The 66,678-nt window shown below is 53.1% G+C and overlaps 6 protein-coding genes and 1 long non-coding RNA gene across 17 annotated transcripts in view; 5 read left to right on the forward strand and 2 right to left on the reverse strand.

Moving 5' to 3' along the window:
- Positions 1 to 1,027: 1,027 nt before the first annotated feature.
- Positions 1,028 to 2,302, reverse strand: FGF21 (fibroblast growth factor 21). The gene is made up of 3 exons (XM_077133572.1): positions 1,931 to 2,302; positions 1,722 to 1,825; positions 1,028 to 1,300 (listed from the first exon to the last, which is right to left on the reverse strand). Exons 1-3 carry the CDS (start codon positions 2,163 to 2,165, stop codon positions 1,028 to 1,030), a joined length of 612 nt encoding a protein of 203 aa, XP_076989687.1. The 5' UTR covers positions 2,166 to 2,302.
- Positions 2,303 to 6,290: 3,988 nt separating this feature from the next.
- FUT1 (fucosyltransferase 1 (H blood group)) lies at positions 6,291 to 9,273 on the forward strand. Its single transcript, XM_077131245.1, has 2 exons — positions 6,291 to 6,531; positions 6,754 to 9,273. The coding sequence occupies exon 2, from the start codon at positions 6,756 to 6,758 to the stop codon at positions 7,857 to 7,859; it is 1,104 nt and encodes a 367-aa protein (XP_076987360.1). The 5' UTR covers positions 6,291 to 6,531; positions 6,754 to 6,755; the 3' UTR covers positions 7,860 to 9,273.
- A 628-nt stretch (positions 9,274 to 9,901) lies between these two features.
- Positions 9,902 to 14,145, forward strand: IZUMO1 (izumo sperm-oocyte fusion 1). Of its 4 annotated transcripts, none has more exons than XM_077131242.1 (10): positions 9,902 to 10,307; positions 10,853 to 11,220; positions 11,531 to 11,605; positions 11,965 to 12,051; positions 12,226 to 12,246; positions 12,538 to 12,618; positions 12,778 to 12,878; positions 13,154 to 13,307; positions 13,550 to 13,781; positions 14,003 to 14,145. In XM_077131242.1, the coding sequence occupies exons 2-10, from the start codon at positions 10,926 to 10,928 to the stop codon at positions 14,040 to 14,042; spliced, it is 1,086 nt and encodes a 361-aa protein (XP_076987357.1). In that variant the 5' UTR covers positions 9,902 to 10,307; positions 10,853 to 10,925; the 3' UTR covers positions 14,043 to 14,145. The 4 variants fall into 4 exon arrangements, with proteins under 4 accessions (XP_076987357.1, XP_076987358.1, XP_076987359.1 ...); XM_077131243.1 differs by having other exon boundaries at positions 9,902 to 10,280; XM_077131244.1 differs by having other exon boundaries at positions 9,902 to 10,201.
- A 28-nt stretch (positions 14,146 to 14,173) lies between these two features.
- On the forward strand, positions 14,174 to 26,854 carry RASIP1 (Ras interacting protein 1). Its single transcript, XM_077131246.1, has 12 exons — positions 14,174 to 14,532; positions 14,709 to 14,849; positions 15,364 to 16,049; positions 17,687 to 18,042; positions 21,278 to 21,931; positions 22,614 to 22,651; positions 22,887 to 23,038; positions 23,157 to 23,260; positions 24,436 to 24,679; positions 24,904 to 25,076; positions 25,835 to 25,982; positions 26,454 to 26,854. The coding sequence occupies exons 1-12, from the start codon at positions 14,174 to 14,176 to the stop codon at positions 26,651 to 26,653; spliced, it is 3,255 nt and encodes a 1,084-aa protein (XP_076987361.1). The 3' UTR covers positions 26,654 to 26,854.
- Positions 26,855 to 27,624: 770 nt separating this feature from the next.
- Positions 27,625 to 32,676, forward strand: MAMSTR (MEF2 activating motif and SAP domain containing transcriptional regulator). 2 transcript variants are annotated; one of them, XM_077133573.1, is made up of 10 exons: positions 27,625 to 27,679; positions 28,124 to 28,202; positions 29,326 to 29,364; positions 29,857 to 30,065; positions 30,222 to 30,400; positions 30,821 to 30,935; positions 31,155 to 31,349; positions 31,631 to 31,798; positions 31,893 to 31,947; positions 32,095 to 32,676. In XM_077133573.1, the coding sequence occupies exons 2-10, from the start codon at positions 28,145 to 28,147 to the stop codon at positions 32,376 to 32,378; spliced, it is 1,302 nt and encodes a 433-aa protein (XP_076989688.1). In that variant the 5' UTR covers positions 27,625 to 27,679; positions 28,124 to 28,144; the 3' UTR covers positions 32,379 to 32,676. The 2 variants fall into 2 exon arrangements, with proteins under 2 accessions (XP_076989688.1, XP_076989689.1); XM_077133574.1 differs by having other exon boundaries at positions 27,632 to 27,679; positions 28,119 to 28,202.
- A 24,096-nt stretch (positions 32,677 to 56,772) lies between these two features.
- Positions 56,773 to 65,215, forward strand: LOC143658870 (uncharacterized). Its single transcript, XR_013163351.1, has 3 exons — positions 56,773 to 57,202; positions 59,167 to 59,257; positions 59,786 to 65,215. It is a non-coding gene; the product is annotated as an uncharacterized LOC143658870 (long non-coding RNA).
- The window catches only part of FUT2 (fucosyltransferase 2 (H blood group)), a 9,641-nt gene continuing 1,923 nt past the window's right edge, over positions 58,961 to 66,678 (reverse strand). For 4 of the 7 annotated variants that reach the window (XM_077131249.1, XM_077131250.1, XM_077131248.1 and 1 more), the window contains one exon: positions 58,963 to 63,388. In XM_077131249.1, coding sequence (XP_076987364.1) covers positions 62,373 to 63,386 — 1,014 coding nt within the window. In that variant the 5' untranslated portion in view covers positions 63,387 to 63,388 and the 3' untranslated portion in view covers positions 58,963 to 62,372. Of the gene's footprint in view, positions 63,389 to 64,403 lie in introns of all 7 variants that reach the window. The other 3 variants (XM_077131247.1, XM_077131252.1, XM_077131253.1) reach the window with 3 other exon arrangements.

The following is a 66,678-nucleotide window of genomic DNA, read 5'->3' on the forward strand; positions in this document are numbered from 1 at the left end:
TAATGCCAAGGAAGGAACCGAGTCAACCCAGAAGTTCAGTGACATGCCCTGTTGTAATGGTAGCCCTCAAGTAGTTCTGGCTTAGCTTTGTATATATATTTGTTATTATAATGGGAACATCTCCACCTGCCCTTGTTTGAGTCCATAAAAACCTTAACCTCAGTCTCAGGGAGACAGATTTTAGGCCCAGAGACCATATCTGTTCTCCTTGCTGCGCGTTGCAGGAAAAGTCTTTCTCCCTTCGGAACCCAGGGGTTGTAGACCGGCAGTTATGTGCATCGGGCAGAGAACCCCGGGTTTGATCAGGAAAGATCGCTTTCCTCAGTTCCTGCCCAAACAGACACCTTAAAGAGAAATATGGAAAGCTAGATAGTGGGAAAGGATGGCAAAGGAGCAACTCGTTGCCAAGATTCTACGTAGTCATTACACTCCAAAGTCTGCAAGTTTTCCTGGATGGAACAATTCAGGTGCCCAGGGACCTCTTCTAGATCCTCAGCCCCCTAGTCTCCAGACCAGGGGTCCAGGCCCCAGTCCCTCCCTCTCAGACCCGGGGGTCCAGGTTTCCAGCCCTCTGGCCCCTTAGGACCCAGGAGTCTTTGCCAGCTCTGAGAACCGAGATGTCTCCCACTCCTGGTGCTAACTGCACCCAGAAAACTGCACCTCCCATGAAGAGGTGGGTCTAGAGTGTCCCACGCACAAGTCCCTTATAATTGCACAGCTGGAGAGACAGCTCTGCATGCCAGCACAAGGCAGGGGGCTTATAAATCCGGTCCTATCAAAGAGCAAGGAGGATCTAGCGTCCCTGGGGACGCCAAAGCGGCGGTGGGGGTGGGGGTGGGGGGCAGAAAACAGGCTGGGGTGGGGCCGGGACCCTCCCACGGCCGCCAGCGAGGGGCCACTCGCACGCGTGCGCACTCCGATTCTCCTCTCTCTGACTCTTTATTATCCCAAGTAAGAAAGATAAAAGAAATAAATAAGATAAATAACCCGATAAATAAAGAGGGGACCCACAATGAAGCCCGAGGCTTCAGGAGGCGTAGCTGGGGCTGTGGCCCTGCCAGGGCCCCACCATGCTCAGGGGGTCCGCGGAGCCCACGTCGGGGGGCTTGGGGGCCAGGATGCCCGGAGGGTCCGCGGGTGCGGGGGGCAGGCCCGGCAGCGGCAGGAAGCGCGCGGGGGCCCGGAGGGCGCCGAGGGGGGCCAAGCGCAGGGGGAGGCCGTGGGCCTCGGACTGGTACACGTTGTATCCGTCCTCCAGGAGCAGCTCCCGGAAGCTGCAGGCGCCGGGGTTGAAGTGGAGCTGCGGGGACAAGGAAGAAGCCTTGGAGACACGCTTCCCAAAGGGGAGTCGGGGTCCCCTTCCCGTCCTCCAGGAGACAAGACAGAAGCAGGTTCCTCTTACCCCGGGGCAGGCTGCAGGCCCACGCCCACCTCCCACTTCTCAGAGAGGACCATCCCAGCCCAGTGACCGGGCAGGCCTGTCCCCGGCTAGGCAGGGGCCAGATGCCACCCCAGGTCGTGGTCACCCTGAGGCCATTGGTTCCTGAGCGCCGGCAGCCAGGCACACAGGTGACCTCGAGGCGTGGGGCTGGCAGTATTTGTGCCTCAGTCTCCCCATCTTGCCAACACTGACAACAAGAGTTATCCGGGAGCAGGTGCACCGGGCATGAGGCCCCAGATTGCACTGAGGGTCATGGGGAGGGGGTGTCCCTGACACTCACCGATCCATACAGCACCCCATCTGGTCCCTGGCACAGGAACCTGGCTGTCTTTACGCCCAAGATTTGAATAACTCCCGGCTTCAAGGCTTTTAGCTCCAGGAGACCTGGGAGGAAGAATTGGTGAAGGGCCCAGAGAGCCAGGACCCGACCCCCCCGCTGCCCTCAGACCCAGGGCATCCACCCGTCCCCTCACCCCCCCCCACACTCACTCTCAGGACTCCGGCGGGCAGCGCCCACCACTGCCCCATCCTCTCTGATCTCCAGGTGGGCCTCTGTCTCCTGGGCGTCATCTGTGTAGAGGTGACGCTGCCGGACCTGGCCCCCGAATTGGAGGAGGGGGCTGGAGTCAGGGACGGGGTGCGCCCAGCAGGGCCCCAGCAGAAGGAGAGCCAGCAAAGGGCCCCACAGCCCCAGCTGCTCGGCACGGGCCTTGTGGCCGCCCATCAATGGCTCAGTCTCTCAGGCGCGGTCTGGGGGCTGAGCTCAGCCACGTGGCTGGTCTCGAAGCAGTGCCAGCTCCTGGCGGTCCGGGAGCAGAGTCAGGGATGACCGCTTGGACTCCCGGGATGCCTGGTTCCTCGGGCTCGGGGGCTCCCGGCCGGCAGGACAGCCACGTCTCCTGGGATGGACGGAGAAGCTCCCGGATTTATACCCAGACAGGGCCGACCGGTCAACCTCCCCACACCTGACCCATGCTATCTAACCCACTTGGCAGGAGCTGGGATTCCACCGTGGCCAGGTCAGCCCGAGCAGATGACGCAACCTGAGGGTCCTGTAGCTGGGGGCCTGGACCACCTGGGTCTGGGGGAGGAGGGGATGGGGGCTGGGACCCCCTGGATCTGAGGGAGGAGGGGCTGGGGGCCTGGACCCCCGGGTCTGAGGGAGGTGGGTGCCTGTATACTGGAAAACTCCCTCGCTGGCTGACTGAGGCAGACTGTGGTTCGTAACTGGAATTTCTGCACCTTATGAGAATTTCTGGCCATCTGGGGGTCTGACACCGAGGTGCCCTGATCACCGGGAAAGCGGAAACTGTGAAGTGAAAATAGTCATCTCAGCAGGGACACAGGGGTGCTGGCCTGTTCACCTCCCACCTGGGTTGGAACCAAGCCCTAGCTCCTCAACCCCTGCCCAGACATGCACAGCCTTCTCTCCTGATGCAATCTTAGTGTTTCTTTCACCAGAGAAGCTACCTCAGGACTCCAGACAGATGCTCCCAAAATATCCTGGGGGCGTGGCAGGGGGAGAGTCTCTGACTCAGGATTTGTAGCAGTGCCAGCCCTGGGAGGGGAAGGCGGGCCTGTCACCAGGAGGGGAGGGAGCTTGGTACATCTCCTGGCGCGCCCCCAAGGGAGCAGGGACCGGAAACGTGGGGCTGGGGACCTGGACTCCAGACTGCTGGGGTTTAGTGAGGAGGGGCCCGGAAGCCTGGACTCCTGGGTCTGGAGAAGCAATTATTAAACCTCTGGAGAGTTCAGTCCAATTGCTCTCTCTGTTTACACTGATTTCTCTGGAATGGCAATAGGTGCACTACCCAGGCAGGTGGCAGGGAGGGACCTTCAGCTGTGCAAACCAGGCCCCCACCCCACACTCTGTGGAAGAAGAGAGCTTTTTGTTCCTGGTTCTGGTGGTTTCTGGGGAGGCAGGGAGACTAAGTCCTCTTCCAGTGTTTCCACAGCCTTCTCTGAATAGGTAGTCTCTGGGGGGTGTCTCTGTAGGATGTGGCAGGCATCCAGCTCCATTTATTTTATTTTAATTTCATTGTAAAATATGACATATATATACAAAGTAAAGAAAGAAAAAGCAACACTTTTCAAAGCACACTTTAACAAATAGTTACAGAACGGATCCCAGAGTTTGTCAGGGGCTGCCATTCTACCAGCTCAGATTTTTCCTTCTAGCTGCTCCAAAACACTGGAGGCTGGAAGAAATATCAATATGGTGATTCAGCAGCCATACTCATTTATTAAATCTTATTTTCCCTGTTATACCTCTTCCTTCTCCTTTGAGTCCTTTCCCAATCTCTAAGGATCTTTGGGCCATGCCATTCTGACTTTTTCATGTAGAGAAGGAGTGTTCGATGTGAAAGGATACAAGGGGAGTAATTAGTGAGTAATTTTGGAGAAGCTGGTCTCTCTGGGTTTCAGGGTTTATCTAACCTTAGGAACCCTTTGGGAATTAAATGTTTCCGGAAAGCATATATATGCAGTCTATAAGTGCATGAAATCCTCATAGACTCTCAGTTCGAGACCCAGGTGTGCTTAAGATTCAACACGACTCCTTTTATCTTTGAAATATTAAAATACATATTTATTTATGTAAATGGAATATTAGCAAACATATTGTTCAGCTACTTGCTTTGGGTACGTCTTCAGCTACTGGGAGACATTTACATGAAAGTTCATAAATACCTTCTAATTTAGGATTAGAGGCGTTAGTTTAATTCAGTGGGACCATTAAATATTTAATTAATATTTGGTACAACTGGTTACCTATATGGAAGAAAAGAAATTTGCACTCTTTTACCATGCGCAAACTACATTCCAAACAGATTAAAGACCTATAAGCAAAGCAAACAAAAAAGAACTATCATTTTAAACCATTTTTGGGTATTTATTTAATTTTCTAATACATTATTCGATTCAAAATAATCAGGAAGTACATCAAGGTACACAGTGAAAAGGTTTTCTTACCACCCTTGTCCTCCAACCCCCCAGTTCCTCCTCAATTCAGACTAATTTGTTTCTTATATAGCTTTAAGGGGAACAATGAATCACCTTATTTTGAACAATTCATAGTGGACATTTAATTTTGAGTGTGTCTGTTCTACAAAGTGTGTCTGCTCTAGGTTGGAACCCAGGCAGGTGGGGTGACCCAAATGACCATGCCCCAAATGGGACCAAATCCTTTTCTTTTCTTTTTTATTAGAAAAGCCGTTGGCTTACAGAGCAATTGTGCGCCAGATACAGGATTCCCAGGCCCCACCCTATTATTACAGCGTGCCTTGGTGCGGTCCATTTGTTGAAATTGATGAGACATGTTTACAATCGTACTAGAAACTATGGTCTGTATTTAACTCCGGGTTCACTGCGTCCTGACAGGCACCTGACTCTTTTTTCTTTTTTTTAAATTTTTTATTAATTAGAAAAAAAATTACAAGAAAGAAACACAAACACTCCCAACACATACACTGAGCAATTCACAATATCATCCCATAGTTGCATATCCATCATCATGATCATTTCTTGGAACATCTGCATCAATTCAGAAAAAGAAATAAAAAGACAACAGAAAAATAAAACAAAAACAGAAAAAGAAAAAAAGAATTTTACATACCATACCCCTCACCTCTCCCTTTCATTGATCACTAGCATTTCAAACTTAAATTTATTTTAACATTTGTTCCACCTATTATTTATTTTTATTCGGTATGTTCTACTCATCTGTTGACAAGGCAGATAAAAGGAGCATCAGACACAAGGGTTTTCACAATCACGCAGTAACACTGTGACAGCTGTATCATTATACAATCATCCTCAAGAAACATGGCTGCTGGAACACAGCTCTGCATTTTCAGGCACTTCCCTCCAGCCTCTCCATTACATCCTAGGCACCTGACTCTTGAATCCCAGGAAACCAGGGGCTGAGGGCCGGGACACACGAACCTGAGCAAGGACCCGGCAAGGACCGGGGATGAGCGGCCCCTGGTGGGCGCGGGGACACCTTCAGGCTGGCAGCCCCCACCTGGGTGTTAGGCATGGATTCGTTAAGGAGTCCACATGAGCAGAAAGTTAAAGCTTAATAGTTTATTGCTAGAGAGAAAGAAACAAACAGAATGAAAGCCAGGGGAGAGCAGGCTGGTGGGAGGTAGCAAAACCTGCTAGCAAAAGAGAAATGGCTCCAACTCTCCGACAGCTTGTGATTTCAAAGGAAAAACCGAGCCAAGGGGGTGGGGGTGAGGTGTGGCCTCAGGCATCGCGGGGAGATAATCAGGCTGGTGCAGCTCGTGCATTACCGTTCGTGGTTAGCTGGTCTGGCCCGTCTGGCCCCTGGCTGTTGGGGTGTCAGGGGTTTGTGCTATCTTGCTGGCACATGAGGTCCTGACAGAGGAACTGCTGAGGGAGAGAAACTGAAGGGGCCCCCATGTCACAAAATCCATTTTTATTTTCTGAGGCTGACACTGGGGTCTTGAGGGGGGTCGAGGCTTCCCTGGTCCTCTGGGAGCAGCCTGGCAAACAGGTTCTCCCTCCCGCTGGGGCGGGCGCGGCCGGAGGGGGAGGCAGGGGCGGAGGAGCGCCCCGGCGCCCGCACCCAAGGGCCCGCAGCGCGGTGATGGCCGGGCCGGGCGCATCCAGGTCCCGCGGGGCGAACGGGGAGCCCCGGCACGGGCCACCAGGGTCGGGCGCCGGCCGCCGGGCGCTGGGAGGGATGCTGCCGCCGCCGAGCCTCTCTCCGCGGGCCCGGGACCGGGCGGCGGGCGCGGGAGCCCAGCTCCGGAGAGCGGAGGGGGCGGGGCCGGCCGCTCCAGCCCCGGGCGTCCCGACTGGGCGCCTGGACACCCGGCGGAGCGGCCCCGCCCCGGAGCCACCTGCCCGGCCCGGGAGGGGCGGCCCCTCGGAGCCTTCGCCCCGCGCCCTCTCCTCCTCTTCCCTCCCCTCCCCGGGCCCTCGCAGCCAGTCCCGGGAGGCGACGTGGAGGGCCGGGCGTGCCGGGCCTGGGAACCTGGCGGCCGGATGGGGGCCGGATCCGCCGACCGGGCGCTCTCGCCGCGCGAAGTGGGTCTGGCGGCTGGGACCACCCGCGAGGCTCTCAGGTGAGCGGGCGCTGTGGATGCCTCGGGCCGGGACCCTGCGTTCAGGGGCCCCTTCTTTAGACCCGGGAGGGTGCGTCCCCACTCTCCTCCTCCTTCGGACCCCAGGGTCCAAATCCCCAGCCTCTCCTTCTTCAGCCCCGGGGGGCCAGGCCCCCAGCCCCTCCTCCCTGAGATTCCTCCTTAGGCGCCCCGCATCCCCTCATCCGCCTTTCCCACCCGCAGCTATGTGGCCCCCCAGTCGCCGTCACCTCTGCCTGGCCTTCCTGCTGGCCTGCCTTCTCTCGGCCATCTCCTTCCTCCACGTCCACCAAGACCTCTTTCGCAAAGGCCTCGATCTGTCCATCCTGTGTCCGGACCGCTGCCGGCTGTCCTCCCGCGTGGCCGTGTTCTGCCTGCCCGGCACGCCGCTGACCGCCAACGCCTCCCGCTCCTGTCCCCGCCGCCCGCCCTCCCCCTCCCCCTCCGGGACCTGGACCATCTACTCCGACGGCCGCTTTGGTAACCAGATGGGGCAGTACGCCACCCTGCTGGCCCTGGCCCAGCTCAACGGCCGCCGGGCCTTCATCCCGCCCGCCATGCACGCCACCCTGGCGCCCGTGTTCCGCATCACCCTGCCCGTGCTGGCCCCCGAGGCGGACAGCCACACGCCGTGGCGCAAGGTGAGGCTGCATGACTGGATGTCGGAGGAGTACGCCCAACTGAAGGACCCCTTTCTGAAGCTCTCCGGCTTTCCCTGCTCCTGGACCTTCTTCCACCACCTCCGGGAACAGATCCGCAGCGAGTTCACCCTTCATGACCACCTCCGGGAGGAGGCCCAGGTCTTCCTGAGTCAGCTCCGCCTGGGCCGGGCCAGGGGCCGCCCGGGCACGTTCGTGGGCGTCCACGTGCGCCGAGGGGACTACCTGGAGGTGATGCCCCACCACTGGAGGGGCGTGGTGGGCGACCGCACCTACCTCCAGCAGGCCATGGACTGGTTCCGGGCCCAGCACCGAGACCCCATCTTTGTGGTCACCAGCAATGGCATGGGGTGGTGCCGGGAGAACATTGACACCTCCCGGGGGGATGTGATCTTTGCCGGCAACGGGCAGGAGGCCTCGCCTGGGAAAGACTTTGCGCTGCTCATGCAGTGCAATCACACCGTCATGACCATCGGTACCTTCGGCTTCTGGGCTGCCTACCTGGCTGGGGGAGACACCGTCTACCTGGCCAACTTCACCCTGCCAGACTCCAACTTCCTGAAGATCTTTAAGCCTGAGGCCGCCTTCCTGCCCGAGTGGGTGGGCATTGCTGCAGACCTGTCTCCACTCCGCTCGAAAGCTGGGCCTTGAGAGGCAAAGCAGAGACGTTTTTTTGGAATGACCAGCGCAATCTAGAGCCAGGAGGATGCATCTCCTGAGGCCTGGCGGCTTCTTGGAGAAGCTTGGGGCTCTGGAGCAGATGGGCACCATATCCCCGCCTTGCCATTTCTAGAGTGATTCCAATTGGCCAACCTTTGAGAGATGGGGGTGGGGGTAGGGCTTTCTGGAACTGCTTGAACATTTCCAGAACCAGCAGGACATCTTTTCCTGATGGTGGCAATGTCTGGAGAAGTTCATGGCAGTAATAGAAGCCACTGTACCCATTTTTTCTTCTCAAGTCGAATCCTTCTGGAAAGTTATCCCCAGGAAGTAGGGAACTCTCTAGGGTTGACTATCCTGGTGTTTTCTAGAAGGTGGCACTCCTCTCTTGGGTCCTAGGAGGACTGAGGGAACTCATGGCTGTTTCAGAGCAAGCATTCAATTCCCTCCATGTTTCTGGAATGATTCTAGAGCGAATTTGCTCTAGAGAGGGCCACATCTAATGCCTGTGAGGAAGCCTGCAGGGCCCTTCCAGAGGTTCTGGAATTCCAGATAACTTCAAGGAGGAATCCAATGAAACAACCAGAAACAACACCACGCCACTGCAAGATTAAGATTGAAAGATGGGAGACAAGCATCTAGCTGGACAGCATACAGTACTGCTCCTGGGCTTTGTAAAAGCTGGGGCTATTTGTGAGCAGAGCAGAACTCTGTCCAACCCTCAGGCCCTGAGAAAGCCAAAAAGGGGGATGGGGGGAGGTAGATAGGCTGAAATGTGAGGTGTGGGTATGGCTGCTGAAATGCTACAGCTTCTAGAGCCAACTTTTCCAGAGATCCACGGACACTTGAAAAAAAAATTTTTTTTAAGCTCAAAAACTGCCAAACACAGAACGACGCACCTTGCCTCCAAGTTCAAGCTGCCTCTCACAATGAAGAAAGTTTCCTCCTCCTTTGCAGCTGGACTGGGGGTGCTGGGGGTGCTGGGATCTGTTTTCTGGGAGGCAGCAGAGCACAAACCTGCCCTTTGGATTTGCCGCAGGTACTGTGCATGTGCCAACCATTGTCTGCCCTTGAATTCACAGAAGCACCAAATCTGGTTTTGGGCGAGTCCAGGATGAAAGGCTCCTAAAAGTACATAGAGTCCGTAACCCAGCCTCAAACTGGGAGCACTGGGTTTGGCCAAGGAGGACAGGATCCCTGTCAGATTTCAGGAGTTCCTTGCTTTTTTGGAGGGTTGAAAGAAGATACTTTTATTATCCTCAACCTCTGCTCACATCCCCCTTCAGAATCCAAGCCCTTTCTCCAGGCTTCTCAGGGAGTTTTGGGGAGACCATTCCCCGTTCACCTGTCACATATGGAAGAGAAGGAGGTATGAATTAAAAGCCCACATCATCAATCCCGGTCTCTGCAGCTTTTTTGGAGGGTTGGGGTGAGGGTAGGGGTGCGGAGGAGAGGGGCAAACTTCCGGGGATTTTCACAGCCCAGGATGTCTTGCGGTTGTAGTGTTTCCCCCTCCTCGCCCCACTCCCCGGAGGCCCACTCGTGCTTCCGTTTTTCTGGCGGCCTGTTTTAATGAAGCAGAAAGACCTTACAGGACCCAAAGGTCCGAGCCCCCAGTTCCTTTCTTCCGGACCCTCGGGACTGGCCTCCAGATCATGAACCCTTGGCATACAGCCTCTCGGGCTGGGGAGGGGACGTGAGCAAGGAGTATAACTGTTGGACTACATTTCCCTTAAGGCTACTGGGCTGACTGCGATAGTTGCTATCAAAAAAGCAACCCAGGGCCTTCTGGGAGTCGTAGTCCTAGACTGGAAACTGCCTCTCCCCGCGTTCTCGTGGCCCAACGCCAGGTTTCCAGAGGCCCAGAAGCCCGGGTCAGGGGCCAAGGGAGGGAGGAAGCTGCAGGCCGGAGGCCGGTTCTCGGCTCCGGGAGCAGGAGCAGGCAGGGGGCCTCCGCAGTTTTAGATGCCGGGGGGTGGGGGGAAATCCTCGTGTGCGGAGGCGGCCGCCTCTGTGACGTCATGAAGCATTGGGCGGGGCCTCCCTTTGTTGCGGTCCAATCGGGTTCGGAGTTGGGTTTCAGGGCGGGGCTTAGAAAAACGCCAGGAAAAAGCTTTTGGGAAATCGGCGACTGCACGTGGCAAAGGCCAACCCCGAGGCTGCGGGAGCTCCCTGCCTAGAGGGGCGACCCGTGACTCAAGACCTCAATCGAAAGGTCTTGGGCATCACGCAACCCCACCTCCCCCTTGTCTCCAACCAATTCCTTTATTTCAGTCCTGAAATAAGAGTAGAAGGACCTGATCCCGGCTTCCGAAGAGCTCTCAGAACCTGGAGTGAGCTCCTCAGCAAGTGTTTGGGGGCACCAGGGTCAGGGAGCCAAGATTGGGAGGCTGCTGCTTGGAGGGCTTCGGGGTTCGTCTTTTCCTCTTAAAGAGAGGGGTATGCCCTGCAAATTGGGGTCTGTTAGTCTTGGGGAAGCGTAGACAAGCCCCACCTTCCACCCCCTCACTCCCGGTCTGGAGAACCGTTTAGAGTCTTGCTTAGATTTGTAGGGTCTCCAGGTTTATGTATTTGGAGTGCATTTTGGTTTGAAAATTTTGAATTTGATGATATCCTGCCTGGTTCTGTATTGGGTAATCTATTTAGTTTGGGCATTGAGTTTTCTGCTCGAGATCCAACAGATTTGGGGGAGGGGTGTTGAGAGGTCTCAGTGGGAGTTGGGGATCACATCAATTTTGGAAAGTCTGCATGGGATGTGGGTTCCCAGTTCTGGTAAGGGGACGGTTGAACACCTCCTGTTTAATAGTTTGCTGGTCTCCTAGTTGGGTTCCAACGAGGATCCTAAATTTGGGGGTCCCCCAGATTGAAGGAATTTGATGAAGGATAGGTGTCCTCTTCATTTAGGGATTTCATGGTTTGGGAACCCCATTAATAGAGGGCCCAGTGGGGTCCCCTTCTATGGACCGTGACTTCTCTCCGTTTAGCGTTCCTCTCCTCTGGACTTGGGGTGGGAGGCCCCTCCCTGGAGCTCTTCGCGGACTTGACGCTCAGGCCGCGATGGGGCCGCCGCTTCCCCTCCTGGTAGCTGCACTGGCTGGTTGCCTGCTGCCTGCCTGGGGCTGTGTCATCTGTGACCAGTCGGTCTTGACGGCGCTTAAGTCCTTGGAGACAGACTACCTGCCTAGCCACTTGTCAGCCAGTGTTCGCGAAAATGTGATGAAAAGGATCGAGGACACTCTGCGGGATTTCAAGGATCTGCCACTAGACGAAGACTCCTACATGGGGGCCGTCGGTAAGGGCAGGACAGAACGCAGTCTCCTGGGTCCTGGTGAAGGAGAAGTTCCGGGCCAAGGTTACTAGATCCAAAGGAAGGAGAGGGCTGGGGGTAGACTCTCTTGGGCTCTGGAAATGGAGAAGGTGCGAATGCACATTCCGGGAGTTCCCGGGGCTAGCAAATACTGTGACTCCACCACACACACACACACCCCCCTTAGCCTGCAATTTTATGTAATGAAACTACAACTCCCAGACGGCAACGGGCAGCTAATCCATTAACCAGGCCTATCTTTGTCTGGAGGCCTCATGGGTATTGTAGTTTCTAAGACTAGGGGAGCCAATGACAGGGACGCTGGAACGTGGTCTGGTCCTATCTCCCCCCACAGATGAGCCCACACTGCAAAAGGCAGCCTGGAGTTTCCTGAAGGATCTGAAACGCATCACAGACAGTGGGGTTAAAGGTAGATGCAAGGAGGAGGGGAGTGGGGGCCCCAGAATTATTCAGGAACGTGATTGCTGGTGATTTCTGGTTTGGAGGCCCACTGCCTTGGTTCCAAATTCCAGCTGTGCCACTTTCTAGCTGCGTGGCCTGGAGCAAGGGACTTCGCGGCTTCCTCGTCTCTAAAATAGAGACCAGTAGCTGTGAAGATTAAATGAATCCTTACACTTGCATCGGTTAGCACCGCGGCCGGCATGATATTCAGGGATCATTACATTTCCCTTCCCTTCCCTGAGAAGGCGGGACAGTGAAATGGCAGACTCTGAAGACCTCCGATAGGGTGGGAGGGGGACCACTCTGCGCCACCCTGCTTCTTCCCAGACGAACTCTTCGTGAAGGAGATATTCTGGATGTTACACCTGCAAAAGGAGGTTTTTTCCCGCTATGCTGCTCAGTTCCTAAAAGAGGGTGAGGGAAGATGGGATCCTGGGACCCCGGCCCCCAGCCCTTCCGATCCCCTCCTTCCTCTAACTTGAGTCCAAGCCCCCAGCTTCTTCCCCTGCCCCCGCTCCCATTCCCCCTTTGACTTAGAAATCTGATTCTCTCTCTTTTTTTTTTTCTTTTATTTTCCATCCGAGGCAGCTTTTTGTCCCAACAAATGCGGTGAGTCCTGATTGAGGTAACCCCACCAATACCCAGCTCTTCCCCACTCCCCTTTCGGGGTCCCCGTGGTGTCTTCATTCTATGCGTTTGAAAAGTCCCGGGGTCTCCTTTCTGCACCTTGGACTTCTTAAGGGCGGGACGGCTACATTCGGTTTCCCCTCTGTAGGGAGCGGGTTTGGATCTTCCTTCCCGCATGGCTGCGTTCTAGCCCCGCCCCCGGTCAGACCCCGCCCCTCCCTTTTAGCCCCGCCTCTTAAAGGGCACGTACAAGCCTTGGGCCTGCCCCTTCAGGTATGCTACTGCAGACCCTGATCTGGTGCGAGGGCTGCGATAAGCAGATTCACGCCTGTCGGAAGTCCGTAAATTGCGGGGGTGAGAGAGGTGGATCCCGTGGGAGGGTGGGTGCGGCAGGGGCAGCGCCAGAGGAGAGGCAGGAGGGGCCCCCAGCCCAGGGCCAGGGGACTTGGAGTGGGGGCGAGGAACCTTGAAGGAGTGCCCCGCAGTGAGCCCGCCCGATCTCCCCATCCTCAGATCGCCACATCAAAGTCTATCAAATGGAGGACATGATTCTGGACTGTGAGCTCAACTGGCATCACGTCTCCGAAGGCCTCACCGAATACAGATTTTTCAGGGTGGGGCCCCCCGACCCCTGTAACCCTTGAACTCCAAGTCCATCAGGCCTGCGTGAGCCCCCTGGTCTCCTGTAACGGTTGCCCGGCACCATGCCACTCCCCCCACCCCATGACCCCTGACCTACCAGGTTTGACCTCTCCTGACCCCGGTGACCCCAAGCCCTTGACACCCTGGACTCCCACGTCCCCTACTGAGGTCCAGTGATCTCTCACCCCTGTGATCCCCCAACCCCTGAATCCCCCAGGCCTCTGTGACCCCTTGAGCTTGGGTCTAGGTTTGGGAGAACACGACTGAGACCTTGTTGTACGAGGGGAAAGAGCCCACCCTGACCAAGACCATGGTGGGGCCAGCGGACGAAGGCAAGTACCGCTGCGAGCTGGGCACTGTGATTTCCAGCCCAGCCACCATCATCTACTATCAGGTCAAAGGTCAGTGCTGCTGGGTGGAGAAAAGGGTGGCATTCAGAGCCCTGGGTGCTGGGGGTCAGCTTCTGGGCTGTGGACCCCCGGCCCGAGGGGCAGGGTCTCCCTCTGGCCAGGTTCCCGCGCCCAGGCAATCAGAGACGTGGTTTTAGCTCCTTAAGGGTAGGCGTGGGGTGAGGTGGGGGAGGGGTGCTGTCGCGCCCACGCAAGTCCGCCCTTCCTCCCCCCCCCCCACAATCTCTTATCAGTTTTGCCCAAAAGAGGGGCGGAGGAGGAACTGCTCCCGAAGCCCCCAACTTCGAGCGAGGACGATCTGGACGATGACCTCCTGGGCGGGAATATCTTGACGCGTCCCCATCGGTCCACCACCCCGCTCCAGCCGCTGACTCACCCCCCGAATCCCGAGAAGGTGCTGCGGGGCTGGATCCTGTGGCTGGCCATCGGGAGCTTCGCGGTGGTCATCGCGGGCATCGCGGCGGGGTGAGCCGCCCGCGGGCGGAGGCGTGGCGTGGAGGGAGGGGCGGGGCTTCCCACGGCCTCAGGCCCGAGGGGGTGGGTCCTACTCGGGAGGGGGCAGAGGGGGGCGAGGCTGGGGAGACTCACTAGCGGAAGGTCACATGTTGGGGACAAGGAGGGGTGCCCCTCAGCCCTCACCCTAACCGGGGTCCGTTATTTGCATTCCTCCCACACCCCCGGCCCAGGATGTTTTACCTTCAATCTCGGAAGGCGAGGTCTTCCTAAAAGCTCTCCCTGCTTAGCTTTGGCAAGGGGGGGAGGCTTAGCACCCCTAGGTGCCAAAGGAAAAGGTCACAGACTCAAGGAACCAATAAAGATTTATACTGTTGTCCAAGTTTCTGACTCACTCCTCCGGTATGCTCCTGACTTCTGGTTTCCCCAAGAGGAGAGGTCTGGGATGGGCTTCTGAGCAAGGAAGGGTGGGGGGGATCGGCCTGGGGACCGGGACTCCTGGGTCCCCGAGGGGAGCAACTGGCTGCGAAATGGTTCCAGAACCCTTGATAGGGCAGGGCCAGCCCTACCCAGATTTCCTCCCCCAGGCCTGGTCCGCTCACAGGACGCCCCCTCCCCGCTCTTCCTGCCGGGTTTCCTCTGGCCTTTTCCTGTCCCCCACCCAGTGCTGGGAGCTGGGGCAGAGGCAAAGGCTGAACAGGGGCGGTGGGATCAGGAGACAACGGAGCGGGGGCCTCCGGGTGCTGCCGGGACCCGAAGCAGGGTAAGAGCCAGGGTCCCAGGAGTCCCGGCCCCACCTCCCTCAGCCCTAAGCGTCCAGGCCCCCTCCGCCCTCAGTCCCGGGGATCCAGGCCCCGGGCCCTCCTCCCTCTGGCTCTGGAGTCCAGGACCCCCACACGCAGAGTGTCAGGAATTGGGGCCTTACCCACCTCCCCTTAGGGCCATGCTATCTGGTGACCGCAAAGAGGGCGGAAGCCCCCGCTTCGGGAAGCTCCATCTCCCGGTGGGCCTGTGGATCAACTCCCCCAGGAAGCAGCTGGCCAAGCTGGGGCGGCGCTGGCCCAGCGCTGCCTCTGTCAAGTGAGTGACCCCCTCCGTGGGCCTGCAGCTTCTGCCTCCCCACCCTCTGCGCCACTTATGACCCAGCCCCGGCACAGTGCAATGTCAGGGACCCCACCAGAGGCTTGCCCCCCACCCCGTTCCAGTCCTGAATGGGCGAGTGGTCCAGCTGCTGAGAGCTGGACCCAGGGACCGCAGGACGCCGAGGGGAAGCGCTGGGGCTGCGGGTGGGGGACAGGCCCGAAAGGCACCCGGATGGGGACACACAAGGAGCAGGGGCTTGGTTCACCTTCCTGCCCGCCCGGCCCACCTCTTGGAATTTCCTTCTGTGGGACTAACGTTTATTTATTCATTTTCTCTCCCTCTCTTTGTCTCCGCTCTCTCCCGCACTCCGTCCTGCCCGGGGTTGTCCGCCCTGTGGGTCTCTGTCCCCCTCTCTCCGCCTTGTCCCACCCCGCCGTCTCTGTCCCCCACCCCCGACTCTGCGTCTTTCCGCCTCTTTCTCCTGCGTCCCTGTCGCCCCGCGGGCTCCCAGGTCTTCGTCGTCCGACACGGGGAGCCGCAGCAGCGAGCCGCTGCCCCCGCCCCCGCCGCACGTGGAGCTGCGGCGAGTGGGCGCGGTCAAGGCGGCCGGGGGGGCGTCGGGGAGCCGCGCCAAGCGCATCTCCCAGCTCTTCCGGGGCTCGGGGACCGGGACCACGGGGTCAGGCGGCGCAGGAGGCCCGGGGACCCCCGGGGGCGCGCAGCGCTGGGCCAGCGAGAAGAAGCTGCCGGAGCTGGCGGCGGGCGTGGCCCCCGAGCCCCCGCTGGCCGCCCGCGCCACGGCGCCCCCGGGGGTCCTCAAAATCTTCGGCGCGGGGCTGGCGTCGGGCGCCAACTACAAGAGCGTGCTGGCCACGGCGCGCTCCACGGCGCGCGAGCTCGTGGCCGAGGCGCTGGAGCGCTACGGGTTGGCGGGCAGCCCCGGCGGCGGCCCGGGCGACAGCGGCTGCGTGGACGCCTTCGCGCTCTGCGACGCGCTGGGCCGGCCGGCGGCGGGCGGCGCGGGCGGCGGCGAGTGGCGGGCGGAGCACCTGCGCGTGCTGGGCGACGCGGAGCGCCCGCTGCTGGTGCAGGAGCTGTGGCGGGCGCGGCCCGGCTGGGCGCGGCGCTTCGAGCTGCGCGGCCGCGAGGAGGCGCGCCGCCTGGAGCAGGAGGCCTTCGGGGCCGCGGACGGGGACGGTGAGCCAGTCTGCAGGGCCTGGGGGCGGGGCGGTGGGGCGGTGGGCGTGGTCAGGGGAGGGGCGGGCCCGAGGACTGGGTGGGTCCGTGGGTGGGGCGGGGCTTGGGTGGCTGACGGGTCGCGGCCCGTTTGTGGGTCGGGGCTGGGGAGGGTGTCCTAGAGTGGCTCCGGAGCGGGGTCGGTGACTGCAGTAGGGATTTCAGGCAGCCTCAGAGGAAGCTGGGAGCGTAGGGGCCCTGCGGGTTGGGAGCGGAGCCTGAGGGGCGTGTTTGAGGCGCCTAGGATGTGGGATGGGCGGGAGTCTCCGCGGTGCCAGCGTGTTGGCTGGAACGAGAGGCAGGAGGAGGACGCTGCCCGCTGGGGTATGGGCGGGGCCCGGGGAATGGGGCAGCGGGAGATTGTTGGGCAAGGCAGATGCATGGTTGCGTGGGGGCGCGGGGCGGGGGTCCTTGTAGCAGGAGGCAGCTCTGCGCGGTAAATTGACGGAGTTTGTAAGGGGTAGTGCTGTTGTGGGCGGGGCCTAGCAGGGGCGGGACCCGGAGAGGAGAATGTGCGCTGCTAGGTTTGGCTCTGGAGGGCCGGCGAGTGGGCGGAGCCTCAGAGGGGCGGGCCTGGGAGCTGGTGGCCTTAGACTGAGTTTGGTGAGAAGGGAGGGGCCCGGGACGGGGTTGAGGACAGCCGCGCATGGGAGAGGGAGGGGCTAGAGGAAGAAGTATTTGAAGAGGCCAGGCCTCTGAGAAGGCGGGGCCTGGAACACGAGGTGGCACTAATGGGGAAATAGCAAGTGTTGGATGGTACCTGGCAGGGGTGCGGCCTGGCACATTTGGGACTAGGGGCTACTTGGGGAGCCCTCTAGCCTTTTTTCTGTTCTGAATCCCTCTTTGAGAGGTAGAGTGGTGTCATGGTTAAACCCATAGGCTTTGAACTCAGGCTGGAATTACAATCGTTCTTGGCCAGTTAACCTCAGCAAAACTCAACACGAGGATTCAGTGAGATGTGCATCTAAAGGGTTTCGCACAGAGCTGGCACATAGGAGGTCCTTAAGAAGGAATGTCGATTATACTCCAAAAGGCATTTCCTGAGCACCTACTGTGGAGCACCCATTATTTGGGGCCCTGGGGAACACAACAGGGACATCGACAAGCGAGGTCCCCGCCCTCCCAGATCCTATACTCAAGTGGTAAATACACCCGTTCATTCATTCACCTCATTTCCTGTAGGAACTTATGTACACAGGGCCTGTGCTGGGTACTGAGGTCAGACAAAGCGCAGAACGTTGGGAGGTGCGGTCACCTGCCTCCGCTTGGAATGTCAGGGAAGATGTTCGGTAGGAGATGGTTTCTGTCCTAACGCCAGGGTCTTATCTGCTCACTGCGGAATCCCCTGTGCCTAGAAGAGTACCTGACGCATAGTAGGTACTCAATAAATGCTTGTTGAAAGAATGAATGAACTTCTGAGGTGGGTAGGGTTCATGGAGGAAGTGTGTTCCAGCTAGCGGGAACAGCACATGCAAAAGCCCAAAGGTGGTAAGCAAGCTCACCTCTCTGTGGCCAATTCTTTTTCTCTGCGTCTGTTTGTCCCTCTGCGCCTCCTGCCCGCCTCTGTCGGCCTCACTGTTCTCCATTTCTCTCCGCAGGCACGGGCGCCCCCTCGTGGCGGCCTCAGAAGAACCGTTCGCGGGCGGCCTCGGGAGGGGCAGCACTGGCCAGTCCCAGCCCGGGGACTGGATCAGGGCCCCCGGCTGGGCCCGGGGGGAAGGAACGCTCGGAAAACCTGTCCCTGCGACGCAGCGTGTCAGAGCTCAGCCTGCAGGGTCGGCGGCGGAGGCAGCAGGAGCGGAGGCAACAGGCCCTGAGCATGGCCCCAGGGGCGGCTGATGCCCAAATCGGACCTGTGGACCCCGCCGACTTCGACCAGCTGACCCAGTGCCTCATCCAGGCCCCCAGCAACCGCCCCTACTTCCTGCTGCTCCAGGGCTACCAGGATGCCCAGGTAAGCTCCGCCTCCCTCACCCGGGGAGCCCTGTGTCCCACCCATCGATTAAGGGCGACAAGACTACAACTCCCAGAATGCCCCTTGTTCGCGCCTGCCTCAGGATCGCTGGGAGGCGTGGCCCCAGCCAGGTTCCAGAGAGGAGGGGGCATGGAGAGTAGATGGTTAAGAAAGATTCCACTGGAGGGACATATAGGCAGTGGTTCAGTTCATTCAAAGTTGAGGGAAAGCCTTGTCGTAGTCATGGGAGAGTCCACTGTATAAAGGAGATCCCCTTGGAGGGGCCTATTTCTTGTGGGGGCATCATTGGAGAGTCCATCTTCTGGGGGAGGGGGGTCACTGGGGATTTTGTTAGAAACAAACATATATTTTCTTGGGGGGAATGGACTAATCCATTTCCTAAAGGAGATGGTTTACTTGGGAATGATTTGACCATTGTTGATGGGGACAGGTGATACTAATATTTCAAAGTTTATACTTATTTGAGTGACAGTAGAACTTATTTAAGCCTTAAGGAGCAGAGAGGAAGAAATGATAGGGGATTTGAGGGGGTGGGATCAGTGGGAAATTATTATATTAATAGGAAAATAATGTATTATTGCAAATATTCATTTATTTTCAATGATTGGAGGAGTCATCCTTATTTTGTTGTCCATCTTCTTTGGGTAACAGTGGTACAAGCGGGAAGTAATGGGAGAGCCACTTTAAAAGAAGGTAGAGCTTATTGGACATTTCTATTTTTAGTGCCAGAAAGGGATCCAGATGAGTTGGGTGGTTTGGCTGTGTATATGGGTCAGAGGATATGACTCTCTACTTAGGGAAGAGTTTGCAGGGAAGGATTCATTCCTTCCTGTGAAGGCAAGAGGGATTGGGGAAGGCGGGGGCGAGCTCCTTGTAGGAAAGTGTTTACATATATTGTAGCAGCCCATTCCTCCAGACAAGGTTGGGGATCTATTTTGGGAAGGGGGTTACATTGGAAGGATTCATTCTTTTAGGTAGGAGTATGGGAGTGTTTATTATGAGAATTGGAGGAAACATTGCAAACATCTATGTCTTGAGGTGGTGTTTTAGTTTTCCTTGATTGCTCAAGCAAATGCCATGCAATGGATTGGCTTAAACAATGGGAACTTACTAACTCAAGCTTTTGAGGTTAAGAGAAGGTCCAGATCAAGGTATTATCACTGCTGTGCTTTCTTGCCAAAGACTGACGTTCTGCAGCTGATTGTCAGTAATCCTTGGCTCCTCTGCTATGGGGATGCACATGGCAGACTCTCCTGGACTCTCTATTCTCTTCCCATTTCTGTTGAATTCAGCTTCTTGCTTCCCAAGGTTTTCTCGGTGTCTGATTTCATTCCATTTACAAAGGTCTCCAGTAATAGGATCAAGACCTATTCTGTTTGAATTGGGCCACACCTTAATTGAAATAACCTTATCAAAAGGTCCTACTTGCAATGGGTTTACACCCGCAGGAATAGATTATATTTAAGAACATGTTTTTTCTGAGAGTATGTACAGCTCCAAGCCACCACAGATAGGACCCATGAGAAACTCCTTTATAAGAAGGAGGCTTCATTGGAAGTGTCCATATCTTTGGTAGAGGGGAGCAGGAGTAATAGAATCTGTTGTGGAGAGGAATTTCATTGGAGTCTATTCCCATTTCGTTGTGGTCAAAATATGAGAGTGTACCATAGGTCTGTGGAAGCATCCTTTCCTGGGATAAGCAACAGGGGAGCCCATCATAGGGGGTTCATGTATATTGGACTATTCCATTTCTTCAGAGTTGAAGAACAGGATATGCTGCTTTAAGAGGGTGGGAAAATTGGAAGTGTACATTTTCTAGAGGGGCAGATAAGCAAATCTTAGGAAGGGGTCTCTTGGAAATGTCCATTCATGGGGGTGGGGATAATGGGAGAGTCCAATATAGGAAGGGATTTATGTGTATGAGGATGTTTATTCTCTCAGGCATGGATGGAGATCAGAGGGTCAATTTCAGCAAGTGGGTCAGACGTCCCTTTTTGAAGGATGGGATAGGAGTCTGTTTTTAGGAAGGGATCGTCTCGGAAGCATTCCTTCACTAGGTGGATGAAATGGGACACTCCCTTAGAAGAAGAGGAAAGGGTCTCTTTGAAAGTGTATATACAATGGAGTTATATGAAGGAGAGTTCCTTGAAGGTGTTCTTCCTTGGGATGGGAATATTGAAAGTATCCACAGATGGAAGGAATATTTGGAATCTTCCATCATGAGATTAAGGCCAATAAGTGAGTCCATTGTTGAGAATATGTCTTCTTAGAAGTGCGTTCACCATGGGATGAAAAGAAAATGAGAGAGTCCATTGTAGAAAGATCTCCTTGAAAGTGTACATTCTTGGGGCAGAGCTAATGGTAGAAACCTTTGCTCTGTGGTGGGGAGCAGGGGAGCGTCTTTAAAGGTATCCATGTCTTGGTATGGGAATATTGAAAGACTATTATTGGAAGGGGAAATATCTTTGGAAGCCTACCTCACAAGGGTGGGAAAATGGGCAAGTAGGAAAACACCTTGGAAGTAAGCCCATCATGGGATACGAAAATGTGAAAACTCACTGAAGAAAGTCTCCTTGTGAATTTCCATTCTTTGAGGGTGTGGGTAGTGTACATTTTCTAGAGGGGCAGATAAGCAAATCTTAGGAAGGGGTCTCTTGGGAATATCCATTCATGGGGGTGGGGATAATGGAAGAGTCCAATATAGGAAGGGATTTATGTGTATGAGGATGCTTATTCTCTCAGGCATGGATGGAGAACAGAGGGTCAATTTCAGCAAGTGGGTCAGACGTCAGTTTTATTAATTGGGGTATCCTTGGAAGCACCATTGCTTGGGCTGGATATTATAGGCAAGTCCACTGCTTAGAAAAGGCCATTCTGAGGAGGTGAGATGATGAGGAAGTCCCTGTAGAAGGGAGAGCTCTCTGGAAGCATCCATTCTTAGGAGGGAAATAGTAGAATTCATGTTGAGAAGGGGGCTTCCTTGTAAGTATCCAGTCTTTGGAATGGGTGTAATGGAACAGTCTACCATAGGAAGTGGGTACGCCTTCCAAAACCTGGCTTGGCGGGGAAGGAGTGGCAATTGGAGAGTTCTTTGAGATCCCAGGATCTCAGAAGGGTTCATCCATAGGAGATGGGGTATGGGAGAGGAATCTCTTTGGAGGCGCGCCCGCTGCTCATGGAGGGGTGTCCTAAGTGCATCTTCACCCTCGCGCAGGACTTTGTGGTGTACGTGATGACGCGGGAGCAGCACGTGTTCGGTCGTGGCGGGAACTCGTCGGCCCGCGGAGGGTCCCCAGCCCCCTACGTGGACACGTTCCTCAGCGCCCCGGACATCCTGCCGCGTCACTGCACGGTGCGCGCGGGTCCTGAGCCCCCGGCCATGGTGCGCCCATCCCGGGGCGCCCCTGTCACGCACAACGGGTGCCTCCTGTTGCGGGAGGCCGAGCTTCACCCGGGTGACCTGCTGGGGCTGGGCGAGCACTTCCTGTTTATGTACAAGGACCCCCGCACCGGGGGTTCGGGCTCCGCGCGACCGCCCTGGCTGCCCGCGCGCCCCGGGGCCGCGCCGCCGGGCCCAGGCTGGGCCTTCTCGTGCCGTCTGTGCGGCCGCGGCCTGCAGGAGCGCGGCGAGGCGCTGGCCGCCTACCTGGACGGCCGCGAGCCGGTGCTGCGCTTCCGGCCGCGCGAGGAGGAGGCGCTGCTGGGCGAGATAGTGCGCACCGCGGCCTCGGGCGCCGGGGACCTGCCGTCGCTCGGGCCCGCCACGCTGCTGGCGCTGTGCGTGCAGCATTCGGCTCGAGAACTGGAGCTCGGCCACCTGCCCCGCCTGCTGGGCCGCCTGGCCCGTCTCATCAAGGAGGCCGTCTGGGTGAGCGACCCCGGCCCCGCCTGCGCCCCAAGTCCCTTCCAGGCCTCCCCTCCCCACCTTCAGCTGCAGATTCTTAGACGCGCGGGATACGGGGGCCCTGGGACACTGAGCAAGCAGAAATCCTGGGGATGTGGTTTCATCCTCCAGGGCGGGAGGGGGCGGGAACTGTCTTTAGAGCTTTGGGGTTATGGGAGACCCTTTTCGGACCCGGTTGTGGGAAGGTGAGGGGAGAGCCCACGTTGGAAGGCCCCATTGTGAGAGGGGAGGCCCGTGATAGCGGGCAAGACCATTCTGGGAGGCGGAGGGGAGAAGAAGCCCATTGGGCCTACAGGTGGAAGTGCCAGAGACCAACCATTCAGAGCCTGGGAAAAGAAAGGTGTCATCCCACTGAGCTAGGGCCTAGTCTGAGAGAACATTTAAGGAGTTTACTGAGGGTGAGAAGAAACTGCACCTGAGCAGAAGAGGGCTTGAGGGAGGTAGGCCACTCATAATCAGGCATGTGGGATGAGTTCCTCTTTAAACGGTAAAAAGAGAGAGAGGCCATTGGAAAGATCCTGGGTAGAGTCCACTTGAAGAGTGGCGCAAGACTCCGTGGAAAAAAAAGAGGTGCTTCTAGAAAAATCAAGCCCTTTTCCTCTCCCTGATGGACCCTCACCCTAATTTCCATGTCACTGTTCCACAGGAAAAGATTAAGGAAATTGGAGACCGTCAGCCAGAGAAGTAAGAGAAATCCAGGGGAAGGAAGGTGGGGAGGGAGGCAGGGGTCTGGATTTGCATCCAGTTCTGGGTTCACACATCCATGCATATCCTAGGGCTTGGCCCTGCTCCTCCTTCAGACTCAACTTTTCCAGCTGTGGGGTTTGGTCTCAGGCTCCAACTTAGACACACATCTCTGAGTTTGAACATTAACGGTGGAGGTAAGGCAGAGATTATAAGTCCTTGCCTCCTTCGCCAGCCACCCAGAGGGGGTCCCTGAGGTGCCCCTGACCCCCGAGGCTGTTTCGGTGGAGCTGCGGCCTCTCATGCTGTGGATGGCCAACACCACGGAGCTGCTGAGCTTTGTGCAGGAAAAGGTGCTGGAGATGGAGAAGGAAGCTGACCAGGAGGGTGAGCTGTGACCCAGGCTGGGACCTGTCCAAGCCCCCTGCCACTCTCTACCCTTAGGGTCCAGGCCTCCTGCCTGCCAGCCCCTGGTTCTCCCTCTCACCCCCAGGCCTGTCCTCAGACCCACAGCTCTGCAATGACTTGGAATTATGTGACGAGGCCATGGCCCTCTTGGATGAGGTCATCATGTGTACCTTCCAGCAGTCTGTCTACTACCTCACCAAGGTTGGCCCCTTGCTTCCTGTTTGACCTAAAGTCACTTCCTGTTTGAACTGTATCTTGTGACTCTAATGTCACTTCCTATTTGACCCAGCAACACTTCCTGCTTCTCTGATATCACTTCCCCTTTCACCCCAGAACTTTGTTGTTCTGACATCATTTCCTTTTGAGCTCAAGTCACTTCTTGCCTTTCTGGCTTTTCTTTGAATCTCTACAGCCATCACCTCTTGCCAGGCTCACCCCACTCTCTGGTTATACCACCATTACTGGTCTCCAGCTCCCATTTTCTCAGTCCACTTTTGGTGTCACTGACAAGCTATATATATTGGTGAAATGCCTATGGTGTCCCAGGTGCTGTCATTGAAACTAAAGGTTCTCATTTATCAGGCCTTACTTCCTGTGTTTGCTGACCTTACTTCCTGTAGCTCAGAATTCACTCCTTTTTCTGAGCCACAGACTTTTTTCTCCCTGGAGTCCCTTCCTGCAGGACATGCTTTCTGCTCTAGCATTCACGACCAGCCTTGACCTTAACATTGCTTCTTGGAATTCTCAGGGTTTCTGGCTTATGATGGGCCCCATTTTCTATCTGTAAAATGATAGGAGATTTTAGGGACAGTCTCTAAGTGCCTCTGGCAGCCCTGGTATCTGAAGGCTTTTCCTCTGAGGCTTCACCTCTTGTGCATCCCTGCCAAGTGTGGTTTTATTTCTCTGGCTCTGACCTCATTTCCTGTCCTTGGCCTGATCTCACTTTCCACTGGCTGACTGCCACCCCACCCCCCATTTCCTAGCTGTCCATTCTTCTTCTTTCCTTTGGGAATTCTGGATAAATAACTCTTTGATTAACAGGGCTTCTTTGTCTAGTATCTTCTGAACTCTTTGAGCTGCCTCTGCAGAGAACTACAGGTCCCATAATACACCAGAGGCACTTTAAAAATATCCAAGAAACTTTTGGAAAGCCTGTTCCAACACTTAAGGCATGCAGCCCTGATGAATGCTAGAAACCCATCTAGAAAGTAGAAATTTGCTCTTGGAGACTCTTAGGCCAGTGGAGGCAGGATGGATTTCAACTCTCAGAAGGCCTTGGGGAGGGGGGGGTACCCCATTATCTTTATGCGTCACTGCCCTGAGGCTTCCTGGGAGTTGTAGTCCAATCATTTGTTCTCACCCCTGTATCTCCTCAGACTCTGTATTCAACGTTACCTGCTCTCCTGGACAGTAACCCCTTCACGGCTGGGGCAGAGCTGCCAGGGCCTGGTGCAGAGCTGGGGGCCATGCCTCCAGGGCTGAGACCGACCCTGGGCGTGTTCCAGGCAGCCCTGGAACTGACCAGCCAGTGTGAACTGCATCCCGACCTGGTGTCTCAGACTTTTGGCTACTTGTTCTTCTTCTCCAACGCATCCCTTCTCAACTCACTGATGGAACGAGGTTAGGGCTGAGCAGGGAGGAGGCAGGGGGAAGAGACAGGAGCTACTGAGACCACCCACTTCAAGTTAGACACACCACTGAATCAGGCCTCACCTTTGTGGTCTTAGGAGCCCAGGCTTGGCATCCCAGGCTGATGGACTAGAGGGCTGGGGTGGGGGAAGGGTGGCAGGAAGCAGGGTCCACTTACCCACTGTGCCTCAGATCCTCTCCACTCCCCATCACAGGTCAAGGGCGACCCTTTTATCAATGGTCCCGTGCTGTTCAGATCCGAACCAACCTGGACCTTGTCCTGGACTGGCTACAGGGAGCCGGGCTAGGTGACATCGCCACTGAATTCTTCCGGAAACTCTCCATGGCTGTGAACCTGCTCTGTGTGCCCCGCACTTCCCTGCTCAAGGTGACTCCTGGTCAACTCTACTGATTCCTGACCCCTGACCCTTCAGTCCCATCCAGGCACCCTCTGTATTCAGCTCACCCTTGGACCGGCCCATTCCTTCTAATTTAATGATGACAAAGGTGCGGAAAGTATTTTTGGTAGACAGTTTTTCAGATGAGCAGCCTGAGATTCAGGTAGGATGGATCTCTTGATTATATTTTCATTTACCAAACTTTTACAGAGCATTTAAGAAGCCCCCAGGCAGAGATCTAAGTACTTCACAATCCTGTCATACTGAGTCTTCATAACAACCCCATTAAGTAGTTACTATTGTTCTTCCCCAAATTACAGATGAGGGAACTGAGAGTGACTTGCCAGAAGGTACTAAGTAGCCAAGCTGGGGTTTTTTAACCCAGCCAGTCCGACTCCAGAGTCTCTGCTTCTAACCACTCTGTTGACTCTGATGCAAACCAGGTTTGGTGTGGGGCTTTTCAAACAGATATTTTTCAAAAGGGAGCTATACTAGAATAATGAATCCCCAGCGTCAACAATACGAACCGATGGCCAATCTCGTTTCTTCTGTACCCCCACTCACTGCCTGTTTCTTCTTCGATTTTGAAGCACGCTGTTCCTCCCTTCTCACTTCTGGGACAACCGGGTCTCACAGTGCCCAGAAGACACAGCCCAAACTCCATTTTCCACCCACCACATCCACCCTCTTTGGGATTTCTCAGCTGCCCTGTAATGACCTTGGATTTCTCACCTGGTCTTCTTTCCAGGCTTCATGGAGCAGCCTACGAACTGATCACCCTACACTGACCCCCACCCAGCTCCATCACCTGCTCAGCCATTACCAGCTGGGTCCTGGCCGTGGGCCACCACCTGCCTGGGACCCTCCCCCTGCAGAACGAGATGCTGTGGACACAGGTGAGGTGGGATATAAGCATTGGGTCTGCCAGCTTTATTCCTTGCTCAGGACGCAGGAGTCGTATCTCCAGCCCTCTCCTCCTCCTGACCTAGGATTCTGGACCCCTAGTCTTTCCCCAGGGCCCAGCCTCCTTCTTCTCCCAGATCAGACCCCCAGCTCTTTTTCCCCAGGTTCAGGTCCCCATTCTTGGCCCCGCTCTCACCCCACCTAGAGGTCGAGGCCCGGCGCCTCCAGCCCTTCTTTCCTTACGGACCTAGGAACCCAACTACATCGTCCATTTCCCAGGCAACGGCGGGTTTTCATAGCCTGAACTACAACTCCCATCATGCCCGGGGGGCTCCTCGACTCCAGACGTTGCTGGGGGCGGGCAGTTTGTTCTTCCTCGGGCGTGACGCGGCCTCGGATCGCCCGACACACAGCCGTCTCACGCCCACTTTCAGAATTTAACCTCCTCCTCTTCGGTCTCACAGGGGACATCTTCGAAAGCTTCTCCTCACACCCTCCCCTCATCCTGCCCTTGGGCAGCTCGCGCCTGCGGCTCACGGGCCCAGTGACGGACGACGCCCTGCACCGTGAACTGCGCAGGCTCCGCCATCTCCTCTGGGACCTTGAGCAGCAGGAGCTGCCGGCCAATCATCGTCACGGACCTCCCGTGGCCACGCCTCCTTGAGGGCCAGAAGCAAACGAGCGCGGGAACCTTGAAACCTCCTCGGCCTCTACTCCTTGGAGCCCGCCTAGGCGCCGTGCTTTCTGGGAGTTGTAGTTCTCCGTGGGATGCTGGGAGTCTGAGTCTTCGGGTAGCAGAGGATGGGACGGTGGGAATTTGGGCTTGGGATGTGAGCACCAAGAAGCAATAAAGGTATCTATGGCATTGGCGACGCCTCGCTTGTTAAGACGCGGGGGTGTTAGTGGTGATACTCTGCGGAATAGGGTCGTAGGGTCCTTGCCTGGAGCGATAGGCCCCTGCCGAGTCCGAGGAGGTATTTATAGCCACGGCCTCAGCTTGGCGCCTTGCGTGTAATCCAACCTAAGAGCAATGGAGCCTCCACGCCCCGGCCCTCGGCGCTGTCGTTGGGAACTAGCCCTCTGTCCCTCCCACCCCAAAAGTCATATTCCAGCCCCCTCCCCTCTGTGACCCAGGAGTCCGGGCTCCCAGCCCTCTCCTGGACCTTTCCGTCCTGTATCTAGGCCCGCCCTGGTGACGTCCTCTGTGCCATCTTCTGCCTACTGGGGACATCGCTGACTCCCGACACCTCTTGTCCCTGTTCCCAGCCCCCTCCTCCGTTAGACCTAGGAGTCTGGGTCTCCAGTTTGAACTTTTCACTCCCCTGAACCCGACTCCGGCTGCTGCGTCAGGGAAAAAGTAGGCGACAGGTGCCACCTGCCGGCAAGGCCGGGACGCGACCACCTGCCGCTGCTGCTCACCCTGCGCCCCTCCCCAGGCACCTGCTACTGTCACTCCTCCCGCCGCCGCCCCGCCCGACCCCGCAGCCCCAGGGTAAGGAGGAGGAGCGAGGCAGGGAACCCCGACGGCGCCCCGCCCCAGCCCGTGCTCCCGCCCTACTCCACCGGCGGCGGGCACGCCCCTGGAAGGGGGGTCCGAGGCGGTCTCAGGTTGTTGGGGCGGGGCCTGCGCCTCCAGCTCAGACCGCAGGACTCTACCCGCCCCACAGCACAGCTGAGCTGAGCCCACCTGGTGAGAGGCCCCTGGGGTGGGGGCGGGGGTGGGGAGACCCTCCTGAACTCTTGTCACCTCCCTGGTCCCAGTTCCTACCCCACAAACTCCGGGGGCTAGCACTCACCACCCCCTTCTCAGATTTAGGAGGCAGAGACCCTTCCAGTCCCCTGGACCTGCTGGGTCCCCTTTGCCCTTCAAGAGCAAGGCTCTTAGATTCCATTCCCCTCAGAGGACCCAGAGTTTTGGCCCTTAACTGGCCCTGGGGGTCCCCTGCCCCCGACCCAGGAGTCCGGGCCCCCAGCGCCTCCTCCCCGGGGATCCAGAAGTTATAGCTCAAGGCCTCTCCCATTCCTACCTCCCGCAGGCCTTAATCCTGCTGAGTTCACCTGCAGGGGTGGCCTGGGACTTCTGACCTTGCCGCTCCCCCCGCCCCCGTGGGGTGCCCTCCCTCCCCCAGTGCAGGTCCCCATCCCGGCCTTGGCAATGACCCTGGCGGCTTCCTCCCAGCGCTCCCAAATCATTCGCTCCAAGTTCCGTTCTGGTGAGAGGCTTCTCTGCACGAGTGGGAAGGGGGTCCTGGGAATGCTCTTTCCTGGGAGTGTGCAAGGGAGGGGTCAGGAGTGGGGAACAACAGGATCCATGAGGCCCATGCTTTCTGTGCAAAAGGTCACTTGTGTGTAAAGGAGTCCCCAGCAAGGGAGGGAGCTGTGGTGGCTCACTGGGTGTTCAACAGGGAGTGGACTGCTGATGGGGGGTGGGGCCAGACCCTGGAAAGGAACAAGGAACACTGACACGTGTGCAGAGTGGGGTCTTGGAGTGAGTATGAGAGTGGGAGCACAACTGAGAGGCAACAGACCCTCCAGCTGTGACAGCTGTTTTAGGTTTCAGGGCAGGTGAAATGTGTGCAAGTGAGTTCCTGGGAGAACTGGGGGATACCTCGTAAGTGTGCAGAGTGTGCATTTTTTATATGGTTGGGTGGATGCAAAGACAGCAGTAACCAAAGAGCAGGGAGTATGCAAAAGGGTACACGTGTGGAGTAGTGGCGAGATGTGCAAAGGGAGATCCTTGCTCCAAAGCCAAATGTGCACATAGCGTGTTGATGTGTCAGGATAGGGGCTGAGACAGGGTGAGCCAAAGATGAGAAGTGTGCAGTGAAGTCTCTGAAAACTGGGGGCGCGGGAGATGTGCAGTGTGGGTGGGTATGTAAAGGGGGTGAGTGGGACAAGGGTCAAAGGTGGCCCAGGAGGGAGCCAGCTTGTGCAAAGTAGGGTGAGTGTATCAAAGGAGGGGAGGGGCCAATGGGCCAGGCCGCCAAGATGGCGATTTTGCAGGGAGGTGGGGAGCCAGGCAGGGGGGTTGGCACACACTGCTCGTGAAGGGGCAGGTGGAACTGGGGGCAGGGCGGCCTCCTGCCTGGATGTGGCTGGCTCCTAGCCCCAGAACGCTCCTCTGGCCCTCGGCGCTGCGCTGGCAGGGAGCAGGCGGGAGGCCCGGGAAAGGGAGCAGGCTGCCCGCCCACCCGCCTGCACAGGGCGTGTAAGGGGGCCGGGCACGCGGGTCCCACCAACAGCTGCAGCGCAGGCTAGCTCGCCAGGCTGGGCTCCTGGGCCCCCTCCCTTCCCGCCTTCCTCTTCCCACCTCCCTCCTCCCCCCCCTCCCCACAGTCCTCCAGCTGCGGATCCACAGACGCTCTCAGGACCTAAGTAAGTTGTGGGCCCCGAAAGAAAGGGGATGGTGACCCCACTCCCCTGGGGCTCCCTGGAGTATGGCTGCCAGATGCCCTGTGCTGGTTCCCGCTCCTCAGCAGGATACACAGAAATCCAATCCTGTCCTCCCCTGAGGACCCAGGAGTCCAGGTCCCCAGCTACTGCACCCCAGTAGCCCAGCTTCCCGCTCTCCAACTTTCCCACCCCAAGGAGATGCATGAATCCAGATGTGTTTCTTCCGAGAGGACTGGAGTCCCACACTCCACTCCTGCCATATATAAGAATCCTTGGATGTGGCTTTCAGCTTCTACCAAGCCCCACAAACCCTGTCCAGGCAAAACCCAGAAATCTGTGATCCTCACTGACCGCAGAGAATGCAGCAGTTTGGAGCCCCAGCCCCTCTGCCCTCATATCTGGGAGTTGGAGTCCCAAGTTCCCCCCCACTTGTCAGGGCCCTGGGCCGGCCCTCCCGCAGCTTCCTTCCTACAGAGCTGTCCTCCCTGCCTGGCTCGCTGCCTGCAGGCCCCTCAGGCTCCTTCGCCTTCTCTCCAGTCTCGGATCAGGACCCGTGGATCTCGGCCTCAGGCCTGGCTCTGGCCCCCGCCCCAGCCTCATGCCCGAGCCCCGGCCCTTTCCTCCTCAGCCCAGGGGTCCTGCACCCTGAGCCAGGATACTGCTCTTGGAGGTCCCCCAAAAAGGTGAGTCTGAAGATCGGAGTGAGAGGAAGTCCCCCTGAGGATCTAGCCTTGGTCTTTGTCCCTGATGCTGATGCCCCTTTGGTTCCTTTGCTTGAAGTTCTGGGACCCAAGGTGGGGCCCAAGCTGAAGGATATGTCACCCTACCTCCTTTTTCAGGAGTCTCCCAAGATTGCCCAACGTTGGAGGGAGTCCAAGCCTCGGGGCAACTTGACATACCACCAGTACATGCCCCCCGAGCCTGGGCAGAGGTCTGGGGCAGACACCCAGGCCAAGGGGGCAGCCCTGGGACCCCCAGGGTCACGGGAAGGGACAAACTCCCAGCAGTCACATCCCAGGTATGTACTCCCCCTCTGCATGATTCTGTTCTCCCGGGACCTAGAAGCTCAGCGCCCCCACCATCCTTCTCCCTCAAACCCAGAGTCCAAAGATCAGGGGAGACCGGGCCTGCCACCCAGCAGCCCCAGAACCCAGAACCCAGATGTCCGGGCCCCCAGGTCCCCCAGAACCCAGGAGTTAAGCCACACACCCCCCACCAGCCCCCTGCCCATCGGGACCCGGGAGTCCAGGCCTGAGACCCAAGAGTCTGAGCCCCCAGTTCCCCTCCCCCAGGGGCCGGAATCTAGCCCCGCTGGGTCTGCTCCCTCAGAGACCCAGAAATTCTGCGCCCTCATTTTCCTGCATCTTGAGCCTCTGTCCTTCAGGGCCCCGGAATGCCTTTTCTCTCTCTGCCCCTCCTAACCTTTGTTGCCCCTCAGGACTGTCGCCAGGATGAAGCCCACTCCCCTCACTCCCTCCCCACAGGGAGACCCCAGCCCCTCGCCCCCCACACCCAAGCTGGAACTTCAGACCCTTAAATTGGAGGAGCTGACAGTGAGTTGGGGACGAACTTCCCAGGCTGGTCCTCTCCCTCGGTGGGGCCCAGGCGGCGAGCCCCGCAGCCTTTGCCTCAACGGAAGCCCAGGAGGCCGGGTGGCCAGTCCCATCCCTTCTAGGGTCCCCAGAGTCCGGACCCCCAGTCCCTCCTCTCCCGGTTTCCCTGAGCCGAGGGAGCCCACCCAGCACGGCCTCTCCCCACGCCGCCCGCCCCAGGTATCGGAGCTCCGGCAGCAGCTGCGCCTGAGGGGCCTCCCGGTGTCGGGGACCAAGTCGATGCTCCTGGAGCGCATGCGCGGTGGCGCTCCGTCCCGCGAGCGGCACAAATCGCGGCCCGAAGACCGTCCCGCCGGGGCTCCCTGGCCGCGGATCAGGCCCAAGGCTTTGGGACCCGCCCGGCGGCAGGGCTCGGTGAGGGCGGGGAAGGGGCGGGGCTTTGCGCGTGCGGGCCAATGAGGAGGAAACAAAGCGGGAAGAGGCGGGGAGTTTAAAAAAAGAGTAGCCAATGAAGTGCGCGGGGCCTCGGAAGCGAGGGGCGTGGTTCCGAGCGTGGAGGGGTGGAGCCTAAGCTCCATGAGAGAATAGGGAGCAAGGCCAAAGGCAGGTCTCTGAGGGCGGGGCCAGGACAAACCGAGGGGGTGGGGCCGTATCAGGTGGGCGTGGTTGACGGCCCCGCCCCTTCGCGCTTCTAGGTTAAGCCGGGTTCCAGTCCAGCGTCTGGCGGACCGCCTCCACCGCGCGTCCCGGGAACCCTCGCGGCGGCTCCGGCTCCGGCTGCAGCCTCGACCCCCTCCTCGGCACCCGCCTCGGCGGCCCTGACTCTGGAGGAGGAGCTGCAGGAAGCGATCCGGAGGGCACAGGTGAGAGAGAGCGCGGGCTCAGGCGGGGCTGGGGGGTCTCGGGTTAGGATCTGGGCCGGAGCTCCGGCTTCACGCGGCTTCTGCCGGTCCGCAGCTGCTTCCGAACCGGGGCATCGATGACATCCTGGAGGATCCGGTGGAACCTGCAGGTAAGAGACGGACTTCTGATTTGGGGGAGATCGGAGTTGGGGGTCCACACGGAGGAGAAGGTTGAGATTCTGGACTCCCGGGTCCGAGGGAGGAGGGGGCACGCCCCGCAGCTCTCCTAAGCTCCGCTCCATCCTTTCCCCCCGCAGACCCGCTGCCCCCCATCCCCCTGGACTTCCCCGGCTCCTTCGACGTGCTCTCCCCCTCCCCGGACTCTGAAGGCTTCTCGTCTGTCTTCTCTTCCTCATTCCCGTCCCCCGCGAACTCCCCGTCCCCTGCTCCCAGGGGTGCCATGGACTCCTTGGACTGGCTGGAGGCGCTGAGTGGGGGTCCCCCGCTGGCCTGCGACCCCCCAGCCCCGAGCATCTTCTCTGCTGACTTCTCTGACTCCAGCGGCCCCCGGCTGTGGGACGTCCTGGGGGATCCGTGGTGACGGGCTCCGGGGTTTCCAGACACCGAGAACGGGTGGGGGTGGGGCGGTCACAGAGCACAACCCCCCCACCCTAAGGGAGGGGCCAAGCCCCGTCAGTGCAGCCCCTCCCACCAGAGACAGCCCCACCCCCTCCTGGCCCCCTGAGGGGCTGCTGACCTCCCACCTGCCACCTGCCACGCCTTTACCTGCAGGACCTCTATCCCAGCCCCCTCCGTGGGCACCGGGCTGGTGGCAGAGGGGGAGGGGGCTCCGTTTGCTGCTGACCAAAGCCAACAAGCCGCTTGCTGCTTCCTTCCAAGACGTCCTGGATGTTTTCATTCCCGCCTTCCTTCCCTCACCCCCCTGATTAGCTGGCTGCCTGTGGAACTCTAGGAGGTGGGCTTTGCTGGTTTGGATGCGGGGGAGGAGCAAGGAAGAGCGGAGAGGGAGCAGAAGGGTGCCAGACCCCCAGATTCTAATCAAAGGCGAGAAAATCAAAAGGTGGTGTAGGAGGTCATATTCTCTTGGAAGCAGACCCTGCGGTTAGATTTGTGGGCCAGTAAAAGAGGACCCGGCAGGGAAGTGCGGGAAACAGCACAACCAAGGGGAAGAAGAAGACAGGGAGCCAGGCACCCTTAGCGAAGTCCCAGCCTCGGCCTGGGCCCCTGGGGAGTTCCGGGCCATCAGCCACGTGGGTCTTTCCCACCTGGAGGCATGCAGCCTGCTTTGGTTCACTCTGATGCATAACATCCCCACCCCCCACCCCACCTCCAACAAACAAACCATAGTCTTAGAACAATAACTGTCTATACTCTTAGTTGGCTGGGCTGGGCCGTGCTGCAGCTCCACGGGCCATTGGCTGCAGCCACAGGGAACCCCAGGAGCAGGAACCTCCACGATGGCCCACTCGGATATGCCTGGCCCTTGGTGGGAATGGCCATGAGGCTGGGCCAGCTGCCAGAGCATCTAGCTGATTCTCTCTCACCCCTCGTGCGGTCTTAGCACCTGCCCTTGCAGGTCGTCTCCCCAATGGGGAGGCCAGACTTCTTCTCACTTGGCCACTCAGGGTCCCCAGGAGTGAGCATTTCAAGGGAAGGAAGCAGGAGCTGCCGGTGTCTTGAAAGACGAGGTGGGAAGCTGGCATGATGTGGCCAGTTGGAACAGGGGAGGAACATGAGGCTGCGAACACTGGGACACGGCGGTGCGGGGCACCGTGTTTGGAGACGTGCTGCTGCAGTCCCCGAGTTGATCAGGGATTGTGCAGGGGGGGCCGGTGGGACGTAACTTCCCAGACACCCCAAGGCCAAAGGGTGGTCCTGGGAAAAAGGTGGCAGGGCAGGCTATTAGCAGTGAAGCTGGCAGAAGGACCTATCAGGGAGACCCGAGAAGATCAGACCTCTGCCATGCAGTGCGACCTGGACCCAGCGACGTCCCCTTGTCGCACTCTCAGTTTCCCCATCTGCACCTCGGGCGCAGTGCGGACGGGAGCGTTCACCGAGATTGCCCACGATTGGCCCCCAGCCTGGGCCCGCCCGTGGAACCTGCCAGTGAACATCGATTGTCATGATTAGCTGCTGACCCACCCTTCTAGTGCCTCGGCGAGATAAACTCGGTGGGTTAAAGACCCACAATGAAAGCGGGGAGAGGACTGAAGGCGCATCGCCCTGGGGTTAGGGCAGTGAGTGGTTAAGGACCTGGTCAGGTTGAACTTGTCATCCTCACTTTCCAAATGAGATCCCTGAGGGCTGGGGAGGGAGGCTGGTGTGCCCAGAGGTAGGGGGGCTGTCTGGGGTGGGCATCCGAGTCTGAGTCACCAGGGCCCGTAGCCCATGTCCTCAGAACCGGAAAGCCAGGAAAACCTCAACCTGACCTGGCATTGCTCACAGTTCTGCAAAGAATGAGGAGCTGAAGTTGGGTGTTTTAAGAGCAGCGAAAGTCCCTGAGGCCCTGGGGTAGGGGTGGGGGTGGGGGTTAGGGAAAGCATCTGAGCTGAGTCTTATAGATGAGGAGTTGGTCCAAAGGACTGCTTGGATGCCAGCAGCAGAGAAAATGCAACACAAATTTAAAGCTTTCAGGGACACTGGCCATGGTGGGGGGGTGCCCTGGGAGTCCAGGGTTGCTAGAGCCAAAGGCGGGTGGCGGGGCTGTGGGATCGGGCGGGCGAGGCCAGCAGGGGCTGTGCCTAGTGTGACCCTGTATGTCAGGCTGAGAGCTGGTGTGGGTGGTGGTGCAGGGTGGTCGCCTCTGTCCGGCTCCACCTGCCATTGGACCTCTGTCCTGTCTCCCTGAGGACTTGTCTGCAGCTTCATCCATCTCTGCGTCCGCTTCTCTCTCTGTGGCCATCCCTTCCCGGACCCATCTCCATTTCCTTCTCTGTCCCTTTCTCTGCCCAAATTTGACTCCCCTTCCCTCCCTTTCCACATCTCGGTAGGACGGTGTGCTTTTCTCTTTCTGTGCACAGAGAGTCAGGCGGGGGATGCAGGGTGGAGACGGAGTGGAGGGAATGGGGTGCTGGGGGTGCGGGCAGAGAATGGTGGAGAGAGGCAGGGCGGGGGGCTGGGAGGCAGGGACAAAGCCAGGTGGACAGGGGCTGCAGGATGGGGGAGGGCAGAAAAACAGCAACCACGTTGAGCAGATGTGTGGGCAGGAAAAATGGACAGGGCGAGGGAAGAGACTTGCTCAGAGAGTGAAAAGGAGAACCTGTCAATATGTCTACCTCACTCTGTCTGCATCCCTCTCTCCGTCCATCTCTGCCTCCAGTCCTTCTATCTTACTGTGGCTCGATCTGGCCTGCCTCTGGATGCCCCCTGCTCCCTTTCTCTAGCTCCACTCCCACTGCTCTTTACCCCCACCCCCGTTCGCTGCATTGTTATCAGGTCCCACCCCTGCCTCTGTGCCCCCCAGCCCCATCTCTCTGTGCGTCCAGAGGAAGGCAGCCTTGGGGTGGCCCCAGAGAGAGTCAGGGCCAGGAACGACAATGGGGTTCCCAGGAAGGTGGAAGGGTGAAAGTGGGCAGGCAGCAGGCTTGGAGTGGGGTGTGGGAGTTGGAGCCCAGAGCCGGAGGGAAGGGCTTGGGTCCTGCAGTCCCCACCTGCCTGCCACCCACCCACCTCCAGACATATCCGTCCCTCCCTCCCTCCTGCCCTTGAACAGAGAGCTGGGCCTTCCTGGATGTTCAGGGGAACTGAGGGTTGGACCAGTGGGGGATGGGGGAGCAGAAAGAAGGAGTCCTGTGAGACCCCCAAGCCACCCCAGGGGATCCCTTACACCATATTGTTGGCAGCCCATTTGCTGAACAAGAGGTGGGTATTGGTGGATCATTAAAAAGACCAAGAAACCCACACCTCTGTGGCCCCAACTGAGTTTTGATGAAGGCGCTGAGTGCAAGCAGTGGGGAAAGAATAGTCTCTTCAACAAATGGTGCTGGGGAGAACTGGAAATCCACATGCAGAAGAATGAAGTTAGAACCCTACCTCACACCACATACGAAAAAAATCAACTCCGAGTAGATCAAGGACCTAAATATAAGTGCTAAAGCTATAAAACTCTTCAAAGATAATATAGAACCAAATCTCCATGACCTGAGATTCGGTGGTGGATTCTCAGTCATGCCACCAAAAGCACAAGCATCAAAAGAAGCAGTAAATACATGTGATTTCATCAAATTAGAAAGTGCTGCATCAAAGGAAATCATTTAAAAAGTGGAAAAACAAACTACAGGATGGGAGAAAATAGTTTCAAACCATATATTGGAATCAGGTTTAATATCCAGAACATATAAAGACTTTTACAATGCAACAGCAAAAAGACATACAACCCAATTTAAAAATGGGCAGAGGAATCAAATAGACATTTCTCCAAAGAAGAGATATGCATGGCCAATAAACACGTGAAAGGATGCTCAACATCATCGGCTATTAGGGAAATGCAAATTAAAACCACAATGAGATGCCATTTTGCAAGCACAAGGATGACTCTTATTTTAAAACATGGAAAATAAGTGTCGGTGAGGATCTGAAGAAATTGGAACTCTTGGGCATTACTGGTGGAAATGTAAAATGGTGCAGCCATTGTGGAAAGCAATATGGTGGTTCTTCAAAAAGTTAAATGGAGAATTACTATTTGACCTGGAAATCCCTCTTCTAGGTGTATACCCAAGAAAAGTGTGAACAGACAGATACTTGTACACCGATGTGTATAGCACAGTGTCTACAAAGGACCTGATGCCCTGGGCTGATTTGACTTGGGCTCTTCTCCCCAATAAGCTGTCCCCATCCACAAGAGCACCGTACCCTTGGCATTGCTCAGCCTTCTCATTTTCTGGCTGTGACCTGGGCTTTTCCTCCCCAACCCAGTCTTGTTTCTCCCTCATGGTGATTGGCGGGGGCTACCTGATCCTCCCTGGTTTTGTTTGGGAGGGAATGAGGGAAATGGGGGTCCCTTGAGGACTGGCCTCTCTCCTCCTCTTGGGCCAGAGAAACCATCTTTGGTGTCTGAGCTTCATTCGGACCTGGAGCCCAGCTCCTTCCCAGCTGGTGGCCCCAGGTGAGTCACCCCTCTTCTCTGACCTGATAGCAGAGCCCACTCCTCAATATTTCCCCAGGATGAATGACAACTTCTGCCTGCACAAAGACTTGTACACATGTGTTCATAACAGCATTCTTCATAATAGCCTCAAACAGGAAACCACCACATGTCCATCCCGTGGCGAATGGATAAACACACGGTGGGATGGCCAAACAGTGGAATATTACCCGACCGTGAAAAAGGAACACATTCCTGATCCGTGAACAACGAGTTTTGGAAACACGATGCTAAGTAAGGGACGTCAAATGTGAGACAAAATGCAGAATGATTTTTTATGTGAAGTTCTAGAAAAGCAAAACTAAAGTGAGAGAAAGCACCTTAGTCGTCTCATCTGTGAAAAAGAGAGGTCGTCCCTGAAACAAGGCTCCCAACGCCCTTGTCACCAGGCAGAGCACACAGTAGGAGCCCAATGATGTCTCGGCAAAAGCAACAAAGTGGCCAAAGAATATGGGAATGGGGACTGGCAAGGAAGGGATTCATCCATGCACGTATTTATCACAGAACGTTCTAGAACTCAGGCCCTGTGTTTGGCACTGGTGATGTTGGGGCAAGTAAGACACAGGAGGTCCCTGCTGTGAAGGGCCTAGAAGGCGGGCAGGGGATGAAGGAATAAATATAATAGTTACATGTGTATAGCACTCACAATGCGCAGGATCCACTCATTTAATTCTCCCAACAAGTCTTGGCCACAGGGGCCATTAAACCACCCACATTTCACAGGTGAGTGGGTGGGCATAGAGAGGTCAAGCCTCTTTCCCAGTGTTGCACAGCCAGGGAGTAGAAGTACCAGGATTCGAAGCCAGGAAGCCCGACTGCAGGGCCCCTGTGTACCCCTCCAGATTTATTCAGGACATGTTAATTGAGCACCTACTGTGTGCTGGGCCCTTTGCAGACCCGTAGAAGCAGAGCAGTAGCTCAATTCTTTGCATGTTTCTAAGAAATGAGGCTCCTTTGGGAGAACTTCCCATGGGTTAGCACGTGTCTCAGAAGCATCCCTTTGCGGGAAGAGCTGGGGTTACTGTCCCTAAGTGAAGCCCCTACACCAGGGTCTCCCACCCTTGGCCTTATTGGCATTTTGAGCTGGATGGTTTTGTGGGTCTGGCTGTCCTCTCCCTTGGGGCTTCAGCGGCATCCCCCCCCGCATGCCAGCAACACCTCTCCCCAAGGCATGCCAACCCCAAAAAAGGTTTCCAGATGCCCCCTGGGAGGCAGGTTGAGCCCCTCTGCCTCCCACATTAGAGACCCTCATTCCACCTCACATCAAAGGCTCTCACCCTCTCTCACGTGCCCCAAGGCCTTTTCTTTTCCAGAACAAGTTCCTCATCTGCTTCCTTTTGACACACAACAAGGACTAGGAGGGAAGGCACTGGGGCCAGGTTTTCATCCTCTCCGATTCTGTGCCTTGGTTTCCCCATCTGTAAAGTGGGGGTAATAGTAGCCCCTGGCTCGGGTTGCTGTGAGAAGTGGAGGAAAATAGTACATGTACCGACACCACACCGGCACCCTCCAAAGAGCTCACGCCCCTATGGGCGCTGCTGTCCCTGCGGGTGGGGGGTGGAGCAGGGGGCAGGGCTCTGTTGAGGGACATCCTTGGACAGGTCAGGAGACTGAGCATCTGATGTGGGATTCAGAGGTGCTGAAGTGACGGGGGTGGGGGCAGCAGGGGTGAGGTTCAGGGACCCCAGTCCTGGGAGCTCTTGCTTCTAAATTTACCCAAGAAGAGATTGAAATATACTTCCAGGAGCCTCAAGAAATCTTAATGTAGAGTTACCATAGGACCCAACAATTCCAGTCCTTGGGGTCTATCCCAGAGATGTGCAAGCAGGGGCTCAGACAGACCCTTGCTCACCGACGTTCATCACAGCGTCATGCACAGCGGGCAAAAGGTGGGAAACAACCCCTGTCCATTGTCAGATGAATGATCAACAAAATGTGGTCTATACACGCCGTGGAATATTACTCGGCCATAAAAAGGAATGAAGTTTTGATACCTGTGACAACTTGGAATCACCTTGAAGACACATTAAACAAAACTAACCAGACACAAAGGGGCAAATATTGTCTGACCTCAGTTGTGTGAATGAATTGGAATGAGCAAATTCAAAGTCAGAAACTAGAATATAGATTCCTGGGGGCTGGGGTGGGGGTAGGGAAGGAGGAGTTAAGGCTTAGTGAGTACAGGATTTCTGTTTGGGGTCTGGAAATGATTTGGTGATGGATGGTGGCACCGTAATGTGAATGTATGAATGTCGCTCAATTGTCTTCTTAAAAATGATTGAAGGGACAGTTTATGTTGTATATGTTATCACAATAAGATGTATGTACGTGCATATCTCCACGCAGGGATTTGCCCACGATTGCTTCTGACAGTATCACCTGTAATAACCCTGGCCGGACACAGCAGGTGGGGGGGGCAGAATAATTGTCCCCCAAAGATGCCCCCCCGGAACTATTCCCTTATATGGCAAAGGGGACTGTGCAGATGTGAGGAAGTGAAGGATGTTGAGGTGGTGGGTTGTTTTGCTTATCTGGGCGTGCCCAATGACATCACAGTGTCTTTGTGAAGAAATGAAGGAAGCAGGAGGGTCAGAGTCAGAGATGGAGAAGGGATGACGGAAGCAGAGATTGGAGGGATGCAGTTGCTGACTGGAGGTGTCCAAAGACTCTGGACGGCCTCTAGAAACTGTAAAAGGCCAGGAAATGGACCTCACCCCCACCCCCCAGAGCCTCCAGAGGGAACCAGTCTTGATTCTGGTCCACTGAGATGCGTTTCAGACTTCTCACATCCAGAACAGTAAGATAATAAATATGTGTGGTTTTAAGCCACGGGGTTTGCAGTCATTTGTGACAGAAGCTACAGAAACCTGATACAACAAGGAAGAGCCAGGCAGCCTGGCTCCAAAGCCTTGGCTCTGCCACCTCTGAGCTGTGTGACCCTGGGTGAGTGAATGCCCCTCTCTGGGCCAGATATGCAAAATGATGGTTGTGAGCTTCAAGTAAGTTAGCTTATGAAAAGTGCTTAGAAAAGCGCCCGGCATATAATAAGCTCTGTATGGAGGCTGGGTAATTAACGAAGATAATGAAGGTATCAGGGGGTTGAACCTATTTACGAGAAATAAATTAAAAATCTGGAACGAAACAAAGCAGGTGTATCAGAAGCCATTGCAGGCAAAAAGGGAAGGGAGACAAAGGAGACCCCATGATAGAGAGCCAGTGTGGGGATAAGTCATAACATATATGAGAAGAGAGTTTGAAATAAACGTAATTGAACTTGAAATAAGGTGAACTAGAGATGGTGTGGAGGTTAATGAGAAGCCTGGCCTCCTGCAGAGAGGCGTGGGTGTCAGAATACTTTTCTAGGTGATGACAGATGTGGTAGCAAGGAAACATCTCAGGAAAAATACCTCCTAATGTCCCTATCCTGAAATCCCACTATATACAGTTGCCCTCCAGTGCCTGGGAAACCAAATTCTCCTCCAGGTGAGAGGAAACAGAGAGGGAACAGGACAAAGAAGCAGGGACAAGAGGGCCCAGAGAAGCTAGGGGAAGACCGGTTTTTGTAATAAAGCATTGGTCTTTTTCTTATTGATTCATGGGAGCTCTTTATATGTTCTGGATATGAGGCTTGTCAGATGGAGGTGCTGGAAACATCTTCTCCCAGGTTGTGGGAGCAAGGTATCTTTTGATGGATAAAATTTCTTCATTTTAACGGAGCCCAATTTGTCCATTTTTAAATGCTTACTGCTTTTCATGTCCTATTTAAAAACCCTTTATCCTGCAGTCATGATGATAGTCTGTTTTATTCTAATAGCTTTATAATTTTACCTTTCAAATGTTGGTCTGTGGTCCGTCTTGAATTGTTGTTGTAGATAGGGATCCAGGGTCATTTTTTCCAGATGGGCAGCACTATTTATTGAAAAAGATCTTCTATTCTCCCACCAAATTGTGGTTAAGTCTTAGCCATAAGCTATGTGACTGTGTATATATAGGTCTGTTTCGGGAACCTGTTTTGGGTTCCATTGTCCTCTTTTTTTTTCATGTCAAACGTTAAATTTTATTTTATTTTTTAAAAAATTTTTTATTAATTAAAAAAAATTACGAGAAAGAAACACAAACATTCCCAACACATACACTCAGCAATTCACAATATCATCACATAGTTGCATATTCATCATCATAATCATTTCCCAGAACATTTGCATCAATTCAGAAAAAGAAATAAAAAGACAACAGAAAAATAAAACAAAAACAGAAAAAAAATTTACATACCATACCCCTTACCCCTCCCTTTCATTGATCACTAACATTTCAAACTAAATTTATTTTAACATTTGTTCCCCCTATTAATTATTTTTATTCCTTATGTTCTACTCATCTGTTGACAAGGTAGCTAAAAGGAGCATCAGACACAAGGTTTTCACAATCACACAGTCACATTGTGAAGGCTATATCATTATACAGTCATCATCAAGAAACATGGCTACTGGAGCACAGCTCTACATTTTCAGGCAGTTCCTTCCAGCCTCTCCATTACATCTTGGATAACAAGATGGTATCTACTTAATGCGTAAGAATAACCTCCAGAATAACCTCTCGACTCATTTGGAATCTCTCAGCCATTGCCACTTTGTCTCATTTCACTCTTCCCCCTTTTGGTCGAGAAGGTTTTCTTAATCCCTTGATGCTGAGTCTCAGCTCATTCTGGGATTTCTCTCCCATGCTGCCAGGAAGATCCACACCCCTGGGAGTCATGTCCCACGTAGACAGGGGGAGGGTGGTGAGTCTGCTTGCTGTGTTGGGTGGAGAGAGAGGCCACATCTGAGCAACAAAAGAGGTTCTCTTGGGGATGACTCTTAGGCCTGATTTTATGTAGGCTTGACCTATCCCCTGTGGGTTTAAGTTTCATATGAACAAACCCCAAGACTGGGGGCTCAGCCTATAGCTTTGGTTGTCCACACTGCTTGTGAGGATATCAAGAATTCAACTTGGGGAAGTTGAGTTTTCTCCCATTCTCACCATTCCCGGAAGGGGACTTTGCAAATACTTTTCCACTCACTGATCAAATCACTCTGGGATTCATCAGGGCATCACCTGGACAAACCAACAAAATCTCATGTCCTATACAAAGTTCCAGGTACTTAAGGTGTTCAACCAACTATCTACATAAGTTATATTAGGAGATGCACTAGTCAAAGTGCAAATTTGTACCAAATAAACATTTTTTTCTTTAACAACACATAAGTTGAAATTTTAAGATATTAATTACCATCTATTTTCAGCACACTGTAGTAATGACATTCTTTTGTTCTTCCTCATGCAAAAACATTTTTAAAATTTGTACATTTAGTCACTATCATTATACACTCTAGGCATTCCTAGATTACACCATCTCAATCTTTATCGTCTATCTTTCTTTGTGATTTCATTTATGCCCCAGCCCTCCTCCTTCTATCATTCTCATATGCAGCTTCATACAGTGTTTTAACATAATTGTATTACAGTTAGATAATATTGTGCTGTCCATTTCTGAGTTTTTATATTCAGTCCTGTTGCACAATCTGTATCCCTTCAGCTCCAATTACCCAATATCTTACCCTATTTCTATCTCCTGATGGTCTCTGTTACCAACGAAATATTCCAAGTTTATTCACTAATGTCAATTCATATCAGTGAGACCATAAAGTATTTGTCCTTTTGTTTCTGGCTAATCACACTCAGCATAATGTCCTTAAGGTCCATTCATGTTGTTACATACTTCATAACTTTATTCTGTCTTACAGCTGCATAATATTCCATCCTATGTAAATGCCACAGTTTGTTTAGCCAACCGTCTGTTGATGGACATTTTGGCTGCTTCCATCTCTTGGTAATTGTAAATAATGCTGCTATAGACATTGGTGTGTAAATGTCCATATGTGTCCTTGCCCTCATTTCCTTTGAGTAGAGACAGCATATAGATGGGTCCTGTTTTTCAATCCATTCTGCCAGACTATGTCTTTTGATTGGAGAGTTTAATCCATTAACATGCAGTGTTATTACTGCATGGGTAGTACTTTCTTCTGCTATTTTGCCTTCTGAATTTTATATGTCATATCTAATTTTCCTTCTTTTTACCTTCACTCATAGTCTTCCTTTCTACACTCTTCTCCACACCTCTCTCTTCTGTCTTCGTATCTGTCTCTAGTGCTCCCTTTAGTATTTCTTGCAGAGCTGGTCTCTTGGTCACAAATTCTCTCAGTGATTTTTTGTCTGAAGATGTTTTAATTTCTCCCTCATTTTTGAAGGACAATTTTGCTGGATATAGAATTCTTGGTTGGCAGTTTTTCTCTTTTAATATATCATCCCACTGTCTTCTCACCTCCATGGTTTCTGCTGAGAGATCTGCACATAGTCTTATTGGGCTTCCCTTGTATGTGATGGATTGCTTTTCTCTTGCTGCTTTCAAGATTCTCTCTTTCTCTTTGACCTCTGACATTCTGATTAGTAAATGTCTTGGAGTATGTCTATTTGGATCTATTCTTTTTGGGGTATGCTGCACTTCTTGGATCTGTAATTTTAAGTTTTTCATAAGAGTTGGGAAATTTTCAGTGATAATTTCCTCCATTAGTTTTTCTCCTCCTTTTCCCTTCTCTTCTCCTTCTGGGACACCCACAACACGTATATTCATGCGCTTCATATTGTCTTTCAATTCCTTGAGTCCCTGCTCATATTTTTCCATTTTTTCCCTATAGTTTCTTTTTCTTGCCGGATTTCAGATGTTCCGTCTCCCAATTCACTAATCCTATGTTCTGTCTCTCGAAATCTACCATTGTAGGTTTCCATTGTTTTTTTCATCTCTTCTACCTTGCCTTTCATTCCCATAAGTTCTGTGATTTGTTTTTTCAGACTTCGATTTCTTCTTTTTGTTCATTCCTTGCCTTCTTTATATCCTCCCTCAATTTGCTGATTTGGTTTTTGATGAGGTTTTCCATGTCTGTTCGTACATTCTGAATTAATTGTTTCAGCTCCTGCATGTCATTTGAATTGTTGGTTTGTTCCTTTGACTGGGCCATATCTTCAATTTTCCTTTTTTAATTTTTTTCCAAATAAAAAAAATCTGTTATTTTTTGCTGGCGTCTAGGCATTTAATTACCTTAATTAGTTTATTCTGGAGATTGCTTTCACTTGTTTTACCTAGGGTTTTCTTGCTGGATGAATTTGTTGTCTATCTGTTCTTTGACATTCAGTTCAGCTTTATCTTGACCTCTAGCTTAGGTTTTGTTTAACAGAAGAGAATTTTTCAGTTCTTGTTTTCTTGTTTCTTGCCCTGCTTGTATGGTGCCTTCCCACCCACCCCCCCTTAGGAGGGTCTACTTAGATATTACAGATCCCAGCCGGATTTTCCCAGACCAAACTGGCCTCCTAACAGGAGGAAAGCGTCACCTGCGTCAGTTTTACCTGAGGGTGAGACCCAGCAGGTTGAAAGATTTTCCTGTGAAGTCTCTGGACTCTGTTTTTCTTAACCTGCCCAGTATGTGGCGCTTGTCTGCCTGCGGGTCCCACCAGCATAAGATGATGCGGTACCTTTAACTTTGGCAGACTCACCCTGCTGGGGGTGTGGTGGGGACAGAGGAGAGGTTGTAGGCTGGTTTTAATGGATTCTAATTACCAAGCCCTGGTTTCTGAATTCCTTGATGGAGGGATTCCACCTGAGTTGGGCTTCACCCCTCCCCTGGGGAAGGCACAAGCTCCAGATAAGCCCTCAAACAAGCTTGTTTCTCCCTATGCCTGGGGCAGTTGCAGCCTGATAAGTCCTGCCGCTATATCCAAAGGCAGTCAAGCCTTTGTAGAACTGCAGCCACAAAAACCTCTGTTTCCTTCTTTTTTTCCCCCTTTTCCGTCAACCCTGCCCCCTTGGCACTAGGGCAAGAATGAGCAACCTCCGCTTTGACCAAGTTCACCTAAGCTGGGGGCCTATTTTTAGTAGTCAGAATTTGTTAATTAATAACCCAATTGGCGTTTGATTGTGCTCAGCCCCTGCTTTTGGTAAAGTCCTTTCCTTTCCCCTCTGGAAGCAGCCTGTGGGGGAGGAGCACCGGCCTCCACAGCTTTGGGAACTCACGGTTCTTGGGGGGCTCACAGCCAGTCCAGCTGGTCCAGACTGGGGTATGCTGTGTGTCTGGTCTCTGACATGGCCCCAGGAGCTGTTCTGTACTGTTTCTGGTTATTTAGTGGTTGTTCTGGAGGAAAAAGTAAAATGCACACATTGTTAAACCGCCATCTTGACCCCTCCATTGGCCTCTTTTTGTGCCAATACCACTGTATCATGATAATTTTAGCTTTAATGTCAGTCTTGAAATCTGGGAGTGGAAGTTGACCAAATGTGTTCTTCAGTGCATATTTCCAATATATGCATATTTAAAGCAAAGTTTTCTTATCATTGTAACTCAAAATTATGTATGTATACAAACATATATATTACAGGAATACATGCACACACAGTTTTTAGATGTACCTGCTGGGTTAAAGGAAATACAAGAGATGGAGGAACCTATTAAATATGTTTCTAAACGTATCCAAAGAAGACTGAACAAGACAAAGTGGAACTGGGGGAATCATCCACATGACGATTGACCTGTGTCATAGTTTCTCGGCTGCTGAAATAAATACAGTACAACAGGTTGGCTTAAACAATGGGAGTTTATGGCTCATGTTTCTGAGGCTGGGAGAAGTCCAAAATCGAGGCATCTGCAAGGCAATGCTTTCTCCCCAGAGATTGTGGCATTCTGGGGCTGACTGATAGTGATCCTTAGACCTTGGCTTTTCTGTCCAAGGTCAGAAATGGCGATGCACGTGGTGGCATTTTCTCTTTTTTTTTTTTTTTTTCCTTCTGGGTTCTGTTGACTTCCAGCTTCTAGTGCTCCCTGTGGCTTCTCTTCTGTGGACTCCAGCCGTATGGGAGTAAGGTCCACCTGCATTCAGTTTGGGCACCCATTAGCTAATAACATTTCCATACGTCCTATTCACAGCTGAGTTCACAACCACAGAACAGGCCCTGGGATCCGAACAATGAAAGAGGTTCTCTGGGGTGACTCTTAGGCCTAATTTTAAGTAGGCTTAACCTATCCTTTGCAGAGATAAATTTCATGGGAACAAACCCCAAGATTGAGGGCTCAGCCTATTGATTTGGTTGTCCCCACTGCTTGTGAAAATATCAAGAATTCTCCAAATGGGGAAGTTGAATTTTCCCCCTTTCTCCCCATCCCCTAAGGGCACTTTGCAAATACTTCTTTATTCACTGTTCAAATCACTCTAGGATTTATCAGGACATCACACTAACCTGGACAAACCAACAAAATCTCATGCCCTACTCAAGGTTCCATGTACTTATGGTGTTCAGTTAAACTGTCTATACAAGTCAAATTAGGAAATGCAGTAGTCAAAATATAAATTTTGTACCGAATAAACATTTCTTGCTTTAGTCTCACACAGAAATTGAAGTTTTAAACTATGAAGGACCATCTAGTTTCAACACCCTGCAATATTGACATTCCTTTGTTCTTCCTCATGCAAAAACATTTTTTAATTCGTACATTTAGTCACTGTCATTATACGCTCTAGGCATTTCTAGATTCAAACAAACATAATACTAAGGCAGTCTAAACAGTTTTTAGTACAGCTGCTACGAGAGGATATCAAGACTTTATTGTTCCGTTGTTTCAGGTATTTATGTGGTTTTTTTTGCATGGGCAGGCACCAGGAATTGAACGCGGGTCTCTGGCATGGCAGATGAGAACTCTGCCTGCTGAGCCACCGTGGCCCACCTTATGTTATATTTTTTATAGACTCCTTATCCATTAGAGGTAAAGGCTCATGCATGAAAAAAAAAAAAAGTTGACATCTGAAATCTGTGTATCTCACAAAAGGAAGGAGGTGAGTGGGGATGAAAAAAACAATTAATTATGGGGAAATGTTGAAATTGGGTGAGTGTATATGGGAATTTATTATTCTGTTTTCATGTATAAAATGCTTAGTAGTTAGTTTTATTTTTTACTTATTTTTATTTTTGGTTTTTAAAAATTTACTTTATTTTTGGTTGTTAAAAAGGGAATTTATTACAAGTTACAGTTGTAAGACCATAAAAATGTCCAAATCTAAGGCATCCAGAGAACCATATCTTGACTCAAGAAAGGCTAATGCCTGTCACATGGAAAGATGCATGGCTGGCATCTGCTGGTCCTTGCACCCAGTTCCATTGCTTCCAGCTTCTGATGCCAGTGGTTTCCTCTCTGAGCGTCTCTGGGCCTTCACTTAGCTCCTCTGGGACACAACTCTGGGTTCTGGCTTGCTTAGCACCTCGTAGGACACCTTCTGCTGGGCTCTGCATCTCCAAACGTCCCTGTCCAGGTGTCTGCTCTCTGTCAACACTCCAGGCACCTCCAAATGTCTGTGTCTCTATCAGCTCAGAAGCAACTCCAAAATGTGGGACTCCAGCAAACTAATCAAGACCCACCCTGAATGGGCAGAGTCACAGCTCCCTCTAATCAAAAACTACACCCACAATTGAGTGTGTCACGTCTCCATGGAAACAATGCAGTCAAAGTTTCCACCTTACAATTTGGAATCAGGATTAAAGAACATGAGTTTTATGGGGTACACAACAGTTTTAAACTGGCCCAGTCCGGTAAGATGCTAAAACTGGGATATAGGACCTCTCAGTCTTATTTTTACAACTTCTTGTGGGTCTTCAATTGATTCACATAAAAAAGTTAAACTGTCAACTGAGAAACAACAAACTGAGCTGCGGGACAACAAAGGCATTTATTTGGGGTCTTAGAATTGCAATTCAGGGAACTCAGATCCGGGGAGCAGCCCAAATTGTACCCTGCTTTGGCATTTCCAGGCAAGGGTTTTTAGAGGAAAAAGAAGACTAGATGAGTTGTTTGTGGTTGGTGGATATTTGGTGAACTCTGCTTGTCTTTCAGTTTAAATAGTGAGCTGAGTTCTTTACCTCGGGGTTTGTCACTAGTGTCCGGATGTCCGTGGGGTTCGAAGAGCCTGTTTTTCAGGGCTGTGTGCATTGTGGCAGTGCTGGCCTCTGGCTGAGATGTGCCTAGAGTCACTTCCAGAGTGACCTCCCTGAAAGGTTTAGGAGGCGAAAGGGTGAGAAAGAAGGACAGTAGACTGGGAAATTTAAAGTGGGCGGGTTTATTTCTGCGCTCCTGGGCTCAGCTCACCAAATCCAAGATGGAGGGAGGTGAGTCAGCGCCTGGGTGATGGCTTGGGAAGCTTTTAAGCAAGGCGGTCAGGTGGCGTCTGGAAGGGGTGGTTCTCCGGAAGTCATGTGTGTCCAGAAGGGGTCGTTCCAAAAGCCATGTTGGGCGGGGCGACACAGCCTTCGCAGCTCCAGTTGCAATGCCCTTCCCCGTTCCCCCGACCTAGCACTCCCGACTCAGGTCTCTTAGCCACAGTAACTCTATTTCTTTCTTTTTACAAAACACTGGCTTCAGAACAACAGCAGCAACAAAAAACAACAATGGTATGGTCCCCTTTAGAAAATTCTTATAAGAAAGCAGGGGCTTAGATTGTAAGCATTAAGTCTGGAGTCGTGATTATTATTTCTGGATTTTGTGAGGCTGTTATATATATATGTAAAACCTGATACTTAGAGATAAGAGTGAAGCTGAACAGGTTGGGGTTAAAGTAATTCAGAACACAGGGGTAAGGAAGACAGTGTCTATATTTTAGAACCACACATGCTCTTTGAGACCAATGGAGGAACGGTTTATTTGATCTGGAACTGAAATTTTCTGTAGTGCATAATCTAATTCAACCTATCCGTATAGCTCATTTGAACAACTGAAATTCAGAGAACACAGAATGAGAAAGAGATCCTTTAATCCTGTATAGATTATTGTAATGCCTGGAAACATCCTAGGGTATATTGAGCTGATAATCAAAAAGTATCGGCAAAGTCCCCTGAAGGAGGGGAGAAAGACTATGGAACTATTAAACCTTACCTTCAGGGAACCCCCTGATGTGTCAAGCTTTAGGGACACCCAAATCAATGGGCCATGCCCTCAATCATGAGGCTTACTCTTGTGAAGCTTATGTAACTAGCGGAGATGCTTAGGCACCTATAGCCATGCCTAAAAGTTACTTCTGGAGGACCTCTGCTGTTGCTCAGATGTGACCTCAGCCTCTCTAAGCCCAGCTCTGCAGGTGAAATCATTGCCTTCCCAGCTATGTGGGACATGACATCCAAGGGTGAAAGTCTCCCTGGTGGTGTGGGAGTTGACTCTCAGGGATGAATCTAGCCCCGGTACCATGGGATCAACAATTCCATCCTCACCAAAAGGGAGAAAAGAAGTGTAATTAATAAAGTGTCAGTGGCAGAGGGTGTCCAAATACAGTCGTGAGGCTACTCTGGAGGCTGCTCTTATACAAACTTCAGGTAGGACTTGCTACCTATCATAACCTGCCAACCCCCAACCAGGGCCATTCCAGCCAATCCTAAAGCATACCTAAGGCAATATATAAGATTCTACAAGGGTTCCAGGCACTAGAGTAATTTGCCAGAAACCTACACCTCCAGATGGGTCCCTGGTCCAGATAAGTCCTGAAACCTAGCCCAGCCTCCCCAGAACATCAGATAGTTCCATCTCCCTACCCCATATTATTAGACCCTTCCAATATCAAAAATTGAGAATTGCTATAGCCCAAACAACCCCAAAGAGAGGTATGGAAAGATCAAAGGTGATGGTGGGATTATACATAGAAGATAGGACTTAAATGAATATGAATGCTGAATCATTAAATTGATATCTCTTTTAGTCTCCAGCATTTTAAGGCAGTTAGAAGTAAAAACTTAAAATTGTGGAATTGTAACCCATGTCAAAGTCTGAAATATGTTCTACAACTAATTGTGGTGCTGTGCTTGGAAATTTATAGCTTTTATATATATATGTTATTGTTTGCAAAAAAAAGAAGGAAAAAAAGTCGATTGTGATGATAAAAAAGTATTTACGCCCTCTAGACTCCTATATTCTGGAGCAGCTAGAAGGAAAAATATGAGAGGATCATATGGCAGCCCATGACAAACTCTGGGATCTGTCCTGTAACCACTTGTTGAAGACTGCTTTGAAAACTATTGCTTTTTTATTTCTTTGCTTTGTATATATGTTTTGCCATACAATAAAAAAAATTAAAAAACAAAAAAACACAGCAGCAATCTCTGGCCCATCTCTTCTTTACCGGAGGAACTTCAATTTGTTTCAGCTGTGGCATTCATCTGCTGTGCTACCTCCTTTCCTTTCCTTTTCTTTGATCAAAAGGTAGTGTGGGGGTGGGCAATGGTGGCTCAGTGGCAGAGTTCTCACCTGCCAGGCCAGAGACCTGGGTTCACTTCCCAGAGTCTGTCCATGTCAAAAAAAAAAAAAAATTTAGTGCAGACCCCAAGCACAGAGGGCTGAGTTTAAAGGCAGAGACTCCTCAGAAGCCCGTCTGGCCACAGCCAGTGGCTATCACTGCAAACAACATATCCAGATGCCTGGCATCATACCAAAAATGTCAGGACAGGGCCTGTGAAGAACAAAGTCCTGGGATGTGTTGTTTCCGCCCTTGTGGGTGTGGGTGTGAGTGTGGGTGTGGGGGGATCTGGAGGGGTTCCCGGGTGGATTTCCTTTCCAAGGGCCAGCTGTGTGCATTCGCATTCTATTTCCCCACAGCCCATCTGTCCACTTCACAAGGTTGCCTCGTGATGGGGCCACTCGGCCACCGCCTGCTCAGCTGCCACGCACACCTGCTCAGGGCATCAGGCCGAATCTACAGGTGCTCCTTGGTTTCCTGGTGCCCTGAGGGGCCCTTCTCCAGGCCCCCTTTTCCCACCGAGGGTGCATTGCCTGGGGCGTCTCAGAGAGCCTGGCTTGGCCCTGGACTGAAACCCACAAAGCCAGGCAGGGCCTGGCAGCAGCCCATGCCGCGGCGTCCCTGAGAGCTGCGAGGCAAGACCGCCAGATCGTCTTTCGAGAGAACTTTACAGGTGTGAGGGGAGAGATGACGCTGATGCGGATGAAATGAATGGTGAGGAAGGAAACAAGGTCAAGTTCAGGGTCTATTCTGAGGGACAAAATACGTGAAAGAAAGACTCGAGATAGGCTCAGGCTTTCGGTTTCAGTAACTGGGTAAGGGATGGCGCCATTTGCTGAGATGGGGATGGGTGGGGGTGGTTTGGGGGGTTGAAGTCAGGCATTGGGTGGCATGGGGGTGCTGAGCGAGCAGAATTTCTAGACCAGGACCATAAGCATAGCCTCCGGGACCGGCGCGAGTCGGGATTGCATGATGGAGGTGAAAAAGTTCTTACAATCAAAATCCCATTCCAAAGAAGAGGCTGAAACCATCTGTGATAAAGGCCAAGCTGAACTCAGCAGTGAAGGCTTTGAGCCTCCCAAGATGTACATCACTGATTGAAGGACTTCACAGTGGGAAGAAGCAAGTCAGCAAACAAAGGGGGGTGCAGTGGATAGGAAACTGGCCGGAGCAGGATATTTCCTGTGGAAACCTGCACGCTTACAGCCTGTGACACTGGCGGATGTCAAAGCCATGATCATTGAAATTCCCAAGGAGATCCGCCTACTTCTATGAATGAATGGAGACAGCCAGACCCAGAGGGACAAGATTGAGGTTTGGGCTTGTCAGTCCTATTTTTTTTCTTTTTGTGGAAGAAATGATTGGAAAAGGACCTCCTCGCTCCATGGAGGTCTCCCAGGGGAGCAGAAGTCAGCTAGGCCCCTGTACACCCAGGCCCGACTGTGGGCTCAGAGCTCTGTGCTCCCTGCCGACACAGCTCCGGAGGGACCCTGGTGCTGCCCTGGTTGGGGTCTGCTCCAGGACCCACGCCCCGATGGCCTGTCCCCTGGCCTGTCAGGGTGTGAGGTCCCCTGACACACCCCAGCTGACCTGCCGGCCCAGGGCCCTGGCCGTGATCCACAAAGCCATGAACAGGCTGACCCTGGAGGAGGGTGGTCAGAGGAGTACGTGCTGCTGGAAGGGACTTCAGAGGATCGAAGTAAGTTGGGGGACTTGTGGGAGAGGGGGACAGCAGCAGTGATGGGGGCAGCCTCAGCTCCCTATACCCAGCGCCCAGCACCAAGGCCGTCTGCCCCTGAGAACCTGCCCAATGCAGGGTGGTCAGCATCTTGCACTCACTCCTATTTTCCCCGAGGAAGCCCTCGGCGCCCACAGTGGCTGCCCCCTGCCAGCTTCAGCTCCCACTTCCAGGTCCTCCCAGGACGTGGCCCAGGCAGCGTGGGACTTCATGGAAAGCTCCCATCAGGGGGATCCAAGAGTAAGGGGTCTCTGCTTGGTCCAGTGGACACACAGCCAAGCCCGCCGTCTCCCTTTGCAGGGCACCCTCTAGCCAGGAGGGGATGAGCTGTGCATCTGAAATGTGCCCATCCTATTTTGATGCAATCATAGGCGGAGAGCAGGGAGCGTGGGAAGCAGTGCCTTCCATGTCATATCACTGCTGTGACCTCCTGAGCCATCCCCTGGGCCCCAAGCATCATTTCTTCTGCGGTAGAGTAACCTGCTGCCTTACATAGTCGAGTCTGCAAAGTTCTTAAAGGAATTTCAGTTAAATTACAGAATTCGAACTCAGGAAAATTAAGGTATCTTATATACTATGGCCCACTGCATGATCTGATGGCTGTTATCATGAGACTCCTCCAAACCCTACTGCTTTTACGTTTTGACAACCAACAAATGAATGGGATTTATATCGGAAAATCCAGATTGCATTAATATGAATTACTTTTTTAAATGTAGTTCAGAAAACTTGGAATATTCTGTTTCTCTGTGACCTGAGATTTTTTTAAATTATTTTATTAAGACTTTTAGCAACTTGGCTCCGTGAAGATACTTTGCAGGATAGCACGCAGAAGGATGCACAAATGTAGGCTTTAATGTTCTGGCTTAAAAATAGTCTTTTTTTTAAAAAAAATAGATATTCTAAATCATCATTCATAGAGTTATCAGTGCAATTGGATTGGTTAACATGAAGTAAATCCTAAGTCACATGCTAATCAAGACATTCCACAGTTCAATTATTTTGCATATTTTTCTCTTTAACATATAAACCATGCTTCTGCCCACTTTGAAAAAACCAACAGAAAGACAAAAAAAGTTTGTTTTTGGAAATGTTCAGGTGTCTATTATTCAAGTAGAGATCATAAATGCCTTTACATATGTTGTCAAAAGGGAGGAATTATGTCCCATTTCTCAGATGACAGAATTGAGTGGGTGATTCAAGAGAGGGGGAGAAAGGAAGGAGCTGCAGTGCCTTTTGTGATCTGGTCTTGGGGATACACACTGTGTTAGTTAGATTCAGTTGTCAACTTGGCCAGGTGAGCATACCTAGTCTTGTTGCTGCGGACATAAGCCAATGGTACATGAACCTCATCTGTTGCTAATTACATCTGCAGTCGGCTAGGAGGCATGTCTGCTGCAATGAGTGACATTTGACTTAATTGGCTGGTGCTTAAATGAGAGATCACAACGTAGCACAGCTAAGCAGCTTGGCATTCCTCATCTCAGCACTTGCAGCTCAGCCCAGGCCTTTGGAGATGCAGAAAGAAGTCACCCTGGGGAAAGTTGTTGGAACCCAGGGGCCTGGAGAGAAGACCAGCAGAGACCATCTTGTGCCTTTCACGTAAGAAAGAACCTCAGTGGAAAGTTAGCTGCCTTTCCTCTGAAGAACCAACAAAATAAATCCCGTTTTATTAAAAGCCAATCCATCTCTGGTGTGTTGCATTCCAGCAGCTAGCAAACTAGAACACACACCAATCCCTTGCCTTTTTTTTTGTTTATTTGTTTTTGGTGTGTTGTAAGGCAAGGTCACATTTCATTATTTTTCCATGTGAGTATCCCATTATTGCAGCACCATTTGTTGGATTTTTTGTTTATTTGTTTGTTTTCTGGGAAGTGCATGGGCCGGGACTCGAACCCGGGTCTCCTGCATGGCAGGTGAGACTTCTACCACTGAACCACCTTCTGCCTTTTCTATTTGTTAAAAGGACTCCACTCAGCCTGGCCCACACTCAAGCGGCACCTTTTGAAGGGAGAAGTGTCAGAGAATGCATGGACATATGTGAAAACCACCACAGAGCGCAGGCTGTATCAATGGCTTGTCACAGTTAAATCAAAAGCTGTTTTTTCCCCCCCTTAATGGTACATAAAATAATGATGCACCTTACTGAAAGGTTTAGGAGGCGAAAGGGTGAGAAAGAAGGAATATAGACGTGGAAATTTAAAGTGGGGGGGGGGTGTTTATTTCTGCGCTCCCGGGCTGAGCTCACCGAACCCAAGATGGAGGAAGGCAAGTCAGCGCCTGCGTGATGGCGTGGGCGGTTTTTAAGCAAGGGGGTCAGGTGACATCTAGAAGGGGCGGTTCTCCGGAAGTCAGGTGTCCGGAAGGGGCGGTTCTCTGGAAGTCACGTGTCCGGAAGGGGCGGTTCCAGAAGCCATGTTGGGGGGGGCGACACAGCCTCCACAGCTCCAGTTGCAGTGTCCTTCCCGGTTCCCCAGACCTAACATTCCAGGCTTTTTGTAATAATAGGGCGTTGAGGTTCTTCTGGCTACTTCCTGCTGTAATGGGGCGACGTGAGGAGATAGGCTGGGGTTGTCATGGTCAGGTTAGCTATAGGAGTCTGGGGAGGAGGGTAGGTGGCGGTAATGAAGCAGGAACATTTGGTTGGCTGCTACCCATGACAGTTCCTTCATGTGTCCCTGAAAGAAGTTGAGGAGGCAGGGAGCTAGGAGAAAAAAGAGACAGATTAGGATAACTGGTCCTAGTAGCGGGAGGAGCCATGTCGCCAGGAGGGAAGAAAACCAGTCTACAACAAGCGTCGGTTCCTTGTTTTCTGTGGTAGAGATCATCTCTTAGTTTGTTCAAGGTTTGAATATTTTGTTCCACCAGACCTGACTCGTTGACGTAATAGCAGCATTCCTCTTGGAGGGATATGCACGTTCCTCCTTTTTTGGCTGTTAGCAAGTCTAAGGCCCGTCGATTTTGAAGAGTTACCTGGGCTAGTGAGGTAAGTTGACGTTGTAGAGAGGAGAGGGATTCTGATGTCAATTCCAGGGCTACCTGTAGTCGAGTCTCAAAGTTTTGAGAGGTTAAAATACCATGTCCCAGTGCCCCTCCCGCTGTGGCTGAGGCTGCGACTGAGGCAGTCAGGCTGATGCCTACCAGGATAGGCAGAAAGGCAGCCCTTTTGGAGCGAGGAGAGGGCAGTAGCCAAGTTAGTTCGGACTCCCCATAGAGGGTTAATTGAGGAACAACAGTTACCAGGAAGCATGGTCCTGGGGCAGTGGAGTTAAGGGCTTGGTAAGTGTTCCATTACACCAGAAATATTGTCCTTTGGGGGCATGGGTGGTGTTGTGGGTAGTGACGTCAGTTTGGCATCTATTAAGAAGTTGTGTCTGATTTGCAGTTGTGTGTGTGAGGTAGCAGGTTTTAAGGGGGTAGGGAAGGTTATTAGGCTCTGGTTCCCACAGGGGGATGTTCTTTAGAGTGGTATGGTAGGAATCAGGGCTATGTTTGTGTATTTGGGTTAGATTTATAGGGACAGCCGCTGGTAGTGGTGTATTTAACGATGCACAAAGGAAACAATGGGTTATTTCAGGGAGTACTCGTGTTTGGTTGAGGAAAAGCAAGGTATGTTGGAGGACTTGGAGCCACGTATGAGAGGCTGGTGAGGCAGAGGTTTGGGCAAGGTGGCTGGAGAGACTCTGCTCAGCTCACGACATGTCGACAGACACCTGGGCAAGTGTAGGATTAATGAGGGCATAGGAAGGGTCTAGAGGGACCGTGAGGAAGGCGTCTTTAAGGTCCAGGACAGAATAATGAGTAGTGTGAGGAGGAATAAGTGAGAGAAGAGTACACGGATTGGGAACTGCTGGGTGGATGGGGATGACAGCCTCATTAATTAGTTGGAGGTCTCGGACTAAATGGTAAGAGCCATTAGGTTTCTTGACAGGCAAGATGGGGGCGTTATAAGGCAAATTAATGGGTATGAGGAGTCCCTTTCCCTTGAGCTGGTTAATGATGGGCTGGAGTCCTTTCTGATGGGTTATGGAGATAGGAAACTGTGGTCTAGACGGGAATGAAGATGGATCTTTTAGTCGGATAAGAACTGGTTTATGATGGGAAGCTATTTGGGGAGTTGAGGGATTCCATACTTCCGGGTTTACTGGGTGAGGCGGTAGCGGAGGAGTGGGTGGGGTGGAGCCCTGAGTGGAGGTGGAGGCCACACATAAGGGCAATGGTAAATCTGTTTGGGGTTTTTGTATCCAGTGAAGTAAGGCCTCCAACTTGGTGAGGAGATCCCGCCGCATCAGTGGGCTGGGGCAAGAAGGCATCACCAAGAAAGAGTGTGTAACGGGGTAGCCTTCTATTAAACATGTAAGCGGTCCAGTAGTTAAGGGGCGCGAAGGACGGCCATCTATGCCCGTAACCGTGACCTGGGAAGGAAGGAGTTGACCTGAGTAGGAGAGGGGGACAGAGAGGGTAGCCCCCATGTCCACTAAAAAGGAGGTGGACTTACCCGGTACCCTGATTGTTAGCCTGGGTTCGACGAGGGTGATCGGGGTCACTGAGGCCGGGCGTCGTCAGTCGTCGGTGGCCAGGCCCAGGACTGCCAGTGGTGGGTCAGGGGATGGAAGAATGGCCCCTCCACGGCCGGGCGCCGAGGGGAAGTCACTTTTCCAATGTCCCTTTTTCCCGCAGAGAGGACATGGTCCCTTGGGCGGTCGAGGATTGGGGCACTGGCGGGACCAGTGTCCATCGAGGCCACATTGGAAGCACTTTCCTGGTGGTGGATTGGCCGTAGCCGGCATCTTGTCAGTTGAAGTGGGCCACGGGGCCACAATCAGGGATTCGCCCTCCGGCCGTCCCGGGATTCCTTTTCCGCCCTTCCCAACTCATCACGAGTATTACAAATTTTAAAGGCCGTGTTTACCAGGTCACGAATAGGGGCCTGAGGACCGTCCTCGATTTTTCTAAGCTTGCGCCTAATGTCTGGGGCTGACTGGGATATAAAATGTGTGGCTAAAATGGTTTTACCAGCCTCCGAGTCAGGGTCTAGGCGGGTATATTGGGAGAGGGCTTCTGTGAGCTGGTTTAGAAAAGCGGCAGGATTTTCTTCAGGACCTTGAGTAATCTCCCTCAGCTTTTGGAAGTTTACAACTGTATGGGAAGCTTTCTGCATGCTGGCTATGAGGTATGTAAGCATTTTGTCTCGCCTAATTCCTCTGTTTCTCCCCGCTGGGGTGTCAATCTGATAGGCCCACCCTGGCTCTTGGTCTGGCGCTGCCTCGGCCCCTACCAGCATGGTGTGGGCGGTTATATGCATCTGGTTAGCATGAGCCCTGGCCGCATTGAAAATGCGGTCCATTTCCTCTGTAGTTAGGGAAGAAGAGCAGATTACATGGATATCACACCAGGCGAGGTCACAGGCATTAGCCAGATATTGGAAGTTCTTTAGTATAGGTAGTTGGATCATTAGAGAAGGAGCCCAACCATTTCTCAATGTGTGAGAGATCAGCCAGGGAGAAGGGAGTGTGTACTCAGATTAGCCCTTCAGCTCCTGCAACTTCCTGGAGGGGACAGAGTAAAGTACTTTTTGGGTGGATATGGGAGCTTACGGGTGAGGATGGCGAGGAACCAGCCGGCGGCAGAAGAGCTGAAGCGGGAGGTGGGGGGCATGGTGGTCGTGGGAGAGCTGCTAGAGTAGGAGGAGGAAGGGAAGGATGAGATGGCGGCTGGAGAGCTGCTAGTCCAGAAGGAGGAAGATAAGGGTAAGATGGCAGCGGGAACGCTGCTGGAGCGGTGGGGGGGGGGGGGGAGAAGGACAAGATGACTGCTGAGGTGCTGCTGGAGGGGAAGGAGGGTAACTACGTCCTCTCTCGGGGAGGAGAGGATAGTTTCCCTAAATCTGGTGGAGGCTCTGGTCGTTTAAAGGGAGACGAATCAAGGGGGTCGGAAAAGGAGGAAGCTTCATCAGGCTGTTTGTTTAGCAGTGGAGATTTGGGGGTTACTCCAGCTAGGAGAACCTGGGCCGTGGAGCAGGAGGTACAGAGGGAGGGGCGGGAGCACAGAAGCAAGCAAGCCTGGACACAAGGAATTTTGGCCCATTTGTCATTCCTCTGGCAAAAATTGCAGAGGTTTGTAAGGATATTAACATCGAAAGTCCCCTCCTCAGGCCAATCAGAACCATTATCCAATTGATACTGGGACTAATCCTTTTTGCAAAAGTAAGGGAGGCATTTTGGCCAGATGTCTGGAAGTAAATCCAGTGTGGATAGGTTTGTCAGAAGACAACCCAGAGGAGTATAAAGTTTGGTTTTTGAGGATTTATTGCCCATACTGATGGGTCTCTAAGGATAAAGGATTGGCCCAGGGGGTGTTGGCGTCCCAACGCCCTAAGAGAGTCCTCGCAACTCTTATGAGCGGGGGGCTCGTCTTCCCAGGGGACGTCTCACCCTGGTTTGAGGCCCTTTCAGGTCCTGGACCTGAATTTGGGAGGGAAACGAAAAGCGGAGCGTCCCCACAACTTTTTGAGTTCCGGGAAAGGGAGTGAGGCTGGTGGGCGTCCCCGTTCACCTCAGCCCTCGGAAGAGAACCTGACGTGAATTCACGATTTTCAGAGGGTAATAAATGGACAGGCTCTCTTGGAACCATGAGACCTGGCAGCAGGGCTAAGAGGGCAGGGATTTACCCAATCTGTGGATGTAGCCGAGGGCTGAAGGATCCCTTGTTACTGGCTTTCTGGAGGAACGAGGAGAGAGGAAGCTGGAGCGCCTCTGGCCAGGCAGGCGGCACCCACGCTCCTCTCCCGGGTTTCAGCACCAAGATGAAAGGTTTAGGAGGCGAAAGGGTGAGAAAGAAGGATCGTAGACGTGGAAATTTAAAGTGGGGGGATTTATTTCTCCGCCCCCGGGCTGAGCTCATTGAACCCAAGATGGAGGGAGGTGAGTCAGTGCCACCAAGGCGCGGGCGGTTTTTAAACAAGGGGGTCAGGTGACGTCTGGAAGGGGCGGTTCTCAGAAAGTCAGGTGGTCGGAAGGGGCGGTTCCAGGAGCCATGTTGGGAGGGGCGACACAGCGTGCACAGCTCCCTTGCAGTGCCCTTCCCTGTTCCCCCAACCTAATACTTACAATTGATAGTGCTTCTGATTAATTGTAGCCTGTACTTGTATTTGTTTTTATTTGCATGGAGAAACACTGGAAGCAAAACAGGGGCTGGATGCAAGGAGACGTGGAGGAAATCACTAAAGGTGAGCACAATTTTGGGGAGGAAGTCATGTGCACGATGCTTATTTTCCTTATCCTTTCTGAAGTTATGTGTGGCCACAAGACTTATTAAGCCTCTGAGATGTGAGGGGAGACTCTTACTCTATTTTTAGTGAACTTCCTAACCCTTGATAGTCCTCCATTTCCTTCTCTCGGGATAGCCACCCCCCACCACCCCATCCACGTGGGAAGATCCAGGCAGCCATGTCTGCAGTAGGTGGCCATTCCCTATGGCCGCAGGTGATTGGCCCATGCTGGATGAGTGACACAAGCTGAGCCAATCAGATTGTCACTTTCAGGAATGTGAAATTGTGGCAGAGAGACACCTAGGTTTCTCTGTTGGGTACTTGAAATGAGACCTCTCCCAGTTTCCACCATGACCTCCCTGGTCTACCATCATCTCTTGTTGAGACCATCATGGCAGCCTTCTCACTGGTTGCTCTCCTTCTGCTCTCTTTTCATGCCAATGCTTTCTCCACATGACAACCAGATATGGCCATATGGCAAATCAGATCACGCCTCCCCCCCAAGCCTTGTCATGATTCGCAAGGGCTTTCATGATCTGATCCTGGTAACTTCTCTACCCACATCTGGCTCCATGTGCTCCAGCCACTCTGACCTTGCTGCACTCTCATTCCAGTTACCTATGGATGCTTGACAGACTACCCCAGACTTGGTGGCATTAGAAAAAGAAAGCCCCTTATGCTCACAGAGTCTGTGGGTCAGGAATTCAGATGTGGCTTGTCTGTGTTACACGGTGTGAGGAGCCTCCGCTGGGTAGCATGAAGTGCTAGGTTAATTTGAACTGCTTTGAGCTGCGATGGCTGACGTTTGGGCTGGAATAAGTCAAAGATTGGCCTTAGCGGAGACTGCTGATTGGAACACCTAACGTGGCCCCCTCACTGGAGCTTGGGTTTCCTCATAGCATGGCAACTTCTGGTAGTTGGACTTCCTACATGGTGACCCAGGGCTCCCAGAGTGAGTGTTCCCCAGCAAGCAAGTGGAGAAACATGGCGTGAAGAAGCCGAGACTATCCTGCAGACAGAGAGGCCATGGAGAGGAGATCAGAGATGCCCAACTGAACCCTATTCTGTGTAAGCACAGCTGCATGAGCGCCCCAGCCAGCATTACAGGGAGCGGAGCGACACTCAGTTGACTTACAGAGTTGTGAGAAATAGTGTAGTGTTAAGCCACTGTGTTTGGACGTGGTTTGCTGAGCAACCCCTAAGAGCAAGGATCTTGTTGGTTTTGTTCCCCACTATGTTCTACCTCCTAGACCACTTTCTGAAGCATAGCAGATGTTCAATACGTGTGTCCAGGTAGGTAGTCTGGAGAAAATACTGTGATATTGAGAGCTGTAAATATTTGCAAAAGTAGGCTTTGGACCTAGACTGGAAACAAGATCTCATGTTCTCCTAAGACACACTTTTAAATTAATTAATTAATTATTTTTTCCCAAGATGTACTTTTTGACCTCATGATGTACCCATATAATAAACTCTCAGAAGTTGCCTCCCCCCACCGCTGCTCCCAAAAAAGCCTTCAGTGTGTTCATAATGATGGTTAAATAAATAGTATTTATTCGATGTCTGGGTAATGGTTAAAAATGTGGTCTCCAAGAGAGAAGGATGTTGAGGGATGTATTCATAGCCTGAGGAATAACATATCCCATACATGCTGAGAGAACGCATGGAAGCTCTTGAGTTCATTGAGCCATGCTGGTCTCTGAGTTCTCAGTTGTAACTATCCCAGGCTCTACAAAGCCATAGCTGCAGAGGTGGGAAATATAGCTCTGGATACATACCAGCCCCAAGCCAACATGGCACTGTTGTGCAAACTAGAAAAAGCCTCCCCTTCCTCCCTTTCTGGACAGAATAGTAGAAAAATCGGAGCCCTCTGAGTGGACACAGTTCCAAGAATACATGGCTTGTTGACTTAGACTGTGGGTTCTAATTAAGCCCCCATTTGTCTCCTTGGTCAGCTGCCTCTATGGACTGAAGGACCTGTAAAATGGCTTGAAGCATCTCTGTTGTCAACTCTACAGCCATTCCCTCCTCCCTCTTCCTTGTTAACCATCCCCAGTTTTCTCTCTTTGAGCTTCCATCTTGTCGTCATCAGGTTCATGTGTCAACTTGGCCAGGTAGTGGTGCCTGTTTGTCTGGTTGCGCGAGTGCTGGCCTGTTGTTTGCTATGAGGACATTTCATAGAATTAAATCATGATCACTTTGGCTACATCCACAGCTGATTCCATTCGTAATCAGCCAAGGGGAGTGTCTTCTGCAATGAGTGATGCTTAATCTAATGACTGGAAGCCTTTTAAGGACGATTCAGAAGAGACAGATTCTTTATCTGCTTCGGCCAGCGAGCCTCTCCTGTGGAGTTCATCCAGACCCTCCACTGGAATGGTCAACTTCATAGCCTGCTGTATGGATTTTGGACTCTACATTCCCATGGTTACATGAGACACTTGAATAAATTTTATATTTATGAATATTTCCTGTTGATTCTGTTTCTCTAGAGAACTCTAACTAATACGCATCTCCTTCTGGGGGTGCTCATCAAATCCCCAGCTGCATATATTTGTTGGTCTAAGGCTAAGCCAATCCCAGGGGTCTCATTTACTTTGTTGCACAATGGGTTGTATGGGCATGAGACACGATTCCAGCCAACAAGATATGATGGCAAGTTGTTGGAAGGCTTAGTAAGGTTCCTCCCACTCTTCAAGAGGAACCAAAGAGAAGAACAGCCTCTTTCTTCTCCCTCTGGGAGAGGTTGCATGCAGGTGTCACTTGGACATGTGGCAGCCACCTTGGGGTGATGGAGGGAGCCAGGCTAAGAGGAAGGAAGGAGACCAATGAAACTGGGGTCACTCTTCTGAGTCAACAATCCTGAAGATAGGCCTCCGCTGGTCTTCTTGTGGCAGAAGATTCATGAATATGTCATTGAAAAACTTTAGTTGGGACTTCTATGCTTGCAACCCGAAGCATTCTGAATCAAGAGGGAAGGTTCCTGGTATATATAACACTGTGCTGCTCGTGCTTTGGAACGGATCTCGGTGGAGCCAGAAAAGAGGAAGAAGGAGCCAAGGGCAGGCCAGGGTCAGTGCTTGAGTAGTGGGGATAAGTCTGCTGCGATCCCTATCCATTCTGGCAAGAAAGCTGCCTCGGGCTTAAAGATTTTGAGGAAGGGAGAATCCGGGAGGGTGTAATTGGCCAGGTAGATGGTGTTTCCACCAGCCAGGTAGGCAGCCCAGATCCCGAATGTGCCGATGGTCATGACGGTGTGGTTGCACTGCGTGAGCAGTGCGAAGTCCTTGGCCGGTGAGCTCTCGATGCCATTGCCAGCGAACACCACGTCCCCGCGGGATGCGTCGATGTTCTCCTGACACCAGGCCATGCCGTTGCTGGTGACCACGAAGACCAGGTTGCTGTAGCGGGCCCGGAACCAGTCCAGGGCCTCTTGTAGGTATCTCCGGTCAGCCACCACGCCTTTCCACATGTGCGGCATGACGTGGACGTAGTCCCCCCGGCGGACGTGGACACCCACGAAGGTGGCCGGCCGGCTCCCGTTCACCCGCAGCCCCCGCAGGAAGGCCTGGGCCTCCTCCCGCACGTGCTCGTGGAGGCTGAACTCCTGGAGGATCTCGGGCCGGAGGTGGTGGTAGAAGGTCCAGGAGCACGGGTAGCCCGTGAGGCGCACGAACTCGCCCGGGATGTGGCGGTACTGTTCCTCCATCCAGTCGTGCAGGTGGTAGTTCTGCCAGTGGATCCTGCTGGCCACACTGTCGTGCAGGACTGGGAGGCTGATTCGGAAGATGGGAGCCAGCGCGCTGTGCATCAGGGCGGGGATGAAGGCCGGCCGCCCGTTCATCTTGGCCAGTGCGTACAGCGTGGCGTACTCACCCATCTGGTTCCCCAGGCGGCCCTGCGAGTTGACTGTCCACATGCCCCCGCGCTGGCCCCTGGTGGGGCTCTGGGTCACTGGGACCTGTAACTCCTGTGTTAGTTGAATCTTCCTTATCCGCTGCTGAAGGTGAAATATGGTGGAAATGGTGAAGACAAACAGGAGGATCTGGGCTGTGGGGAGGGAGAAGGGTACCTGCGCGAGGAGCATGGCTGTCGGGGAAAGGAAAGCAGGGAATGTTAACTCAAGGGGGGTGGATTGAATGGGGTGATGTCTGAATGCAACCGTGCTGTCGTGTGTGCAAACCCTGGGTGGGGGTAGGTGAGTGGTCACATCTACTTTGTGTGTGTAAGGAAATGGTGTGGTGGTTTAGAGTTGTGTGTACCCCAGAAAGACTTGTTCATCAATCCAATCCATTCCTATGGGTGTGCAGCCATTGTAAGTAGGGACTTTTGATGAGATTATGGCAATTAAGATGTGGCCGAACTCAGGGAGGGTGGATCTTATTACTGGAGGCCGTCATAAGGACAATGAAAGCCAAATGGAGAGAGAGGAAGCCCCTGGCAGAAAGAAACCGAAGGGCAAGGGAACCCGGAAGAGAAGGGAGAGACCGTAAGAGGCTGCTGTGTGACGCAGGAGCCTAGGACCGAGGATCGCCAGCAGCCAGCCAGTCTTCAGGGAGAAAGCATCACCTTGATGATGCCCTTGATTTGCTCCTAGCCTCAAAACTGTGAGCCAATAACTTCCCAATCATTTCAGCCAAACCATTGCATGGTATTTGCTTGAGTAGCCAAGGTAATTAAAACTCGGTTTTGCAGATACAGTATTTGCTGATGTGTGTGTCCACATTATATTCATATGTGGGTGCGTCTGCGTTATCTCTACATATGGCGTGTACATTATATGAACACGTATATGTGTGTGCATATGGAGGTTTCCATACCTTGTGCATATATGTGGGTATATTTCAAATTATGTGCATGCAGAGAGACGTGTACATTGTATCATATGGTGTGTATATATTATGTGTGTGTTTGTGTTTGTATAGTGTCTAGGTGGTTGTGAGCCCCTGGTGTGTGTGTGTGTGTGTATATATGAGCGTTTATATACATGAGTGCATAGGCTTTTTATGTGTAATCATTGTGTGCTTAACACTGTGAATGTTCATACACAGTGAGTGTGCATGTGTACACATCTGTATATGGTGAGAACAGTGTATGTACCTACCATTAAATGGGGATTCAGTTTCGGGAGACGTACATCTTGGCATGCCCTGTCTGTATCCCCTTTGGAGAGAAATTTCTCCATCCATTGAAGACCCAGCCACCTGACCTGCCTATCCTCCTGGCTGCAGCCAGTTGAATGAGAGAAGGACATCCGGCTCCAAAGTGGCTTCCCCATTCATCGGTCAATGGCTTATGACAAGTGTAGTCCAGCTCCAAAGGACAAGTTGGGCCAATCAAATTCTCTCTCTTGGATATTTTCACTAAAATATCTATAAGACAGTTTAGCCAGTGATGTTGAAAGACAGTAGGTGCTGTAGCGCGCGGCATGTTGCATGAGGCTGGAGCGGAGAAAAACAGTAACCGGAAGAGACCTGAGCAGATGTTCAGAGTACCCAAAAGCCCGTCACTTCCTGCCCAAGAAACCCAAGAAAATTCCCTTATTTTTGAGCAATTATACACCCTATTCTTTTCAACTCTGTGCAGTAGACAGATATCCCTTTTATGTTTATGGTGCAAGAGAATGGCTGGAAGGAAACACCTGAAACTGTTAAACTGCAATCGAGTAGCCTTGATTCGTGAAGATGAGTGTGTAACCAATTGATCTTTTACAGTGTGACCGTGTGATTGTGAAACCTTGTGGCCGACACACTCTTTATCCCGTGTATGGACAGAGGAGTTGTTAAAAAAATAAATAAATAATAGGAGGGATAAGAGTTAGGGGATGTTGTGGGTTTCTATTTTATTTATTTTTGAGTAATGGAAATGGTGTAAAATTGATTGTGGTGGTGAATGCACAGCCATAGGAAAATGCTCTGAGCCAGTGATCGTACACTTTGGCTGTTTAAATGGTATGTGAATATATCTCAATAAAATTGCATTAAAAAAAAAAAAAGAGGGTACGCTGGCCCGAGCGGCTCCCTTCCCTGGGGAATGTGAAGTTAGAAGCACAGAGAAGGTGGCCGGGTGGTTGTGCGCCTGTGTCAGCGTGTGGGGCTCGGGAGTGCTGCCCCGGCATCCCTCTCACTTTGGCCGCCCACCTGCCCCCACGCTGACCTAAACTCAGCCATGTAAAGAAGCTGCTCTTGGGTCCTGGGGCGTCCGTTCCCCAGAGCCCAAACCCCCGTCTGTGGCCTCCACCCGCGCCCGGTGCTCGCCTCCGGAGAAAGCCGAGGCTCACTGACCCTCCCGTTCGCCCTCGGACCCCCAGGCCTGTTCGGCTTCGTACACATTGGCTTTAAACTAACGGATCTTGTCGCCCCCAGGGAGCCCCGGTCACCCCCACCCCTGGACCCCAACAGAGCCAGGCCATGGGGCCCCACGCTCTGCCCTGCATCCTACCTGCTGGACAACCTGCTCCAGGCCGTCCACCCCTCCCGGCTCCCCTCTGTCCCTCCCGGGTTAGTGACAAAGCATCTTTTCTTGAGCACCACGGCCTCGGTTTCCCCCCTGTGTGACACCTGACCACCCCCCCACCCCCACCCGGTCAGTGTAAAAATCCAAGTTAACCAACTTGAAACAGCCTGGCAGCTAAGGCGTGGGCTGAGCCACAATCAGAGGGAGGTGGCGAAGCCCTGGGTTCAGAGTCCAGCCCTGGGAAGACAAGTGGATGAACCCCTCCCGAGGGAGCAGGGAGACACGCCCCCACCCCCATGCTGCTCTCACGAGGCCACGTGCACGTCTGTCCGTAGGCCCCCAAACTGGACTCCGGGGTGGAGAGGATTTCTCCAGGCACAGGGAGGAAAGAGCGCTTCCCCTGGGCTCGCTCCCTTGAAGCGTGGCCCCCGCCTTCCCCTCTTCTCCCCTGGCTGTTTTGCTCTCCCTTTCTCCTCCCTTTCTCCATTTAGGTTGTAAGTGCTCCAAGGGCAAGGAGTGAACTTGGCTTCCGGGTCTCTGGATTTGAGAAGCAAAGGACACGGGGTGCCCAGAGGCCAAGGGAAATGCTTGACAGCCCCGAAAGGCAGAGGGAGGGAAGGAAGGAAGGAGGGAAGGAGAGAGGGAGGTGGCAGAGACGTATGCAGAGGGAGAGGGAGGCAGAGAGAGGGAAACAGAGAGGCCGACGGAGCCCGGGAGAGCCGCGGCAGGCAGCGGGGTGGCTCAGCTCTGGGGCAGCCCCAGTCGCAGCCCAGCTCGGGCCCCGCCTTCGCCCTGCTTCCAGCTCTCTCTCTCCCCAGGGCGGACTCCTCGGCTGGCCCCGCCTCCCAGCTCCACGCGGGGCTCCGGGAAGGGGGCAGGTCCCACCACAGCCCGGGCCCCACCGCCCGGCTCTCCTCCCGCCC

The sequence above is a fragment of the Tamandua tetradactyla genome, chromosome 16 (genome assembly GCF_023851605.1).
Source record: "Tamandua tetradactyla isolate mTamTet1 chromosome 16, mTamTet1.pri, whole genome shotgun sequence".
NCBI lineage: Eukaryota > Metazoa > Chordata > Mammalia > Pilosa > Myrmecophagidae > Tamandua > Tamandua tetradactyla.

What these genes read in the sequence shown, in the direction of transcription:
- FUT1 (XM_077131245.1), top strand. Translation starts at nt 6,756, where the DNA reads ATGTGGCCCCCCAGTCGCCGTCACCTCTGCCTGGCCTTCCTGCTGGCC.
- MAMSTR (XM_077133573.1), top strand. Translation starts at nt 28,145, where the DNA reads ATGACCCTGGCGGCTTCCTCCCAGCGCTCCCAAATCATTCGCTCCAAG. An exon ending in CTTGGAGGTCCCCCAAAAAG is followed by an intron (nt 30,066 to 30,221) that starts GTGAGTCTGAAG and finishes CTCCTTTTTCAG; the next exon opens with GAGTCTCCCAAGATTGCCCA. An exon ending in TCCCAGCAGTCACATCCCAG is followed by an intron (nt 30,401 to 30,820) that starts GTATGTACTCCC and finishes GTTGCCCCTCAG; the next exon opens with GACTGTCGCCAGGATGAAGC.
- RASIP1 (XM_077131246.1), top strand. Translation starts at nt 14,174, where the DNA reads ATGCTCCTGACTTCTGGTTTCCCCAAGAGGAGAGGTCTGGGATGGGCT. An exon ending in CCCAGCGCTGCCTCTGTCAA is followed by an intron (nt 14,850 to 15,363) that starts GTGAGTGACCCC and finishes GCGGGCTCCCAG; the next exon opens with GTCTTCGTCGTCCGACACGG. An exon ending in GGAGACCGTCAGCCAGAGAA is followed by an intron (nt 22,652 to 22,886) that starts GTAAGAGAAATC and finishes CTCCTTCGCCAG; the next exon opens with CCACCCAGAGGGGGTCCCTG.
- FGF21 (XM_077133572.1), bottom strand. Translation starts at nt 2,165, where the DNA reads ATGGGCGGCCACAAGGCCCGTGCCGAGCAGCTGGGGCTGTGGGGCCCT. An exon ending in TGCCCGCCGGAGTCCTGAGA is followed by an intron (nt 1,826 to 1,930) that starts GTGAGTGTGGGG and finishes TCTTCCTCCCAG; the next exon opens with GTCTCCTGGAGCTAAAAGCC. An exon ending in ATGGGGTGCTGTATGGATCG is followed by an intron (nt 1,301 to 1,721) that starts GTGAGTGTCAGG and finishes TTGTCCCCGCAG; the next exon opens with CTCCACTTCAACCCCGGCGC.
- IZUMO1 (XM_077131241.1), top strand. Translation starts at nt 10,827, where the DNA reads ATGGACCGTGACTTCTCTCCGTTTAGCGTTCCTCTCCTCTGGACTTGG. An exon ending in CACAGACAGTGGGGTTAAAG is followed by an intron (nt 11,606 to 11,964) that starts GTAGATGCAAGG and finishes GCTTCTTCCCAG; the next exon opens with ACGAACTCTTCGTGAAGGAG. An exon ending in ATCGCGGGCATCGCGGCGGG is followed by an intron (nt 13,782 to 14,002) that starts GTGAGCCGCCCG and finishes CCCCCGGCCCAG; the next exon opens with GATGTTTTACCTTCAATCTC.